This window comes from Pseudochaenichthys georgianus, chromosome 23, assembly GCF_902827115.2.
Source record: "Pseudochaenichthys georgianus chromosome 23, fPseGeo1.2, whole genome shotgun sequence".
Lineage (NCBI taxonomy): Eukaryota > Metazoa > Chordata > Actinopteri > Perciformes > Channichthyidae > Pseudochaenichthys > Pseudochaenichthys georgianus.
The window spans coordinates 4,636,380-4,708,468 of record NC_047525.1 but is presented as its reverse complement, the minus strand read 5'-3'; the positions used below and the strand labels follow the sequence as shown (position 1 = coordinate 4,708,468).

The 72,089-nt window shown below is 41.5% G+C and overlaps 3 protein-coding genes and 1 pseudogene across 3 annotated transcripts; 2 read left to right on the top strand and 2 right to left on the bottom strand.

The window, feature by feature from the left end:
- Window positions 1-12,244: 12,244 nt before the first annotated feature.
- Window positions 12,245-31,367, bottom strand: LOC117439025 (crossover junction endonuclease EME1-like). Its single transcript, XM_034074713.2, is given in 10 exon segments — window positions 12,245-12,573; window positions 12,975-13,164; window positions 13,250-13,365; window positions 15,703-15,820; window positions 16,062-16,180; window positions 16,752-16,841; window positions 17,394-17,521; window positions 24,037-24,225; window positions 24,228-24,706; window positions 31,167-31,367. Coding segments are annotated over 9 exon segments (1,590 nt in total). The 5' UTR covers window positions 24,691-24,706; window positions 31,167-31,367; the 3' UTR covers window positions 12,245-12,396.
- Window positions 28,161-39,737, top strand: LOC117439371 (large ribosomal subunit protein bL27m-like; annotated as a pseudogene).
- Window positions 39,738-42,498: 2,761 nt separating this feature from the next.
- LOC117439026 (crossover junction endonuclease EME1-like) lies at window positions 42,499-50,419 on the bottom strand. Its single transcript, XM_034074714.2, has 2 exons — window positions 50,230-50,419; window positions 42,499-43,771 (listed from the first exon to the last, which is right to left on the bottom strand). Exon 2 carries the CDS (start codon window positions 43,753-43,755, stop codon window positions 42,973-42,975), a length of 783 nt encoding a protein of 260 aa, XP_033930605.1. The 5' UTR covers window positions 43,756-43,771; window positions 50,230-50,419; the 3' UTR covers window positions 42,499-42,972.
- A 366-nt stretch (window positions 50,420-50,785) lies between these two features.
- Window positions 50,786-58,806, top strand: LOC117439313 (large ribosomal subunit protein bL27m-like). The gene is made up of 4 exons (XM_034075201.2): window positions 50,786-50,878; window positions 51,791-51,919; window positions 56,751-56,818; window positions 56,916-58,806. Exons 1-4 carry the CDS (start codon window positions 50,839-50,841, stop codon window positions 57,120-57,122), a joined length of 444 nt encoding a protein of 147 aa, XP_033931092.1. The 5' UTR covers window positions 50,786-50,838; the 3' UTR covers window positions 57,123-58,806.
- Window positions 58,807-72,089: the final 13,283 nt, after the last annotated feature.

The window sequence follows — 72,089 nt, the reverse complement described above, 5'->3', positions numbered from 1 at the left end:
GGTGACGCAGTATCAGGTAAATGCTATCTTTTGTTTCACATGCTTGCTCTTCAAACAGCCGGGGACAGATACGATCTGTTCAGAAACTAGACAAAAGTTAAACAAGTACAAACCAGAGACTGTCTGTGTCATGGAGAATACAGTCGCTGGTTTATTTATGTCTGTAGGCCGTTGTTGTGAGTGTGGACGGTCGGAGCATATATAGCGTTAGCTTAGCCAAGCTCCATTCAGGGAACAAGCATTCTAAAAGGTTTTTCGCCTGCCGTCTGTCTGCAGACTTGTCAAAGCATTAATTCATGGTTTTTACTAACCGGTATCAGTATGTTGTTACGTCGGCATCATTTAGAAACGTGTATTACAATTTAATCACGGTAAAATATGTTCATGTTGTTGTAGCTGTAGCTCCCGAGCCAACGCGTCTTGCAGGGCTCTCGACTAATTTTTTTCCCCATCCTCCCGGAACCGTCCCGAAATACAATCCAAGCCGTCCCGAAATTAATGTGGACCGTCCCGATTTTTTTTTCCTACATTATCATTAGTTACAATCATTCAAAGTGACCTTTAACATAAATAAAACATCATACAAATCATTAGATGATAATTCATCAACCTTTTTATTTTAGTAAATCATTTAATCACATAAACAAAGGCCAACTATATTTAAACAAACACACAAACGAGAAAATTACTCTAATATTGAATCCAATCAAGTCCCATCCAATTATCAAAAAAAATCTAACACTGTGTCCTGAAGACAGAACCCAGAGTAACCACTAACCAGGATGACAGTCTGTAACACAGTCAGGAGACCTTTACAAACGGCCCCGCCCCCTCGCACATAGACGGGACAGAGAGATCTCATCTGGATTGGAAAACTCGAAAATACATCATAGACGCATGTTTTAGTCTTATTGCATATTAGAAACGGAGTTGGTGAAACTAAAACTGCGATATAATGTGTATGTAGCAATAATACATATGACATATATTTTTTAAATGTCTCCTGTACTGATAAAAAGTCTGATAACGTCGGAGTTTAACGTTACCACTGTCTTTATTAATTCCGGCCCGGGGCCCGTTTAATACCGGGGCTCGGTACCCATCCCTACATGGGGAGAGGCGCAGCATATTGCTAAGGACTAAATACGATGGAGGGTTCTCTTCTCAGCCTTATTACTCATAGGGGATGAAGAGGAGTAAGTAAATAAAGAGGCCGGCGCTCCAGGGTCTGGTTCTGCTGTGCGTTTTTGTGATATAACGGTAAAACATTTCAGAATTCCTCCACGGGATGCCATTGTCATTGTACAACACTCAACCCGCGAAATACACACACTCAGTACATAGCTAGACCCAGAGCCATATTATATTAATCTGGCTAGACCATAGAGAGCGCGAATTTGCGGACCAGGAATTTGCGGGCACAGCCAGCTGGGCGGCTGGCTGACAGCCAGCGGCACAGCAGTGGCTACATGTGTGTGTATTTCGCGGGTTGCTAAATGTTTTGTGCGTGTGTGTTTATGTTGACAAGGAGGTTTAATAACTGTGTGCTACACAAAACGTGCAGTCGGTTTCATTTTCATCGCCGTTTGTAGTAGAGTTAGCAGGATATTTTTATTTTAACTCTCGTCCCAAATTCGTCCCAAAATTATTTTTTATCCTCCCCGACACTATTTTTTTCGGCCCCGGGACGACGGGACGCCCTTAAGCTCGAGCCCTGGCATCTTGTTTGAATGATGCGAGTAAACACAGCTGACAGCTGCGGTGAAACTCGAGCGACTAGAGCATGCGATAGGAGCGTTTAGAGCGAAGCGAATATTCGCATCGCGTCCGGTCTGAACGCAGCATTAAAGCGAGCTCCGCGCTGCACTGAAGTCCTAATTTAAGGGGTCATTTCTCTCAAAAAAATTTTTTTACTCACTCTATCAATAGCCCCACCAAAAATATGTTCCACCAGCCGCCACTGGTCATGTTCACGACGGGCTGGGTGGAGGTGATGTTCAAATCTTCTTTCTGGAATGAGAGGTTCATGCGGTTCACCACGGACAAGACGTCAGTCAGCAGGTGAGTCACGGCAGGGAACATGTACGTTTGGAGGCACTTTCTAATACCCTTAGCTACCGGACCAACACACTCTCACTCCCTAAGCGTCCAGGAGTGACGTTTGGTCAGTGTCCGTGACGTCCAATTGTGACGCTCCTAGGCTCCTTCAGCGTCATAAAGGGACACAAATAGCTTTCAACTGATTGCAATGTATTCCCATCTGCGTCGGGATTTGACGCTCATGGAAGCACGGCATTCGTTTGAGTCGGCTGCCCTTAAAGGCAATGTGAGCGTCCATTCCCATTGGATAACGGGGAATTGTACACCCGGATGTAAGTATTCCTCTTACTGTCGATTGATTTTACAGTGATATCTGCACTACTCATCGACTAAAAAACACCAGATTATCCTTGTTAATTACACAACATTGATTGGTTTAAATTGTGTGCAATGCTTTTGTATTTTTCCCCTTCGATTCGGAGAAACAAATATTTTTTCTGAGTAAAGGATGGCAGAAGACACTACACTACCCAGAATCCCCAGCTATCGTTTGGACTACACCATGTGCTCTGTTTGACAAACCCAGTGATATTCCTCAAGCTCTGTGATTTGAGAGTGTGCTCCGAGGATTAAGCATATTCTCGAACAGCACTTGAAATGGAATGGAACCACGGCAGACTGTCCAAAACTGGATTTTAACGGGTCCACCGCGCCCCCCCCTCCCCCACCCCGTCTACACTACACATGCTGGCTATTGTGTTTCGCAACATGTTCTCTATGGCACGTCTCTACTGTGAGTTGTAGTTTTAAAAGACGTTTTCGTATTTCCCATAATAAGAAGTTGCCAGTATTAAACTGTGTACATCCCTGGAGGTTTATGGGATAGGAAACACTCACATTTAAAACATATAATTAATAAATGGGTGAAAATTGCTTGTGCCCATAATGGGCAGTATTAATATATATATACACACGTGCCAGCTAAGGTCAGAAGAGCTTTATTTAACAGCTGGTCTTATGTTTGTGACCCCTCCTGTTGTTCATTGATAACATTACATTAATTGATAAGCCTGAAACATGCACTTGTCAAGGTTCAGAGGCACATTTTGCAAATATGGCAGTAGCCATCGATCAGCTTAAGATAAGATATACTTTATTGATCCCAAGTTGGAACATTTGCGTTACATCAGCATGTTTAACAGTTAAATATGCAGTGGTGTTTATTTGAAAATAATTTAGTATAATCACACAAATTCTGTGTTTTATATTCAACAATTCTGTGTTCTTTATTTATTGATTGTTCAATACCTGACTAGGCCGGAGATGAAATATCTACATACATCTTATAAGAGTATAATACACTACGTATAATATCAGTTAAAATAAGTGCTTCAACATAGTTAACATTGCTGGAGGTATGCACACATATTGATAGATGTCTTGTAATGCACTATTGAGGAACCTGCGACCCAAGTTTTTCATTCAGTGCAGAACTACACCATAGTTGTGTAGGCCTATATGATATGTCAATAAACCTTAGCAAATCTTGAAATCTTGAAAGGGATGTGCAAAATAGTCATTATATACAGTCTTTAATGAACTATTAGTAGAGAATAACGAGTAATGAATATACTTTATAGGGATCGTATTAATATCTAATAATAAAAATAATTAAATTCAATAACATGCTTTAACCACCAGGTGTCCCTTTATATCAGCTGTGCCCCTTTATGGTGTAAATACAGCCTATCTACCAATCGGATCAAATATAAAAGTGAGCCGAATTAGTGTTGATACTGCAAGGAGACGCATTGTGTGAAAAGAAATGTAAGATGTTGTTTAATGGCTGATATATTTATGATCCACGTCACGTATTCAGTTCCTCATGTTTGTCCAGAAGTCTTCTCATCAGGGCTCTATAAATACAGAACTACGGCAGATATGTAATATTTAATGCAGCCGAACCGTGTATTACAATGCCGTTATGTGATGACTTTCAAAGAGAAAAGCAAGCACACTCGGAATAAAGTATTATTATTATTTTTTTAAATGTTTTCGGTCTGTTTCCGGTATTTGTTTATGACGATGTGCTGTGAGATGTGAGACTGGAATTGCACAGGGGGAAATAACGTAGGCTATCTTTAGATGCAGATTTTGTTAAACTAATATGTTTGCGCTGTGGACCAACACTATACATTGACGGGGAAGGGGGTAGCAATAGAGATAACACCATTAAACAGTTACACAACATAACAGAAATAATATCGATAGCAGCGTCCCTAGCAACCACCTTGGTAACAATGAAAACGTTGCGATTTCCTGAAGTAATCTTCATAATAACTAGCAAACTAAAGATCATGTACATCCACTGCACACATAATCTGAAATAACAACTAATATTTCTCGCATCAAATGACATCAAAACGCATTTTAATGGCCAAACTAACTTTAAAATAGACATTTTCCACCGAGAATAAAACTAAGTTCGGCCATGTTTTCTTTTTCTGCAGGGAGAAATTTGAAGATCACGTGACATAGACGCCAGCCATAGAGAGGCGAAGTCCCTCCCTTTCCGGGAGCCTCCATGGGACCCCGGAAGCGTAAAAGTATACATTGAAGTCAATGGAGAGAGAAAGGTTATATCTTGATCCCGTTTGAATTGTGCCACAAATGACACATATGATGTTTGTCAATTTTAAAGAATATTTTGCAAGTCAAAAAAATGTAAATGTGTCGTAAAACTGCGAAGTTACAATTTTTTTTGTGTGAAACCGCTCAGTGAACTACAGGTCTCTGGTCTCGCACAATACGCGTCACCATCACAAAGACGGCCGTCACGTTAGCAAATTTCACCTGTTTCTTTCAGAATGAGAATAAAAGTATAAAACGAGGTGAACATCACTACAAGTCTGGACACGTTGAGAGCTGTACATACACAAAAGGGGAGTTAGTCGGTTCTGTGAGAGCCAGCATGCGGGACCGGCTTTACATGGTTTCGGTGAGTAATATGAGTGCAATGTGTAACATTAGCTAACAAGGTACACTAACGTGTTTTGTTTTAGTAACTAGTTTTCTCCTTAAGAACTTCGTGGTCTCTGTGTATGCTGTGGATTACATTAGTGTTCACAAGAACAAGGTACACTCCCGTGTTTTGTTTTAGTTGCTCTTCAGATTGAAGCGGCCAGTTTTATATCGACTATACAGTATAGTCTATACTGTATGTGTGATCTCCTTTTACATCTCGTTGTGTCATTTGAGTTTATTTGCTGTGTGTAGATTCAAGGATTTTGGTGACATGAACATGACCATCGCGGAGGCAGTCCAGTTACCATCCTTCTGTCTCCGTGAGGAGGGTGGGTCATATATCACCCATACTGGCACCAGTCCAAGGGCAGCTGCACATCACAGACCGGAGTCTCTGCTACTTTGTTGTGTGGACCACGAAGGAGGTGATCATCATCCTCATCCCCAAAGACCCTGCATGGCATGGAAATCTCCTCCTCCTGGAAAAATTCTACACCCAGCATATGCTCCCTGTGTTGGCCAGTAGAGAGGAGGACATTTAAATAAACATACTCTTAACACCCTCAGACTCTGCGTTGTGTTTCGTATGTGTGATGGGGTGTTATGCAGATGGGAGGAAAACAGGACACAGCAGATTGGGATTGTGGTGGAGATGCTGAGCAGTTATTTAATTGTTGCACGTAATTATTATTATACTGCGTGCTTCTTAGTTATTCCATCTTTTGCTGTAACATGGATCTGTATGTAACTCTATATTTACATGTTATCTACCACACTCCCTTCTACATCATACACCATCATTATACATGATGGTGTATATAGGATATATATATATTTGTATACATATCTGTAAATTGTATAATTTTATTTAAACGTCTTTTTGATCTCTCTGTCTATAAACACAAACTGAGTAAGATTGACAATAAAGTTGACTTTGAAAAATATATATATTCTTTATGAAAATAGTTGTCTGTTGGCGAAATGAATCCAAATTAAACGTTGGACTGAGCTACAACTACGCCTTTAAATCTCTACGGACTGTTCTTCAGTGGGATGGCAAGTTCCTATCTTTAAACATTTATTAGTTTTTTCTCAACAGATTTTATTTTCTGAAGTTAATTTAACTTTTCCGACCATGTAAGGTCATTATTAAAAAGGTACAATCAATTTGTTTAGGGTTGAATAAAATAATGATAAACATTTAATTTGGATAATTTACTGACAGAATAAGAAACTCAATGATGCTCTACGCACCTGTTCCCTTTTTATAAAGTGAAACAGTTGAAACGATTTTAGTAAACTTAAAAACAACCTTCTCCAAAAGCTATCAAGGAATATACCGAATACTTGTTTTAGAACTTTATTACATATTTTTATATAAATAGTTTGAATGATCCATACTTGACAGAAGCTTGTGTTTACACTGACCTGTTACTCATATATTAATGTCTTTGTAACTTCAGTAAACCACTACCTCACTAATTTCTTTCATTCATCACAGTTCAGTAAACTAAGTGATACATGAACCATTTTAATAATTATAATAACGTAGGATTGCAACTCTTTGAAACTGTAGGTGGCTCTTAAAAGAGCCGTTGTGTTTGGGTGTGCTGGTCTCAGGTCAGTTTAAGCCCTCTCTCGCAGATGCAGCGGGCTAGCTGGATGTCCTTAGGCATGATGGTGACCCTCTTTGCTTGGTTCATCTTACTGGGGGGCAGCTACATGGATGTCGCTGCAGTCCACAGTCATTGTGCAGTTGAAGGCAGAATGGATGAAGGCAGAATGAATTTATTATTGACTCCGAATGAAACAGAACTTCATGTCATACAATACATTGACTTTATTTGTAATTGTGTAAAAAAATATGAGCATTGATTAGCAAGCAGGACCTGCAGGAACAGAGCATGGTGATGGATGGAGCTGGGAAGAGAGAAGAATAAAGAAAACAGATCAACTTTATTATCGGATATTAAAAATTCTATTTCAAAACAAGTTGCCGCTCCTACAGTTTTCTAGTATGTAAAGATGATTTCACATGACCTATGCAAAATATCACACTCAATACATGTGTGTCTCTGGGGGGTGCATTGTGCCTTTGATGTATATAAATAATATACCATAACCAAATACTATTACGTACAGTGGAAATCAGGTTGCCAGAGCAGGTCAGTCCAGTGTGCATGTTTCTCAGGGTCTCAGCAGTTACAGGTGAGGGAAAGGAAATAAAAGAGAAAAAGGTCAGTAACAACACTTGGTGGTGTTACTTTAGTAACACCACTTTGAATAATTATCTCTTTTAATAATGTTCTATCAGTAATCACTCAACTACTGTCTTTCTGTCACAGTCTTAAGGAGAACCCAAATGCAGCACTCGAGAAACCAAGGAGAATTGGTAATATCCTTTATTGGAGATTCCACTGGATCGGAGGAATACCAACCGGGCAGTATAATAATAATAATAATTCCTTACATTTATTATAGCGCATTATCAATGACTCAAAGCGCTTTACATATACACACATTGCACATCATACATGCAATGGTCAGAAACTGTGGACAATACCCACAGGAGCAAGTTCAGGTGAAGGGTCTTGCCCAAGGACCCACCGGCTTTACAGACGCAGCAGCGGCGGGTTTCACCCCTTGATCTGATGATCATTGCACAGCGCACTGCGCCACACCATCCATCTTCACGCCTCGAGGTCATCGAGGCGCTTTTACAAGTATACATTGGTATTATACATGTACTGTGGACAATACCCACAGGAGCAAATCCGGGTGAAGTGTCTTGCCCAAGGACACAACGGCCTGACGCAGTGGCGGCAGGAGCGGGTTTCGAACTGGAGTTCCCCAGCACTCCCCCTTGATCTGATGATCGGATGCACAGACCACTGCGCCACCCGTCCCTGCGCACCGGAGGACAGCGGGCAGAAGGTGAGTCAGGGACAGGCAGAGGGTCAGGGAGTAAGCGAGGCGGTCAGCGTAGATACAGGCAGGGTCGGATAACAGGCCAGGCAGGATAGTCGAGGGACAGGCAGGATCAGGAAACAGGCAGAGCAGGCAGGTCGGGGACAGGCAGGGTCGGAACCGGGTAGGCAATCTAGTGTTGAACGCGGGAGAGACAAGCATGAGGCAAAGTACAATCTGGCAAAGAGTGTGTGTCAGGTGCGAGTTTAAATACTGGCAGAAGCTAATGGGTGCAGAAGAGAAAGAGAGTGAGTTAACGAGTGGGTGTGGAAAACAGGTGAGACAGGTGAATGGAAAACTACTGGTGAATGATGGAGCAGACTATGACACTTTCCAACACACAGATTGACTCACTATCATCACAATGAAACACGTCCAGAAGAATGGACCACAGATGGAAATTAGCTATTAGCTATAATCTGGCATATTGCATCTCTTCTCTTTGCTGAGATTAATGTTTTTGTATGCATGGTCCTTCTATAAATAAATAAATAAATGTCATGCAAAGCTGCCTGCCTGCCTTCCTTCGACTCTCCCTGAACTGCCTGATCTTTTAATGTTCAATGTTAACCATTTGAGCATATAGCATTAAGTAGAAAAGATCGCAGATGCTAATGTGCCGTTAGCCTACCTCCCGCCCCCTTAGCACCTGGTGGAGGGGGCGATAGGCTCCTCTTCAAATGTTTCACAAAATACTTACCATCATGACTACTCTTACTGTTTAACATTTGGGTTTACTTCATGTTAAGGCTAATACAAATGACAAGGCTAAGTAATGTGATGCTAACTAACGTGCTCGCTACTAGCTATGTAGCTAACTTGACTATGTTCCATGCAAAACATGTGTATTACCTGATATGTCTGATCCAACGACTCCTGGTCCTTTCATCAGACGGGAAGCGATAGAACGAGCAAAGTGGTAGATCACTTATGTGATTACAACCTGGTACAAAGCACACAGGCATCTTGTAAAAGTGAATTTATTTTTAGCAATCTCTTATTTATTGGAGGGAATAAATCAGTTATGAGATCTTCTTCTTCTTCTTCGCTTTAATTACGAGTCGCAACCACTTGGAGCATTATCGCCTGTGACATCACTTACGCAAGCCAGAATGAGATTTGGGATTTGTAGTCTTTGTAGTCACGTATTTTTCATAGTCTTATATTTCAACAGTTTTACGACAAAATGTGACTTTTTTGACATGGAACTTATTGTTTAAGATTGACAAACATCATATGTGTAGTTCGTGGCACAATTCAAACGGGATCAAAAGACAAGTTTTCTCTCTCCATTGAATTCAATGTAAATGTTTCGCTTCCGGGGTCCCATGGGCCGGAAGTAGATGGGCGTGACTTCGCCTCTCTATTGGAATAAATGGTGAAAAAAACGGGGTTTGTCAAACAGAGCACATGGTGTAGTCCAAACGATAGCTGGGGATTCTGGGTAGTGTAGTGTCTTCTGCCATCCTTTACTCCGAAAAAAAGATTTGTTTCTCCGAATCGAAGGGGAAAAATACAAAAGCATTGCACACAATTTAAGCCAATCAATGTTGTGTAATTAACAAGGATAATCTGGTGTTTTTTAGTCGATGAGTAGTGCAGATATCACTGTAAAATCAATCGACAGTAAGAGGAATACTTACATCCGGGTGTACCATTTTCCGTTATCCAATGGGAATGGACGCTCACATTACCTTTAAGGGCAGCCAACACAAACGAATGTCGTGCTTCCATGAGCGTCAAATCCCAACACAGATGGGAATACATTGCAATCAGTTGAAAGCTATTTGCGTCCCTTTATGAAGCTGAAGGAGCCTAGGAGCGTCACAATTGGACGCCACGGACACTGACCAAACGTCGCTATTGGACGCTTAGGGAGTGAGAGTGTGTTGGTTGACTGGACAGTCTCTGGCAGCTTCCTCCTCCTCCAACTCCAGAGCAACCCAGTCGGCACATATGCCCCTAACTGCCCTCTCCAGCGACAGCCAGTGTGTAGCCGATGGTTGTTTTAGGCTCAGCAGGTCGTGTTCCTCCATTTCGTTTTGGAGTTCATTTAGTCGGTGTGTTCGAATGGGGGAATTATTGTCGTGTGTAATGTGTATATGTTATTAATAGTCGTGACATATGCACTTATTTCACGCACAGCCTTGGAGGCATCACGCGCAGCCAGTGCCGTTCTGTGCGCACCACAGTGAATGTTTACGAGGTAGGGACAGTCATTCAGAAGCATATTTTGTGCAACTCCGGTCTTTCGACCCACCATCACATTCACTCCATCACTTCCCAGACCGACGACCCGAGCCATAGCTACACCACGGCCCGATAGCACATCTTTTATTTTTGTTGTGATGCATTCTGCAGTGCCAGAGGTTATTACATAATTGCCAATACACAAGGTTTCAGGCTCCCCTTTAAGCTGAAGTGTCAGGTATGTGATCAGCATTTTCTCAACCGTGATATTAGTCTTTTCATCTACTATTACCCCAACATATTTACTGTTGGTGATGCGGTCATCGATAGTGCTGGTTATGGTCATTGCTATCGCCTCCTCCATCTGACTGACTGTCTCATGGTGGGTGTACATGCACACTGTTTAGGTCTGGACACCCAGCAGATTGTAATAGGTTTATTAGGTTAGGATATTGGTGGCTCGGGTTGTTTGTATTTGCCATATGCAACACAACCTCTCTACCCACTCAAATCAAAGACATACATACACATACCACCTTCACAGCTCACTTAAAAACATGGTTCACTGAGAACTACACCTGCACACACTGTGTTAAGTATGGCGTGAGTCTTACATGTTGTGATCATGGATGTTGCCCCTCGTTTCTGTGATGTGCTATATGTGACATGTACTGTACATAGTAACGTGTGTTGTTTATTGTTCTCTTTTATCCTCTTTCCTCCTTTTTTATATATTTTCTTATAACTAATGCTGTTGATATATTGTAATTTTAAGGGTGTCTATTACCATCTGGCCAGGGACAACGGCTGGAAATTAGCCATGTCGGCTAAAGCTGCTCCATTTACTGTTTTTGTGACAGTTCATCGATGGGGACTGTCCACGACACTATAAATAAATAAACTAAACTAAACCTTAAGTTGTGTTTTTAATGCCTGCGATTGTGTTGTATTTAAGTTGTGTTTTTAATACCTGCGATTTCTCCACATGCTTTACCATTGACATGCTCTGGTTGACCACCCTTGAAGCTTCGATGTGGCTATGGCTATTTTTGTGATCATTCAACGCTGATTTCTGCATCGTCGTGCACCCTCGGACAGATGTCGCAGAACATTTTGCCATCTTCCCTCCTCAGCCACTTAAACTCTTGCTCCCACTGAACCCAGTACTCCCGCTTGTACTCCTTGCTGCCACTTGCTTGAGGTAATCAACAAGGCCAAATACAAGACTAGACCATATTTAATATGCACACTCGCCCCAACTGGACAGGGATGTGAATTACTAAATAATACAGTAGATCGCCCTCAGTCTACACCATAGACTGGTCTACACCAGTGTTTCTCAAAGTGTGGGGCGTTCCGCACTGGTGGGGCGCAGATATGTGATAGGTGGGTCGCGAATGGAGGCGAGAATATATATATATTTTTTAAAATACATTTTTTGGACCTCAGGCCGGAATCGAACCTCGGTCCTCGCGGGCGGTAGTGTACTGTTAAAGCCGGAGACCCGCAACGGCGGTGGACTTTCACAGCGCCGCTGCCTCGCAACAGCGGGTGTTTACGGCGGCGGATGCGGTACCGGAGCAGTGAAAGTCCACGGCCCACCTATGCCAGAGCCAGCTGCCTACCGAATGAGTGGATTAAAGAAAGCTCTAAAGAACATAGCCATGATAAGGATGCCTTTATCTGCAGATATGGAAGAAGATCCCTATGCCGTTTGCTACAGTAGCTTTTACAGGGAGCTACTGCTATCTATAATACCCACGTATTTTAAATATCTCCTAAGTAACAACGCAAACAAACCTGTCATTTGCTACTTCTCTTCCCCCAATATCAACAGCGTAGCACAGCCTCACATGTAAGCTAGCCGACTGAAGCTAGAGAATTATCCTTGGGACTCCTGTCTTTACTTTCTACTTCATCATCATTATTTATTAAACTGAAGGCTATGTATATTTATGTTTCCCACCATCTCTAGAGCGGGCATGGCGAGTGTACATTTGGCATGAACATGAGCGGAATCTGATAAGAGAAATTAGATTTTTTAATTAAAATAACTTTATGGAAAAATAAAACAGAAATGTAATTAAAACAGAATTCTAACTGCATAGTATGAAACTCCATCTTGTGAACTGAGAGGGCGATAAGTCCGATGTTGATACAAATGTAAGGCAAAGGTCAGACAGTGGAGTCCAGGGTGTTCTCGGGGTCACAGGAGGTCATAAGCAGGAAGAGGCGTCTGGACAGCTCAGGGCCGACGTGGCGGGTCGTGGAGGTAACGCCTTCTCCTCTGCGGATCAGCAGCTCAGACAGCAGAGAAACACTCTCACGCTCACTCTGACATTGACTGTAGGCCTGCAGGAGACAGATAATTATTTAATATATACGAAAAAGAAAATGTACAATATGTTCAGATGTGTTTCTTTAAATGTGACCTAGAAGTGTTCCCTTTTTTCATAAAATATACATTTGGAGTAAGATCAGAAGCTGCTTCATAAAAACTGTTAGGATCCTTGCAGGACAATCAGTAAATAAAAACATAACAAAGAAAAGAAAAGAAAAGAAAATGCAGGAAATGTAAAAAGTGCAGGAACAGAGAAAGAATGGACGAACGAAATCCCATAAGCTCTACAGTCTATGTAAGATTTCTTACTTCTTCTGTAAACTGATCCATTGATTGAGGACGGTTTTATGGTAGTTCTGTGATTTTACCAGATGGGCTGATATTAAGAGAAAAGCTATGTAGTCCTGTGTACCTTGTGGAGCAGCTGTGGGGAGGGATACGCTGCCAGGAGGGCGGAGGCCATGTCCGGACTAACTCTGTTTAGCTGCTGGATCTGTCTCCTCCACACCTGCAGCAGCCCCTTCCCAGCCTTATCCACTCGCTGCCCCCCCGCCCACTCACTCTCGAGATAGAAGGAGAAGCCTGTCTTCTCCCTCTCTTGCCTGGAAACACAGAGGAACAGAAAGAAATTAGTTTTGATCAAAAAATGTGTGTCAAACTAAAACAGGCGAAACTAAAAGCACTCACTTGAACGGGGCTTCTGCAACAGCTTTGGTTGTCATGGTGATGTGTTCTGAGAAGTCCTTCCAGGTTGACAGGAAGCAGACAGAGACACCATTGTGGAGCTGGAGATGCACCACTGCCTGAAAGGATGTAGGAGGACAGAACAGAGTGAATCCCTCCCTGCATGCCAAGTCGCTTAGCTTGCATCCCTGCGTCCCTCACTTATGCGGCTTTCACACCAGCGCTTTTCAGTTTCTAGCTCCGAGCGGGAGCTTTTCTGGTTCAGCTCCGGTTTCACTTTTCAGCTCCCGCTCTGTACACACCGCCCACTGGCGCCCCAGAGCTGCCCTTGCTGCGGCATGACGTCACCGTTTACATCGCTGATTTGCCCCCCAACGGCAGCCATTACGGCGCTCACAACAACAACTGCGTCGGGTCGATGATCGTGTTGCTTTTAATCACACGAAGCCAGAATAAATTGAATAACGACTTCTCCAACCTTATACTTTTCTCCAGAGTGCCGTGGTTCATTGTTTATTAATGTGTTTCTGCAGCATTTACCGACCGCTGCAGTGCTGGCTGCTCTTCCACGGGAGTTTATTCTCCCGTTAGCTCCCGGTTAGCTCACACTGCAGCGGCCGCTCTAAAGTATTCACTGTCCGACTCACACAAGCAGCTGATGCATATCCCCAGCTCCCCTTAGCCTAAGTGAATGTGTGTCAGTCTGAATTGACACTGTTTGGTATCACAACGCTGTTATGAAAGTTTCTCTGGTATAAAACGGGTGATGTTGGCATAGCAACCGAAGCTAAACTGACTACTTGCATCCGATAGCTGCAATAATACAAAACAACACGTCTGCCTCTCTCCACAATGATCGATAACAGTGAACGGATGGTCAAAGTAAGGCACAAATAAACAGAATCACACGAAGCCTGGTTAGTGTTGCCTGACTTTATAAAGTGTGTTTATAGGCACTACTGCTTGTAGGCAGGCGACAGTCGACAGTCGACCCATGTTCAGGGGAGGTGGGTTTAGTTTCCAGCACGCCTCGACGTAAGCGACGTCACCTCTTAGCTCCAAAGCTCTTGCCTCTGGACCGACAATTTTTTGGAGCTGGAAATGAAGCGGATTCCAGAGCTAAGAGCCGGCGCAGCTCCGGTGTGAACTGGAAAACCCGGCGCTTTTCAGGCTCTAGCTCCGAGCCGGAGCTGAAAAGGCACTGGTGTGAAAGGGGCATAATTCCCCTTTAGTCCCATTTTTGGCTAATTTAAATAATTGATTCTAGAGAACACTTATGGGTCGTTGTGTAGGAGACGCATTTAAGCTTATTTTGCTTTGATTTATTTGGAACCTTTATTAATAAATGTTTCTGTTTCAGTGAGAGGTGCGCTTTGCTCAGGTGAGGCTAAAACCTTAAGTTGGAAGTGCGGTGTGTGGCAGCAGGAAGCAGCAAAACCGTCATTGACACACAGACTTATTTTGAGTAAAACATATTATTAAGATATGCATTTTAAGTTTACGTTGCAAGGGGATATTGTTTTTGTATTTTCTGGAAATAAAACGTTCAAGGGCAACCAAAACGTCCAGTGGATTTTTTACTGCGAGTCTGATACTGCCTCCCAGCCCCAAGCTCTACATGTGGCCAAGAAAAATAACCTTTGAAATATGGAGTTATAAGACAAACTGTTGGATTTTGGCCACCACACCTATCATGCTATTTTTAGGCATAGGTCTCAGATATGTAAAAAACATGTCTATGAAGTGTTTTGCTCAAAATACCAAACAGATCAACCATTCTAGCCATGCCTCATCCCTATATTTCAACCCTGTCACTAAAGTGCTGGGGTGTAAAGCTTCTTTTTTTTGTAAACAATTGAAAAAAAAGAGAATAAAGAGGGGACGGACCGTATGCCTGCTTATGCAGGACCTGGCAGATACTGTCCAAATGCTGCGATGAAACGCCCATTCTTGTTCAAAACCACATCAAGGATTATTTCTGAAACAGTATGGAGCTCAAACGCTTTTTCTCTTGCCGGTTTACCACAAGGAGCCCTTTTTATATCCGGCTTCTTACACATGCTCTCTCCAGTACAGCGTTAGCTCTGAGTGTTAGCGATGCTTGCTAATGTAAACACAGACCATGTTACTTCATAACACGTCGTGCATTGTTTCTGATAGCAACGTTTCTGATAGGGCCGTGGGCGTAAAGCACACATTTAAGTAATGTTGTCATGACGCAGCAAATCTGGATCAGCTCCGTTGTACCTCTGTTTTTAGAGATGTGGGTAAGGAAGAAAAGAGAGAGGGTTTCCTTATACACCGGGGACACATATTTATGTATAAAAGAAGTGCATTTGCATAATAGGTGACCTTTAAGGGATACATGAATAATATATTTAAAACAATTATATAATTATTGATTAATTTCACAGAATATAAAAATGCATTTGTCCTTCCTTCACTGAACCACCCACCTCCTCCATGTCGACCCGGGACACCTCAGGGAGAATCTGGGCTCCTCCGTTTTTCCTCCTTTTCTTCACTCCCCCCTCCTCACCTCCATTCTGTTTCTTTGTTTGTGACTTCTGCGATCTGAGGATAAAAAGTTTCACATGTTGTCACTCGGGTAAATCATATTTGTATACTGTATTATGTCTGCCTCCTGGATCTCTACTTTGAGGATGTTCTGCTTTTGTCTGTGATACATGTGAAAATCTTTGAGTTTCATATTGTTGGAAAAAATGAACAGTGCAGTATCAAGATATCCCCTTAGGCTCTGGGAAATCATGTTGGGCAGTTTTTATTATTTTCTGCTGACACTGTGTGTAACTACCTGAAGTATTTCTCCAGGTCGAGGACCACCAGGCTGAGGGTCTTAGCAGGGTGACGTGTCTGATGCTGCTGCACCCAGGAGCTCAGCGTGGGACCGGAGCCTGCGCCATGCCTCTGCTCCTGACACACACACACACACACACACACACACACACACACACACACACACACACACACACACACACACACACACACACACACACACACCACACACACACACACACACACACACACACACACACACACACACACACACACACACACACACACACACACACACACACACACACACCACACACACACACACACACCACACACACACACACACACACACACACACACACACACACACACACACACACACACACACACACACACACAATTCTGACTTGATGATCCAGGCTTATTATTATTATTATAGCAGTACATAACATACAGACAACATACTTCTACTTATTATTCTATAACTAAATCTGATGTCATTTTCTATTGGGTTACACTTGAATTAATATAATAATTATACTTACACTAACCTCTATATATATTTATCATGGCTCCATCTTGTTGCTGCTTGTTATTAGAATGTTTGATATTTCCCCATAAGGTTTATTACAGTTGCATCTGGTTTCATTAAGCAAAGGGGTCTATCACTCTGTTAATGTAATTGTTCAAGTGTAAAATAGCAGCTGACCTGAATGTAGCTGTGGGTCAGAGTGATGAAGTCATCAACGGTCATCTGCATCACAACAAGTGCCTCTCGTACACACTCTGCATCCTCTGGCTGGACACATACAGGGTGTCACAAGACATTTTTCACCTTGCACGTTTTTTTTCCCTTTACTTTATTATGTAATTTACAAAGACATGCATAACAGGAAATACAATAATAAAATACAAGGACAATGCTTGCACACATAAAAAACCAAACGGAAGAATAACATAAGGGGTGGGGGGTTACAGTGTCAATTGTATTTTCTGCATGCAAAAGGTCTTGTATGAGTACATGATATACGCCATAACATAGATATACTTCGATTTTTTTTACAAAGGGGAGTGGCCCGGATCCAGGATTGACCTTATCGTGACCCATAGTCTATTATCTACCATATAAAAAATCTGATAAGGAGGCCGCTTCTTCCATACTTTACATGTTCCTTCAGCCATTTATTTAAGTCGAAGCATGGGCTTTCTGACTTTCCTTTTCATTAGAATGAGGCGTTTAGTTGAGAGGCATGCCTGTAATATTCACCCTTCAATAGAATGATTGAGAGTGTGTGTGTGTGTGTGTGTGTGTGTGTGTGTGTGTGTGTGTGTGTGTGTGTGTGTGTGTCACCTGTGCACAGGGGGCCCTCCTCATCCAGCTCACACTGCGTGGGATGCCTTGTTTCTCGATGGCGCAATTACAGCCCAGAGCCTGCAGCGCCGCCAGCAGAGTCCCGCCTCCTTCCAGCTGTAAGAGAGCTGCAAACAGAAACACTGAAGCATGTCCTCAGCAAACCCTCACATTGCTCAAATAATGGCTGCAATGCATACAAGTATATGAATGCTGAAAAGATGACACAAAACAGCAATCCTGGCTTAGTTGTGTCATAAAAAGGTGAAGATCTCTATGATAAAATGATAATGAATTATTGTTAAAATATTTGGAATTATGAAAGTTATGAATATTTTGACGTTCGAACAGAGTTTCACCGATGGAAAAAGAGGGAAATAAAAAAAACAGCAGCATTTTCACTGCTGAAGAACAAACATCAGAGTTCCCGTTAGAATATTTTTCGGCCGGTCAACATGTCCGTTAAAGTTTAAATCTTCCGGACAAAATGAGAAAAGTGCCGGTCAAAGATCTTCTTTGTTATTTATTGAGATTTAAAACAAATTGATATGATTCAATATTAAACTAATTATAGTAGATTAACTACATTATTCAAAAGTGAACAGTAATTTACAACAACACGGGAATAATACCCGTCAGACTGCCCGTCAGTATCATGCAGCTCGCGGATCAGTAATGAGTGACCCGACAGTAAAACTAAACTTATCTATAACTAGTTACGGTAGTTTGAGAGGTAATTAAAATAGCTACGTGTGATATTCTAACCCAACACACTCTCACTCCATAATCGTCCAGGAGCGACGTTTGGTCAGTGTCCGTGGCGTCCAGTTGTGACGCTCCTAGGCTCCTTCAGCGTCATAAAGGGACGCAAATAGCTTTCAACTGATTGCAATGTATTCCCATCTGCGTCGGGATTTGACGCTCATGGAAGCACGGCATTCGTTTGTGTCGGCTGCTCTTAAAGGCAATGTGAGCGTCCATTCCCATTTGATAACGGAGAATTGTACACCCGGAAGTAAGTATTCCCCTTACTGTCGATTGATATCTGCACTACTCATCGACTAAAAAACACCAGATTATCCTTGTTAATTACACAACATTGATTGGTTTAAATTGTGTGCAATGCTTTTGTATTTTTCCCCTTCGATTTAGAGAAACAAATGTTTTTTCGGAGTAAAGGACTACTAAAAAAAAGGACTACACTGCACTACCCAGAATCCCCAGCCATAATTTAGGACTACACCATGTGCTCTGTTTGACAAACTCCGTTTTTTTCACCATTCATTCCAATGGCTGGAGTCTATGTCATATGATCTTCAAATTTCTTCCTGCAGAAAAAAAAAAACATGGCCGAACTTCGTTTTATTCTCGGTGGAAAATGCCTATTTTAAAGTTAGTTTGGCCATTAAAATGCGTTTTGATGTCATTTGATGCGAGAAATATGAGTTGCTATTTCAGATTGTGTGTGCAGTGGATGTACATGATCTTTAGTTTGCTAGTTATTACGAAGATTACTTCAGGAAATTGCGTCCATAGAACGTTTTCATTGTTACCAAGGTGGTTGCTGGGACGCTGCTATCGATATTATTTCTGGTATGTTGTGTAACTGTTTAATGGTGTTATCTTTAGTGCTACCCCCTTCCCCGTCAATGTATAGTGTTGGTCCACAACGCAAACGTATTAGTTTAACAAAATCCGCATCTAAAATTGTGGCATAGATGGCCTATGTTATTTTCCTCTGTGCAATTCTCCATTTACTCAACAATAACACATTATTATCCTTGTGTTTATTTATTTGTTTGATTAATGAACACAAGTTGGAGTCCCTCAGGACCGAGGGTTGGAGCAGCTCATTTGCTTTACAGAATATTACACCGGGAAGTAAGTATTCTCTCCGCTTCGCTTGACAAACCCCGTGATAGTCCTCAAACTGGGATTGGAGAGTGTGCTCCGAGGGTTACGCCGAGCGTCGAACAGCACTTGAAATGGGATGGAACCACGGCAGACTGTCCAAAACTGGATTTGAACGGGTCCACCGCGTCCCCCCCCTCCCCCACGCCGTCCCCAGAACTACACATGCTGGCTATTGTGTTTCGCAACATGTTCTCTATCTATGGCACGTCTCTACTGGGAGTTGTAGTTTTAAAAGACGTTTTCGTATTTCCCATAATAAGAAGTTGCCAGTATTAAACTGTGTACATCCCTGGAGGTTTAGGGGATAGGAAACACTCAAATTTAAAACTAGTGCTGTCAAAATTATCGCGTTGACGGCGGCAATTAATTTTTTTAATTAATTGCGTTAAAATATTTAACGCTTAATGCTCTAGAATTAAAAATCAATGATGCCCTGCTGTATTGGCCAGCTCACTCAATGAGTATTTCATAAATAGTGCTCTGGACATTACAAAGCTCTTCTCGCCATCTGAGGTCTCACCTAGCCCGACTGTGGATACACCCCCCATTTTGACCTGGAGGAAATCACAGGTGTTGAGGTACAAAATATAATCTTAGGGTTAAGAGGTTCTAAGGCAGGGGTCTCAAACTCAAGGCCCGGGGGCCAAATCCGGCCCGCGACTTCATTTTATGTGGCCCCGCAAGAGCTTGCAAAGAATATAATATGTTTATTATACGGTTACATGCCACTTTATAGAAGCAGGTTGCCCATAAACTACATGTCCCACAATGCATCTCGTTTTGTGACTTGCGCACTGAAGAGACTTGCAATTATTTGCCCTAGACTTCTGCTTTCAGACGTAGTTATTTACTAAGTTATTATCCTATCCGATAATAATCCAATTCAGAGGCAATAATGTAATATAATACATTATTTTATATATATATTATATATTTATAACCGGCCCTTTGAGTGCAACCTTTTTGCAAATGTGAGTTTGACACCCCTGTCCTAAGGCTAGGGATGCATATGATTTCGACACCAATTTTATAAAGACACATATCGACAGTCTAATAAAACCAATTACTATGCTAGTAGTAAAGTGGTCCTGGAAAGTGGCCACGGTGACACCGATTTTTTTATCTGGGGATAAGGCAATGATGTCCAATTACAGACCTATCCGCATCCTCCCCTGTGTCTCTAAGATAGCTGAGAAATGGGTGTCAAAACTAATCACCAAACATTTAGATAAAGGTTTCGCTCGACTCCACCCAATGCAGTTTGGCTTTCATGCTCACCACTCCACTGAGACAGCTAACTGTGTCTTTGTGGAAAAGGTTAAATGTATGTTGGACACGAGCCCATATGTAGGTGCTGTCTTCCTTGATCTCAGGAAGGCTTTTGACACTGTTAAATGAGCTCCTTACAAAGCTCATTTCAATTTTTCGGCAGATTTAATACATTGGTTAAAGTCTTACTTATCGAACAGAAAACAGTGTGTATAGGTCAGCGGTGCCAAATTGCCCTACTTTGTTGGGGTTCCAAAAGGTTCCATTCTTGGACCATTACTGTTTTCACTGTACATTAATGACTTGCCTAATGTATGTTCTGAGTTGAATGTGAAAATGTATGCCGATGATGCGGTCATCTTTGTACACGGGAAAAAAGACTGAAATAATCTCATCCTGTCTCTCAAATGCTTTGGACAAGGTTCAACACTGGCTGAACAACATTTGCTTCCAGTTAAATGTAAAAAAAACAGTATGCATGATGTTCAGTAAACGACCAGTAAAAATCAAAGGATCTAATGTGTTTTTAAACGGAGCAAAAATATAACTAGTCTCCCAGTTCAAGTATCTTGGAGTCATAATGGACTCGAACTTGACTTTTAAAAAACATATTAAGAAAGCATCCAATACTATTAAATTCAACTTGCAAAATGTTAAACAAATTAGACCTTTCTTAACTGTCAATGCTGCAAAGTCATACCTGATTATATCCCACATTGAATAGTGTTTTACAAACTGGTCATTTGCTTGTGCCACAAACCTTAAACCGATAGAACAGCTGTACAAGAGAGCTATTAAGGTGTTTGACAGAAAGCCATTTTCATACCACCACTGTACCATCCTTGAGAAATATAATTTCTTGAGTTTTGACAATTTTAAGTATTTTTGCATTTTATTTATAAATGTTTACATGGACTGGCCCCCCTCCCTTAGGGGAATTCATCCACAAAAAATGCACTGGACGCTGCACTAGGTCAGAAACCAGAGGAGACTGTGAGGTCCACCGTAGACGAACCACTTTTGGACAAAATGTACTTTCAATTAAGGGCAGCTCATTGTGGAACAGCCTCCCAACTGAGATACGGGATTGTCCCACTCTCAATAGTTTCAAAGGTCAACTCAAAGAATGGTTGAGAAACAAACAGACGTGCAATCACTAATTAAATGCACTTTAATACAGGGGTATCTCCTCTTGCACTTTACATATCGTTGCTGCTATATTGTATTACCATGTCAAACATACTTGTGTATGCTGCTCTTGCTCTCTTGCACCTTTTTTATAACATGTATTTTCTTTGTAAAATGTACATTTCTTAAATGTTTTTTTGTGAGGGACTGTGGATGGAAATTAGGTGAAAGCTAAATCTGGCACTGTTACCACACATTTTAATGTTTTAAGTGTTTATTACAGTGCATTGTCCCTCCGAAATAAATGATTAAAATAACATTTGTATAAAATCAAGCACCTAGCCATGCAGTCTGCCTTTACAAACATTTATGAAATAATGGGTCGTTCTAAAGGGCGCACTAAATTTGAACGTGGTACTGTAATAGGATGCCACCGTTGCAACAAGTCAGTTCTTGAAATGTCTTCTCTCCTAAATATTCTACGATCAACTTTAAGTGGTATTATTGCAAAGTGGAAATGTTTAGGAACCACAGCAACTCAGCCACGAAATGTCAGACCATGTAAAAGTGGCCGCTGGCCACTGCTAGTGGCTTTGCTGACTCAATACATGCACAGTTCCAGGTCTGGCATTGATATAAACACCAAAACTGTGGGAGCTTCATGGTTTTCATGGCCGAGTAGCTGCATCGAGCCTTACATCACCAAGCACAATGCCAAGAGTCGGATGGAGGGGTGTAAAGCACGCCGCCACTGGACTCTGGAGCAGTGGAAACGTGTTCTGTGGAGTCTGATGGACGAGTCTGAGTTTGGCGAATGCCAGGAGAATGTTACCTGCCTGACTATTGTGCAACTGTAACGTTTGGTGGAGGAGAGATAATGCTATGTGTAGGTGGCCGAATACTTTTGTCTATATAGTGTAGGGCTGTGCAATTTAATCGATCCTGCGATATATATCGATATTTAGTTTTCCGAGAAAGTATCGATATTTCAGCCGCGGGTATCGATACATTAAGTCTGATAACTGTGTTCCTTATTCTCGCGTCCAGGAGAGAAGCTTTAAAAAGGAGACTAATTGAGTCTCTGAGAAGGTTCAAATGTATACTTTAATTAATAAAAAGCGCGGTAATGTTACAAGCAGAAGATGGTTCAGTCAGAAAAACAGCTGTGTTCTGGCTCTCGTGAGCGAAGGGAAGAGAGCGAGCTCCACCTTTCCAGCTGTTAAATATCCTCTGTGGGCCGGTTGGCGCTGCTGGGGGCTGGCCCTCCACGTCTCCAATGTTCGTTGTTGCGCATTACAGAGGATTCAGACATTGTACATTAAATATATAACTAAACACGCCTTTTCTCCTCCTTATCTCTTTCATGACTTTTCATTTAATACATTTTAAGCGCTGTAATCAATACTCCAAAAATACCTCACGGCTGGTATCATTTCCGGTAGTTCCGAATGTTGTCTCATGCTAACCACGTCTGTAAACAAACGTATTCAAATAAACTGTACCTTCATTTAATATTCAGCAATAATAATATCTCGACGTCTATAGTTGTAGTGTTGAAATCAGTAGGTTTCGGTGTGCAACACTCCGTGTCATATCGCTACTAAATTCACCTCTATAGTAAATGGTATATTAGCCACATGCTAAATGCTAACCGGAGATGAAGGATTTTCAGAATAAAAGCTTAAAAACTGGTTGTGCACAAGAACTTCTGGTTTTTCAGTATAAAACAGCATTTAAACTGACGGTATGTTTAAGGTACTTTATGCCATCAAAACATCGATTTTAATTTATTTTTAATTTAAGTCCCATTCAAATCCCCCGTGTTCCGCCACCTGCTGCACCTTTTAATTGTCCATTGTCCATTGTGACTTTATGTACTTACGTTTCAAAGGCTTGTAAGCTACAGTTTGCACTGTTTCAATAAATGAAACTAATTTTCTCACCACATCTTTTGATTCATTTTGTCCAGCATTTGCAAGCTGGAGACTCTCTGTCAGAGCCATATATTGTATAATTGATGCTTTCAGTTTTCAGTTGAATTAATTCAATCCAAGTCAATGGAACACTCACAAGATGTCACCAAAATCACACTGTCCCTTTAAAATCTTTCAGAAAATGATATAAGTGTATCGAATCGTATCGTTGGCTGAATATCGTGATATATATCGTATAGTTGGCTGAATATCGTGTATCGTATCGTGAGATTAGTGTATCGCTACAGCTCTAATATAGTGTATGTTGTGAATGCTTCTCAGCACAAAATGACCTTTAATAATTCTTAAGCACGAGCTGGTTGATCCACTTAGGCACTGTGCTGATTGTTTCTCTGTACCTGGGTCGACAGCCACCACCATGTGCTTGATGCACTCCTCCGGCCTCAGAGCCTTGGCAGCCTCAGCCAGAGCTTTCCTCTCGGCTCTCTGCCTCTCCTGTTCCTGCCGGTGCCCCTCCTTGGCACTCTGATGGCCCTCCCTGTTTTGCTTCTTCATCAGAACCTCTTTCCTGGAGCTCTGGATCTCCAACGTGTGCTTGGCAGCATTCTTCTTGGTGTCGGCGGGTGGCAGCCCTGCTGAGGGAAAACTGCAGCCTCATCTGGGCTCACTGTTCTCACCTGATGGAAGCTGAGCGGCTGCTCTGACTCTGACAAGCCATTCTGCCGAGAGAGCTGTAGATCACCCAGTTTGGATGGCGAATAGTGTTGAGCATCTTTCCCATTAGTGACAGACGAGGAGGCACTAATCACAGTTTCCTGTCTTTGTTTGAGTCTCTGTGCCAAAGGGACATAAGGTGCATCGTCATCAGAATCGCTGCTGATCATCATTACATCAGCCGCTCCTGAATATGTGCCCACATTGCCTGAGTATGTGTTATCTGTGCTGCTCTGGGAAGCTGGGTGGGGGTGTCGACCCGACTGCAGGAAGTCAAACACCGGAAACTCCTCATCCAGGTCGCTGCTGGAGTCACTGCAGCCACCATGTTCCCTCATGCCCGAGCGACAGTAACTGGATATAATGAGACACATGTATTACAGGACCATCAATGAGCAGGCTATTCCAAGCTCCAGGAGTGCTTTTAATTCTGTTATAGACATCCCACCAAGTTTAATTAAACAAATCTACATTTTAGTCTCGTTGAAAGCTAACTCGAAATGTTGTACCCCAAAGTGTTATGTTCGAAATGTCTAGTGCGGGTCCCCAGCACATAGAAACTGCCGGATGCTAATTTGCATATGTTGGGCAATTTTCACAATTAGCACAAGTTGTGTTAATTTAAATGAATGGCATTATGGCCTATGTAAACAATAATGAAAAAATGACTTGGCCGATTTGGAAAATGTTACAGTGATTGTGGAGGTAATTGAGGATGCCGAGTCCATTTCTGACATTTTCAGGATATACAATTTGACTAGAAAGTGGTCATATTTGTAGTCCCAATCAACTCGGCAAACTCAGAAACCCCAAAACTAATCCAAAATTGTCAAAATCAGAAAAGCAATTGTTGAACTATTGTCTCCTATTGGTAATTCTTGCTAATTAACTAAACTTGTGCTAATTAACGAATTTTACGATAATTGTGCAAATTGCCCAACATATGCAAGTTAGCATCCCGCAGTTTTTATGTGCTGGGGATCCGCACTATACATTTCTAACATAAAACTTAGAAACGGGTTCACTATAGGGACTATAGCTGCGTCGCACTTCCCAAAACTTGCGTCTTTTCCCTGCGTCTTATGCGGCTTTCACACCAGCGCTTTTCAGTTTCTAGCTCCGAGCGGGAGCTTTTCTGGTTCAGCTCCGGTTTCCCTTTTCAGCTCCCGCTCTGTGCACACCGCCCACTGGCGCCCCAGAGCTGCCCTTGCTGCGTCATGACGTCACCGTTTACATCGCTGATTTGCCCCCCAAGGGCAGCCATTACGGCAGCTCACAACAACAACAACAACTGCGTCGGGTCGATGATCGTGTTGCTTTTAATCACACGAAGCCAGAATAAATTGAATAACGACTTCTCCAACCTTATACTTTTCTCCAGAGTGCCGTGGTTCATTGTTTATTAATGTGTTTCTGCAGCATTTACCGACCGCTGCAGTGCTGGCTGCTCTTCCACAGGAGTTTATTCTCCCGTTAGCTCCCGGTTAGCTCACACTGCAGCGGCCGCTCTAAAGTAGTCACTGTCCGACTCACACAAGCAGCTGATGCATATCCCCAGTTCCCCTTAGCCTAAGTGAATGTGTGTCAGTCTGAATTGACACCGTTTGGTATCACAACGCTGTTATGAAAGTTTCTCTGGTATAAAACGGGTGATGTTAGCATAGCAACCGAAGCTAAACTGACTACTTGCATCCGATAGCTGCAATAATACAAAACAACCGTCTGCCTCTCTCCACAATGATGGATAACAGCGAACGGATGGTCAAAGTAAGGTACAAATAAACAGAATCACACGAAGCCTGGTTAGTGTTGCCTGACTTATAAGTGTGTTTATAGGCACTACTGCTTGTAGGCAGGCATAACAGTCGACCCATGGGAGGTGGGTTTAGTTTCCTGCACGCCTCGACGTAAGAGAGACGTAAGCGACGTCACCTCTTAGCTCCAAAGCTCTTGCCTCTGGACCGACAATTTTTTGGAGCTGGAAATGAAGCGGATTCCGGAGCTAAGAGCCGGCGCAGCTCCGGTGTGAACTGGAAAACCCGGCGCTTTTCAGGCTCTAGCTCCGAGCCGGAGCTGAAAAGGCGCTGGTGTGAAAGGGGCATTAGTCCCTCCCACCAGGGATGCATGGAGAGATGCAAAGAAACTACGAGAAGAGAGAGGACTAGAGGCAAGGAAATTAGTTTTAAGAGCTATAGAGAACCACAGTCCTAAAACCCGGAAGTAAGTTAGCATTTTTACCACTTCCGGTTCCTTCAACAAAAAGCAATGCAATTTCTCCATAGGATTTTGGAAAATAGCTCGAAATAAGGTCTGTGTTTGACACAAATTGAAGAGACAGATCACGTTTTGTTCTACGACATTACATACATCAGCAGTGACCCCACTGGTGATTTGTGAAGAATTTACGTGTCTGAAAAACGATGAGTGTTAACATGTGGCTGAATAGGACTACAGAAGTTGTCGAGGCCGTTGTACATCCTTACACCGAACACGTAAACACTCCTGCTAAGTTGTTTGCCCTGTTCTGCTTGAAAGCAAGTACCTGCGCTCTTGCATATGGATCTTAAGTTGCGTGACGTTGAAGCAGCGACCCTGCTGTAGTTCGTTCATAGCATAACGTTAGCATTTTGCTTCTGGCGACTAGATTTATGACTAGAAAATTATAAAAGTAGGGTAGGCATGTGGATATTATCCAGCTGAACAAAATGTGATCCGTCTCTTAAATGTGTGTCAATCACAGACCTTATTTAGAGCTATTTTAAAAAATCCAATGGAGAAATTGCATTGGTTTTTGACAAAGGAACCGGAAGGAGTTTACTTCCGGGTTTTAGGACGCGTCACTGCGGTTCTCTAGGGGACGTCCTTTCCTCTGAGCGTCACGTTTAGCAAAATCATGTAATTCATGTCTTAGCTGTGACTGAATGGAGATGACAATAAATACAAATGTAAAACAAAAAAAAGCTGTTCTTGCTCACAGACATTAAATCTGTCTCTTTTAATTGTATTGTGTGCATAATAAAAATGAATTGGAGATCATGAAATGTTTCCAATATACGAATACAAATATTGTTGTCCACTTTGAATTCATGTATCATATTAAAAATATGTGATATATCTGACAAACAAAACGCTGTATAAAACTGAGGAGTGATTTCTTTTAATGTGTTATCTGTGTCCACTGTTTAACTGCTCTGATGTTAAGAAGCATCAGATCAGTGATGCGCTGCAGCGTCCAATCAGTGAGCGATACACAATAAGAGGGCGGGGCTAGTGGCTGAAGATTTCACTGAAGTGAACTGCTGGTGCAGAGACGTATAAAGAGAGAGTTGCGTGAACTCCGTTCACTCCAATGGACCATTTTTTTTCCAGCAATGGCTAGGGATGGGTATCGAGAACCGGTACTAAGTCAATACCGGTACCTGATTGGACGGTATCAGTATACCGTTAAGCCGCTGGACAAACGGTGCTGTTATCGGTATATCTGTTACGTCTACTTCCTTAGTTTAACTTTAAACCATTCTGGTTGGTTGGGAACCCTCATCCCGTGCGATGTATCCGGTTTGAGACCCCTCTGATTGGCCACTGTAAATGCAACTTGTCATCTCTCTCAACAGCACTCTTATTCTTTCACACACAGTGACGTCACGAGCTACCCACAATGCAACACGCGCCATATATATATATATAAATATGCCATTTTCCTGGAGGTGCAAATATCCTGGAGGTGCAAATATAAACAGCTAGCTAACGTAGCCAGGCAGAGCGCACTAGGTTTTTTTTCTGAATTAACGACCGAAGAAATCGCTGCATGTCTTCGGATTACATCTCTGGACTGGAGGCATGTGCTTTAGGTCGTTACCAGCGTAAACTAGACCTGTGTGGGTTGTCGGATTGCCCTTACAGACTGCCTGTAGATGTATGGAAAAAACGACCCTCGAAAGTGGCCTTCGTCGATTTTGGCTGCATCTACGTCTAATTTCTGGAAACACCAGGCGAATACCCCACTTGTCATAATAATATTATCATGCCATTGCATATATGTGGTATTTTAGAGTTGACTAGATATTGATTAAGGCAATAGACTATGATATTCAGTACAGGAAGCTTAGCAACACCGAGACGTTGTACGGCTAAACCATCGGCCTGCTTGCACCTCGCGTAAAACAGCGGATACCGGAAGTACGGTGTCGCCCTCGGCCCAATACCCGTATGTGTGTGTGAAAGAATTATTGTTGTGAGACTCCCGCAGGCATGGCGGACAGAGCGAAGCGATTCGAAGGTCTGGGTGGCAATAGTGCAAGGTGCAATCTATGTACTCATTTAGTTACTTGTAAAGGGGGTAGGTAACACAAGCAACTTAATGATCACAATTTGCAAACTAAACACTCTTTGTATCTAAAACGGTGCAGCGTATTTGACAGCCTAAACAATGTGGCTGCTAGCGATACTGCTAGCGCTAATAGTGCTAGCGGGATTCAGCCGCGCCGTGTGTAAATGTGACCTGAGCGAAGGCTCGCAGGCAGGTTAGCTGCTGAGCACGGGTAATATGTTTTGTTTACCTGAGTGTAGTCTTGCAGGCACATCGCCTTGTCTTTTTTTAGTTTGTTTATTAACACTGACAGTGTATTCATGTGAGCTCTTACACCTATAATAATGTGGCCTTTCATTGAATGCTTTATAAACCAGTTAAAGGTGGGGTAGGTAATTTTGGAGAAACCAGCTCGAGTGCGCTAGAATTTGAAAATACACAGCCGGAAAAAATCTGCCACTTCCTTACAGAGCCCCTCCCCCAACACACACGAACGCGCACATGACCAATGAGGGCACGAGATAAGTTTGCGCACCGATGGAAGGCTGACAGGCAGGTAGGCCATCCAGTTATTTTAGCCGGGCCGGCTAAAATGATTGGTCGTGCTTTTTACAGCACTACGGCTTCCACAGATGACATTTTCTCATGGATTTTTTGTCAAAGCACTTCAAATATTCATTGCTATCGGGATGTTAAGAGCATTCCATGGAATATAACAAAAAGTGTATCTCGAGCCGGTTTCTCTTACCTACCCCACCTTTAAACTTACAGATGTCATTGTGAATTGGAAATCTGCATTTAAATGTTGTTAAAGGTCAACGTTTCAATGTATGGTTCAGCAATTGTTGGTCGTTTTCTAGAAATTGACATATTTTAAGCTCAAATACTTTGTTCTATGTTTAAACCTTCAGACACATGTTGACATGTTTCAGTTCAGCACATCATAAACTTACGTTTTTGAGTGTACAGTCCCACTCTGTTATATTCCTCCTTCCTACAGAACAGACAATGACAGGATAATATGTCATTTGTCAGTATAGTCCTATTTCTTAAAACCTTCTCTGTTGTTTAAGTGTCTGATAACCACGAATAGTAAGCAATTATATGACAGTAATGATCACATATTTTAAATTGTATTTTAAATTGACATTGAATGCTTTGAAAGGTGCCCTAAAATAAAGTGTATTATTGATCTTATATCTGTGCCTCTATTACATTACATTTCATTTTCTATCACACTATTAATGTTCCTTATTTTAGACTAGGTTAATCCTGGTGTCAATAGGGAAGATCTGCACTGTTCTCTACATAACATGTTCAGAGCAGGTATTTCTCCTGCCGGATTTGGAACCCCCCCTATATCTTTCTCCAGGATAGTCACAACGTCACCAACATCACACTGGTGCTTGCTGTTCCCCTCTAGTTTGTGCTCACCAAAGCATTTCACTCTGGGCCTAGCAGGTACAAAACTAAAGAGGGGCTTCCAAATCCGGCAGCACCAACACCTGATCTGCTGGATTTTGAAGCCCCTCTTTAGTAAAATGCTTTGGTGAGGATAAACTAGAGGGGAACAGGAAACACCAGTGTGATTGTGGTGAAGTTGTGACTGTCCTGGACAAAGTTGTAGGGGGGGGGTGCTATATTTGGCAGGAGAAATACCTGCTCTGCTGAACATGTTATAGAGAACAGTACAGAACTAAAATAAGGAACATTAATAGTGTGATATAGGCACAGATATAAGATCAATAATACACTTTATTTTAGGGCACCTTTCAAAGCATTCAATGTCACCTTAAAATACAATAAAAATCAAATATGAGTGGCATTACAATACAAACATGTGTTGAGTAGGAAACCACAGAGGAAAATTACATCCAAAGGAGCAATTAAAGCGAGTGAAGCCAGTTTGAACACATTATCTTTTAGGCTTGATTGAAAATAACACAGTGTCTGACATGATCATATATGTGATCATTACTGTCATATAATTGCTTACTATTCGTGGTTATCAGACACTTAAACAACAGAGAAGGTTTTAAGAAATAGGACTATACTGACAAATGACATATTATCCTGTCATTGTCTGTTCTGTAGGAAGGAGGAACATAGCAGAGTGGGACTGCACTCAAAAACGGAAGTTTGTTCCAATACGAAGATTGTGACAATCTGAAAAGTGTCCTTAAAACGAGCCTCCTCGCAATTGTATGCACATGATTTATTCAGCCGTTTTCTGTTTAATCTGATGGGAAATATATCATTCAAAAGAGAGAAAAGCTTATTAAACTAGACGAACGCTCAATACAGGCGATGACGTCACGTTTGCGCGTTCCCGCGAACAGGGCTTCAATCTACCGCAAGGCTTCAATCTACGGCACAACAGGGGCAGTCAAATATCCAATATCCAACTTAAAACTATACTTCACCGCGGTGTCTAAAGTTAACTGCCAAGATTTAAACAGAGAGCATATATTTGGGTAACCGGATGTATGTGCTTTGTATACTCACTTGAAACGATATCTTGTTGCAGGCGTGTGTTTACTAATGAGGTAAAGTACTAATGACTAGACTTGCTACTAGCAGAAATGATTCATTAAATTCAACACACGGAACGTTAAATTGTGTCTGCAGAGCCTTTAGACTTCCCGGGTTGCAGATTGCACGGTAATGTTGCATTCGCGTTTATGGAACGTTTCGAAACTTCCGGTCCCCCCAGCCTGTCTGTTAGAGAACTAATAGTGTATGGATTTACACATTAAATACAAGCGCATTGCTTGAGTAATATATTTGTGTTTGTTTTATAAAAAGGAAAGTTGTTCATTAACCTCAATTAAATATATATTGTTACTGAAACATGGCATTTTGTAAATCCTATATATAATAATAATAATAATAATAATATTTTTAATGATATAATAATATAATGCAACATAAATCCAGGCATTTTAAATATATGTTTTAGTATTTGCAAGCTCACGTTACTTCGTTCGCTTTTAGCTTCAGCTTCAACTAAACAGTATTTCAGAAGGCTGTGCGATCTACTGCATCTTTCTTGGGGATCTTAAATGCAGCACCCTTTCCGGATGTGACGGTATGACGTAAGTGACGTCAGATTCAAGATGGCAGCGCTTGCGTCCTTGATGCTCAAGTCCAGAACCGGTTGGTATCAAACATCTAAATTAGTTATTTCTACATTCCCGCATATTTACAAATTGCTTGAGAAAAATATTCATTTATTCTCAGCCGCTCCGTCACTCTGTTAACATTTGTACACGTTTTAAATGTGCTACATGCTATCTAAGCTGAGCGAGCTGTTCAGCCTGTACATTAGCACTGCATGTCATTTAACGCATACTTGATACCAGCGTAAACATCGATATATATTTTTGAACAAGAATATTACTTTAAACGTTCGTAGAGATGTACTGACGTAATGAGAAATATATTGGTAGTCAGATTCTTTACTTGAGTAAAAGTACTAATAGCACACATGTACACACACTACATTTCAAGTAAAACTACTGCATCAAGAATGATACTTAAGTCAAAATACGATTAAGAAAATGTGCTCAAAAGTACGAGTAGTAAAATAACTCATCGCAGAAAAAGCAACATTTAAAAAAAAATTATATTTTAGAAATATATTAAAGCTTTGCTTTAATATATTTCTAAAATATAATTTTTTTTAAATGTTGCATGGAAATCTTCACATTTATCTTTGAAATATTTTTGATCAAAAAAACGTCTTTGCAGAATTGATGCCAATTCATTTTCAGATAACCCACTCAAGGTTTATTGTATATTTAGTTACCTAAATATAACGTTGGATAGCTATATCAAATAATAATAATTGTTGTGTGTCAAAATCAAAATGTATAAAGAAAGTAGTAAATCAATCTCTAAATAAATGTAGTGGATTAAAAAGTACAACATTGTCTTCCAAAAGGTAGAAGGGTTGAAGTATAAAGTAGTATAAAATGAAATGATGGGGTAAAGTTACAAGCTTATGATTTGTCTTCATGAGATATGGAAGCTGACCCCACATGAATGCCTGTGTGCTCCTGGGCAGGAGTTCTGGTTTCCGGCTCAGACCGCTCTCCTGGACCTGCTGAGGTTTTGCCTCTAAGAAGGCTGGTGGGCAGCAGTAAGAACGTCGGTGGAAAAAGCCCTGGGCAGAGATATGGATTCAAGAAACAAGATGGTAATATACATATATGTAAAATACAAATTCTCTGTTACCTATTCTTCACTAGCCTCAAGTTACTTCGAAGTGTTTATACACCTGGTAAATGCAATCTCTTCTGTTTCAAATTACAATAGCTATTGTTGTAGGGATTGAGAATGTAAAAACACAGTGAAGAGAAGAGCGGATGTTGATGTTTATTTAAAGAGATGTGACACGGTTTTCCCCCATCATCCAAACCCATCAATTTGAGTACATATTGTCCCCTTGAAAACCGTTACTGAACTGATTTTGGATATTTGTACTTTGATAACCATTAATCTGCCTTCAATGTTGACAATTTTCTGGATCTTCTCGCGGATTCTTCAAGTCCCGCCAAATGATGGGTGACGTCATTGCGGGCACAGCGCTCCAGCTGCACCGTCCAGGATCCCAGCATCTGCATGTAAACCTTTATATATATATATACAGTCAGATGTAAACGCACTGATGGTGCACACAGCAAGCAAGCTCAGACAGCGATGACAGGTTAATGTTGAACGTGTCTGAGAGCTCATATGAGGCTGAAGGATCGGTTTATGTTGTATCTGTTAGAAGTTTAGGAATGAGGTGCGTCCAATATGGGCGATCATATGGTCATGTAGCCAGTGGTGGAATGGGACTAAAAATCATCCGGGACTCTCGACCGGCCACTTCGGTACCGCTAGTAAAATTGTCAACGGGGGGAGTGGGGGATGTAAATACAAATATAATGTATAATGTCTGTGTCTTTGACCTTAGCGCTGCTAGCCACCTGTGCCCTGTACTACGAAGCCAGTTCAACAGACCCTGGATATGAGTAACAAACAAACTAACAACAAACTAACAAAACGAGATCTCGCTAAGCGGTCCTACGATGCTGGTTATCAACTCGGGTAAATCAAGCCAGGGTTTCTCTCTCCAGCTGAGAGCGCGTTTCACATCTAAGACACGAGTGGATCTGACTTTAATTACATTGTCTCGAGTGTTTCGTCAAACATACTGTGTTAATAATACTTCTGCATCCAGTTCCTGTGACACTGTGAGTGTTGCACGGCCAGATGAGGCTGGAGAAGCTGACTCAGATAGGAAATATATGATATATTATGATATTATATGCTCGATGATCTGATTGATGATGTTAATATGAATGATAAGTGCGACACGTCGGCGTCTTCTCTGCATACGGCAGTTTTTAAACTGTATTTTCTTTATCCTGTAATATGAATTGAGAGATTTAAACTCCGCACACTGAGTGGGATCTTTTTTATATAGACGCCGGAGGCGGGCAGCGTCAGGTAAAAGAAGTTATTTAGCCTTCTCAAACCTGAGCCTCACGCGCCGCCTATGGGGGATGTGCTGGTGACTTATCCGACCGGCCCACTTCGGTACCGGCCCATTCGGGATTCGTCACGATGGCCAGTCGCCACTGCACCCAGCCCACGTAAACTGTCAACGGGGGGAGCCTCGCTGCGGGGAAACGGTGGACCTAGTGTCCCCGATCGGAGTGGGAATAATAATAATAATCCCGTGCATTTTATCCATTAATTTCCCCAACATTGTGGTAAAAAACCACACGTTTAATCCACGTTGGTGTACTACTACAACTACAAAAAGCAATCGGTTTGTTTTCTCATCAGTAAATGCAGACCGGCTCAAACAAACGATTTTTAATCATCATCCTCACTCATCATTTAATGTATCATATGTTCGCCGAATTGACATGAAAGCACTAATAAATGTAGTTTCATCCACTTGAGTTTATAACCACAAAAATAATCAATTTGTTTTTATATCACATCCGACGGGAGGAAATTCAGCAGCTCTCACTCCCGATTTTTAATCCTAATGTAATCATCATCTTCACCACGATCATTTATGTTTATGTCGCCGAATTGACATGAAGCACTATATGAATATACTGTAGTCAACTTCATTAAAACGTTATTAACGTGCCTAAACTCAGTAATTCACCATTTCTACGCATGACACAACACACTTTGTCCGTGTTTGGCTCTCGAAGCGTTCCCGCATTGACGTCACTTCCGGCTTCCCCCAAAACTTCAAAATGAGTGAAGGAATTTCCCCCGATGTTCGAAATTATTGATATTTAACGAAACGGTATCGCTTTTTCTTTTTTAAACTGACGGTTCGAGATTACTAGTAGCCCAATATTTCATTGCACAACAGTTGTTGGGATGGTGTCACAGGCTCTTTAAATGCCTAATGTTTGAGAGGCCTGGCAAAGTAATCAATATTTCTTTGTGAACAACACAAACTAAAAAGAAATAAAAGAAATGTACATTCTAGGGATCCACCGATATGTCTTTTCAAGGCCGATACCGATTATTAGTAATCAAGGAGACCGATAACCGATATTTGGAACCGATATACATTTGCAGTAAAATCAGAAAATCTTGGTGTCAACATGTAGAAGAACACAAACTCAACACAACTCCTTTGAAATGCATTTAAGCATATATTATGATTAATGAACTTTTAAACATCTTACAACTGGTTTCCTCTCTGTGCCCTTTTCTTTAGTGCAGCCATCTGCAATGAGTTAGAGAGAGACAAGAAGTGCGGCTGACATGCTTAACTAACAATAATGCTTAATTTATTATATCAAAACAATGCCTGTCTATCTAGCATACAATCCCAATAAGCTGCTAGCAACACTAGTGCTAGCTAATGTTTTGCAAACTATTAAAAGTGAGGCTATTACAGTAGACCTAACGTTAGTCTAGTAGCCTCACTTCTAATATTTTGCTAAACATTTGCTAAATACATTAGCTAATGAGCTTCACATATCAACCTGAAAAACTGCGAGGCTCCACTCGCAGCCCCCCCTCCGCACCACAGTTACTCTGCTGCGAGACGCTGCACGCACCCCCAACTCTGACTGACTTCCCGCGTCCCTGTGTAACTGGGAAGCTGATAGAATTGGATCAATAGATCGTGCTGTTTTTGCAACTTCAGCATAGGGGATTGGGATGTTTATTGAACTTTGGCTTTCAACTGATTTACCTTCGAAACACATGTATGGCTCTGCCACTCAGCGCTGCTGCTTGCCTCTGTCTGTGTCTGCGTTCTTCGCACCTGCCTGTAATCTGAGAAGGTCCCGCCTCTATGGAAAATCTTCAGTGTTGATTGACACTTCAGTAATAGCCTATCAGATAGCGCTGTGGGTGGGACATTGCTCGTGTACAGAGAGTGGTGACTGCAGACAGAGAAACGGCCGCATCAGAGCCAAAGTGTTATCGGCAATTTTATAAAAAAAAGGCCGATACCGATAATCGGTCAAATGATGAATATCGGCCCCGATAATCGGTCGACCCCTACTATCAATCAATCAATCAATGTTTATTTATATAGCCCAATATCACAAATGTTACATTTGTCTCAGTGGTCTTCACAGTGTGTACAGAATATCAGTATGACAATACGACACCCTCTGTCCTTAGACCCTCACATCGTACAAGGAAAAACTTCCAGAGAAACCCCACAGTTTAAAGGGAACATGGGAAACCTCAGGGAGAGCAGCAGAGGAGGGATCCCTCTCCCAGGACGGACAGACGTGCAATAGATGCCGTGTGTAAATTGAAAAGATAATACATTTGCAACATAGGTAGTCCAGATGTTTGGAAATGCATGCGTGTATAATAGGAAGATGAATCCACAAGGATATCCATCCAGGACCTATGATCCAGGACCACAGCCACGACTCAAGATCCAGCGCTCGCGATCCAGGACACAGGACCGCAGGATCATCCATGACTCCGGATCCCGGCGTATATAGACACCAAAAAGAAAGAGATGTGGGGAAGCTGGGTTAATCGGAACATGAGAGTACACGGGTACAGACAGAGAGAAGTAAGATGTCCCCAGACAAACTAAGCCTATATCAGCAAAACTAGGGGCTGAATCTAATCAGCCCTAACTATAAGCTTTATCAAAAAGGAAGGTCTTAAGCGCACTCTTAAAAACGGATAGGGTGTCTGCCGCCCGAACACAAACTGGAAGCTGATTCCACAAATGTGGAGCTTGATAAGAAAAGGCTCTGGCTCCCATTGTACTTTTAGAGACTCTAGGAACAACCAACAACCCTGCATTCTTGGAACGCAATGCCCATTATACCCTACTGGACAGTAGGGTATAATGAGTTCTTTAAGGTAAGATGGCGCCTGCCCATTATGGGCTTTGTAGGCGAGAAGAAGAGTTTTAAATTCTATCCTGTGTTCTATAGGGAGCCAGTGTAAGGCAGCCAGAACAGGAGTAATGTGGTCCCTTTTCCTAACTCTGGTTAGTACACGAGCCGCAGCATTTTGAATCAGCTGAAGCGACTTGACTGACTTCTTGGTACTCCCTGATAATAAAGAGTTACAATAATCCAGCCTAGAAGTAACAAATGCATGGACTAGTTTCTCTGCATCGTTTTGAGGCAAGATATGCCTGATTTTTGCAATGTTACGTAGATGGAAGTAGGCGGTCCTTGATTTTATGTGGGCGTTAAAGGATAAATCCTGATCAAATATAACACCAAGATTCCTTGGTCTGATTCTACATTCCCATGAGAGTTTTTCAGGTTAAGGTTTCATCTACACAAACATTTCCTCCTTGTTCAAGGTTGTGGTGTTCAGTTTAAAAAGGCCTTGATTGAACTGTCATTGTGGAGGCTGCTGTTTAACAGTATTGTTTGATACATAGGGTTGTGTTTGTTACTTTCCTTTCCTATTCTGCAAAATAATGCAGACATAAATACATATTTATAATAATACCAGAAATAAGTTGATCTATCATCTCTTTTTAATTTGCTCACAAGGTAATTTTGTCCATGCGGGTAACATCCTTGCGACACAGAGGCTGTTGAGGTATCACCCAGGAGCACATGTGAGTTACACTTTCTATATCAAACAATGTTGTGATGTAGTAGAAATGTACACATCTCATTGAGCCTCTCCACCTGTCCTCCTTCTTTACATCGCAGGTGGGGATGGGAACCAACAACACGCTGTTTGCTCTGGAGAATGGCTACATCAAGTTCACTAAGGAGGTGTTTGTCCCTCCCCCACGCAGCGCAGAGGCCACCCAGGTCATCACCAAGCTGCCCAAAGGAGCCGTGCTCTACAAGACCTTCATCAGCGTCCTGCCGGTCCCACAGGAGGGCAAGTTTAGACTGGTGGACATGGTCTGAGGGGACTGGACTGGGACGCCATTGGTGCCCAGCTGTTCTTGAAGTTGTTAGGATGAAGAAGGATTTGTTTGAGTGACACTTTGACTGATTTATCGAGAGCAAAGTGACTATTGGCCTCTCCTTAGCTTCCTCAATCCAGTCCCATCATTCGGTGGCGCTTCAACAGAAGTTTAACTCGGTCGCACATGGATGTTTATTTTATTTACACAACTCAGAAGTGAAGATAATGTATTCCAATTATTGTGATGCCAGCAGGGACATATCAGCAGTAAATATTAAAATCATTCCAATATAGTCCAGGACATTTGTGTATAACCATAAGTTGGTGATGACCATAATCATCATATTGTTAACTGGGATTCTGCATAGTCACCCAGTACTCACCACTTTAAGGAACTATGGTTCTGTTACCATGATAATGAATATGTGTTGTATTCAAGTTTTATGTGTGAAAATCTCTAAGTGAAATTACTTCAACAGTTACATTAGTAATCTCTATGAAGGCCAACTGTAAGCACTGCAGTCCTACGTTATAACTATACTATTTCACATGAGGTTTACCTGCTGAGCTCTAATGTAGAGCAGAAATTATGAGTGCTTATCTGAAAGAGCTTTAAAATCTACTCACAATATTTACACAGAGGAGGAAAAAATCCCAAAAGTAAGCTGAATGAAACAGACATCATGTTACTCACATTATGACAAAATGAAGTGAAACACCCTGAGCACGGCAGTGTGTGGAATTTAAAATGACTGATTACATTAGATATGCATTTATTGTATGTGTTTCTTGTCAAATTCATCCGGTAATAGTAAAAATCAACTTAATGTGATACAACGCACATTTACATTTTTGAGTTTCCAAATATTGATTTATCACCAAAGTTGTTTTACTTCAACTTAGATTTTGTACTTGTTGATTCAGTTAGTTAGCATTAGTTATTATAGAAATAATTAAGATTTGAAACAGTTTATAAATCCTTAAATGGAAAGGCAATACCAAAACTGGCCACCAGATGTCAATCCCTCCTACGTGACTTATTGTGCTCCTCAATTTGATTTCACTGTATTTGTGTTCACTTTGTACATTTACACTGCAGGTCTATCTCTTCATATATTGAAGTAACAGACGTATCTTCAAATTGATACCTCCTTGGGTTTAGGATTACTCAGGCCCAATCCCAAATCACCCCCTCGACCCTACCCCTCCGTAACGGAGTGAACTCCGTCTGTAGCCACACTCGCAGTCAGATGGAGGGAGTAAATACAGCAGCAAGCTTTGGGACGGCCTCCCCTCTCTCCGGCAGAAAGAGGAAATGCCGTAACTGTATGTAACAACGGTTTCAAATCAGCATTTCTTAGACAAAAAGTTTAAATGAATAACTCAAATAAAACTCCAAACATCTTTCATTGTGTTTCAAAGCTCTTTTAGTTTTAAACCTGATGTTTATAAGCTTTTTAGTTTTTGCAACGGTCTGTAAATATACACAACTTTATAATAAAATGCTGCGGTGACACGTTATTGGACATAATTCACCTCTCTTATTGTGTTGCCACACGGACCCTTTAGTGGGAACACCTGTAGCGTTAGCACCCATTCCTGCTAGCTCGTCAAGCAGAGCAGTCGATGTGTTAACCTCTCTATAATTAATGGATAATAAAGATTGGAACTCTTTTCTGAATACACCGCCTCCGACTCCCTTTTCCTGGCACTACACTGGTGACCCCGACGTTTCCGAGAAAGTTTCCGGAAAATTAACGAGCATGGCTGAACGCGATGTGTTCGTAAAGCTGCTAGTGTAGGCATAGATATATATATAAACACTAGATGGCTCACACGCGCTGCTGGCCAATGGAGACCGACGTTGCCACTTGGCCGCCATCTAGCTACAGGCAGTGCTCTCATTCATAACATTATGGTTTACTATTTAAATAACCATAGCTTGCTCAATTTTCAACCGATTTTCAAACGGTTTGGTTTTTTATAAACATCAAAGATGTAGTTATGATACTGCATACTTATAATCATGGACTTTCATATGAAAATAACATCAGATAAAGCAATAGCTATACACACACACAAGGTATTTATATTAAATATTTGCCGGTGTATATATTTCCATTTATTTTATTATATTGTCAATTTTAAAATTGGAGTCATAATGGACTCGAACTTGACTTTTAAAAACATATTAAGAAAGCATCCAATACTATTAAATCAACTTGCAAATGTTAAACAAATTAGACCTTTCTTAACTGTCAATGCTGCAAAGTCATACCTGATTATATCCCACATTGAATAGTTTTACAACTGGTCATTTGCTTGTGCCACAAACCTTAAACCGATAGAACAGCTGTACAAGAGAGCTATTAAGGTGTTGACAGAAAGCCATTTTCATACCACCACTGTACCATCCTTGAGAAATATAATTTCTTGAGTTTTGACAATTTTAAGTATTTTTGCATTTTTTATAAATGTTTACATGGACTGGCCCCCCTCCCTTAGGGGAATTCATCCACAAAAAATGCACTGGACGCTGCACTAGGTCAGAAACCAGAGGAGACTGTGAGGTCCACCGTAGACGAACCACTTTTGGACAAAATGTACTTTCAATTAAGGGCAGCTCATTGTGGAACAGCCTCCCAACTGAGATACGGGATTGTCCCACTCTCAATAGTTTCAAAGGTCAACTCAAAGAATGGTTGAGAAACAAACAGACGTGCAATCACTAATTAAATGCACTTTAATACAGGGGTATCTCCTCTTGCACTTTACATATCGTTGCTGCTATATTGTATTACCATGTCAAACATACTTGTGTATGCTGCTCTTGCTCTCTTGCACCTTTTTTATAACATGTATTTTCTTTGTAAAATGTAACATTTCTTAAATGTTTTTTTGTGAGGGACTGTGGATGGAAATTAGGTGAAAGCTAAATCTGGCCACTGTTACCACACATTTTAATGTTTTAAGTGTTTATTACAGTGCATTGTCCCTCCGAAATAAATGATTAAAATAACATTTTGTATAAAATCAAGGCACCTAGCCATGCAGTCTGCCTTTACAAACATTTATGAAATAATGGGTCGTTCTAAAGGGCGCACTAAATTTGAACGTGTACTGTAATAGGATGCCACCGTTGCAACAAGTCAGTTCTTGAAATGTCTTCTCTCCTCAAATATTCTATTCTACGATCAACTTTAAGTGGTATTATTGCAAAGTGGAAATGTTTAGGAACCACAGCAACTCAGCCACGAAATGTCAGGACATGTAAAAGTGGCCGCTGGCCACTGCTAGTGGCTTTGCTGACTCAATACATGCACCAGTTCCAGGTCTGGCATTGATATAACACCAAAACTGTGGGGAGCTTCATGGTTTTCATGGCCGAGTAGCTGCATCGAGCCTTACATCACCAAGCACAATGCCAAGAGTCGGATGGAGGGGTGTAAAGCACGCCGCCACTGGACTCTGGAGCAGTGGAAAACGTGTTCTGTGGAGTCCTGATGGACGCGTCTGAGTTTGGCGAATGCCAGGAGAATGTTACCTGCCTGACTATTGTGCAACTGTAACGTTTGGTGGAGGAGAGATAATGCTATGGTGTAGGTGGCCGAATACTTTTGTCTATATCGTGTAGGGCTGTGCAATTTAATCGATCCTGCGATATATATCGATATTTAGTTTTCCGAGAAAGTATCGATATTTTCAGCCGCGGGTATCGATACATTAAGTCTGATAACTGTGTTCCTTATTCTCGCGTCCAGGAGAGAAGCTTTAAAAAGGAGACTAATTGAGTCTCTGAGAAGGTTCAAATGTATACTTTAATTAATAAAAAGCGCGGTAATGTTACAAGCAGAAGATGGTTCAGTCAGAAAAACAGCTGTGTTCTGGCTCTCGTGAGCGAAGAGAAGAGAGCGAGCTCCACCTTTCCAGCTGTTAAATATCCTCTGTGGGCCGGTTGGCGCTGCTGGGGGCTGGCCCTCCACGTCTCCAATGTTCGTTGTTGCGCATTACAGAGGATTCAGACATTGTACATTAAATATATAACTAAACACGCCTTTTCTCCTCCTTATCTCTTTCATGACTTTTCATTTAATACATTTTAAGCGCTGTAATCAATACTCCAAAAAATACCTCACGGCTGGTATCATTTCCGGTAGTTCCGAATGTTGTCTCATGCTAACCACGTCTGTAAACAAACGTATTCAAATAAACTGTACCTTCATTTAATATTCAGCAATAATAATATCTCGACGTCTATAGTTGTAGTGTTGAAATCAGTAGGTTTCGGTGTGCAACACTCCGTGTCATATCGCTACTAAATTCACCTCTATAGTAAATGGTATATTAGCCACATGCTAAATGCTAACCGGAGATGAAGGATTTTCAGAATAAAAGCTTAAAAACTGGTTGTGCACAGAACTTCTGGTTTTTCAGTATAAAACAGCATTTAAACTGACGGTATGTTTAAGGTACTTTATGCCATCAAAACATCGATTTTAATTTATTTTTAATTTAAGTCCCATTCAAATCCCCCGTGTTCCGCCACCTGCTGCACCTTTTAATTGTCCATTGTCCATTGTGACTTTATGTACTTACGTTTCAAAGGCTTGTAAGCTACAGTTTGCACTGTTTCAATAAATGAAACTAATTTTCTCACCACATCTTTTGATTCATTTTGTCCAGCATTTGCAAGCTGGAGACTCTCTGTCAGAGCCATATATTGTATAATTGATGCTTTCAGTTTTCAGTTGAATTAATTCAATCCAAGTCAATGGAACACTCACAAGATGTCACCAAAATCACACTGTCCCTTTAAAATCTTTCAGAAAATGATATAAGTGTATCGAATCGTATCGTTGGCTGAATATCGTGATATATATCGTATAGTTGGCTGAATATCGTGTATCGTATCGTGAGATTAGTGTATCGCTACAGCTCTAATATAGTGTATGTTGTGAATGCTTCTCAGCACAAAATGACCTTTAATAATTCTTAAGCACGAGCTGGTTGATCCACTTAGGCACTGTGCTGATTGTTTCTCTGTACCTGGGTCGACAGCCACCACCATGTGCTTGATGCACTCCTCCGGCCTCAGAGCCTTGGCAGCCTCAGCCAGAGCTTTCCTCTCGGCTCTCTGCCTCTCCTGTTCCTGCCGGTGCCCCTCCTTGGCACTCTGATGGCCCTCCCTGTTTTGCTTCTTCATCAGAACCTCTTTCCTGGAGCTCTGGATCTCCAACGTGTGCTTGGCAGCATTCTTCTTGGTGTCGGCGGGTGGCAGCCCTTGCTGAGGGAAAACTGCAGCCTCATCTGGGCTCACTGTTCTCACCTGATGGAAGCTGAGCGGCTGCTCTGACTCTGACAAGCCATTCTGCCGAGAGAGCTGTAGATCACCCAGTTTGGATGGCGAATAGTGTTGAGCATCTTTCCCATTAGTGACAGACGAGGAGGCACTAATCACAGTTTCCTGTCTTTGTTTGAGTCTCTGTGCCAAAGGGACATAAGGTGCATCGTCATCAGAATCGCTGCTGATCATCATTACATCAGCCGCTCCTGAATATGTGCCCACATTGCCTGAGTATGTGTTATCTGTGCTGCTCTGGGAAGCTGGGTGGGGGTGTCGACCCGACTGCAGGAAGTCAAACACCGGAAACTCCTCATCCAGGTCGCTGCTGGAGTCACTGCAGCCACCATGTTCCCTCATGCCCGAGCGACAGTAACTGGATATAATGAGACACATGTATTACAGGACCATCAATGAGCAGGCTATTCCAAGCTCCAGGAGTGCTTTTAATTCTGTTATAGACATCCCACCAAGTTTAATTAAACAAATCTACATTTTAGTCTCGTTGAAAGCTAACTCGAAATGTTGTACCCCAAAGTGTTATGTTCGAAATGTCTAGTGCGGGTCCCCAGCACATAGAAACTGCCGGATGCTAATTTGCATATGTTGGGCAATTTTCACAATTAGCACAAGTTGTGTTAATTTAAATGAATGGCATTATGGCCTATGTAAACAATAATGAAAAAATGACTTGGCCGATTTGGAAAATGTTACAGTGATTGTGGAGGTAATTGAGGATGCCGAGTCCATTTCTGACATTTTCAGGATATACAATTTGACTAGAAAGTGGTCATATTTGTAGTCCCAATCAACTCGGCAAACTCAGAAACCCCAAAACTAATCCAAAATTGTCAAAATCAGAAAAGCAATTGTTGAACTATTGTCTCCTATTGGTAATTCTTGCTAATTAACTAAACTTGTGCTAATTAACGAATTTACGATAATTGTGCAAATTGCCCAACATATGCAAGTTAGCATCCCGCAGTTTTTATGTGCTGGGGATCCGCACTATACATTTCTAACATAAAACTTAGAAACGGGTTCACTATAGGGACTATAGCTGCGTCGCACTTCCCAAAACTTGCGTCTTTTCCCTGCGTCTTATGCGGCTTTCACACCAGCGCTTTTCAGTTTCTAGCTCCGAGCGGGAGCTTTTCTGGTTCAGCTCCGGTTTCCCTTTTCAGCTCCCGCTCTGTGCACACCGCCCACTGGCGCCCCAGAGCTGCCCTTGCTGCGTCATGACGTCACCGTTTACATCGCTGATTTGCCCCCCAAGGGCAGCCATTACGGCAGCTCACAACAACAACAACAACTGCGTCGGGTCGATGATCGTGTTGCTTTTAATCACACGAAGCCAGAATAAATTGAATAACGACTTCTCCAACCTTATACTTTTCTCCAGAGTGCCGTGGTTCATTGTTTATTAATGTGTTTCTGCAGCATTTACCGACCGCTGCAGTGCTGGCTGCTCTTCCACAGGAGTTTATTCTCCCGTTAGCTCCCGGTTAGCTCACACTGCAGCGGCCGCTCTAAAGTAGTCACTGTCCGACTCACACAAGCAGCTGATGCATATCCCCAGTTCCCCTTAGCCTAAGTGAATGTGTGTCAGTCTGAATTGACACCGTTTGGTATCACAACGCTGTTATGAAAGTTTCTCTGGTATAAAACGGGTGATGTTAGCATAGCAACCGAAGCTAAACTGACTACTTGCATCCGATAGCTGCAATAATACAAAACAACACGTCTGCCTCTCTCCACAATGATGGATAACAGCGAACGGATGGTCAAAGTAAGGTACAAATAAACAGAATCACACGAAGCCTGGTTAGTGTTGCCTGACTTTATAAAGTGTGTTTATAGGCACTACTGCTTGTAGGCAGGCATAACAGTCGACCCATGGGAGGTGGGTTTAGTTTCCTGCACGCCTCGACGTAAGAGAGACGTAAGCGACGTCACCTCTTAGCTCCAAAGCTCTTGCCTCTGGACCGACAATTTTTTGGAGCTGGAAATGAAGCGGATTCCGGAGCTAAGAGCCGGCGCAGCTCCGGTGTGAACTGGAAAACCCGGCGCTTTTCAGGCTCTAGCTCCGAGCCGGAGCTGAAAAGGCGCTGGTGTGAAAGGGGCATTAGTCCCTCCCACCAGGGATGCATGGAGAGATGCAAAGAAACTACGAGAAGAGAGAGGACTAGAGGCAAGGAAATTAGTTTTAAGAGCTATAGAGAACCACAGTCCTAAAACCCGGAAGTAAGTTAGCATTTTTACCACTTCCGGTTCCTTCAACAAAAAGCAATGCAATTTCTCCATAGGATTTTGGAAAATAGCTCGAAATAAGGTCTGTGTTTGACACAAATTGAAGAGACAGATCACGTTTTGTTCTACGACATTACATACATCAGCAGTGACCCCACTGGTGATTTGTGAAGAATTTACGTGTCTGAAAAACGATGAGTGTTAACATGTGGCTGAATAGGACTACAGAAGTTGTCGAGGCCGTTGTACATCCTTACACCGAACACGTAAACACTCCTGCTAAGTTTGTTTGCCCTGTTCTGCTTGAAAGCAAGTACCTGCGCTCTTGCATATGGATCTTAAGTTGCGTGACGTTGAAGCAGCGACCCTGCTGTAGTTCGTTCATAGCATAACGTTAGCATTTTGCTTCTGGCGACTAGATTTATGATTAGAAAATTATAAAAGTAGGGTAGGCATGTGGATATTATCCAGCTGAACAAAATGTTGATCCGTCTCTTAAATGTGTGTCAATCACAGACCTTATTTAGAGCTATTTTTAAAAAAATCCAATGGAGAAATTGCATTGGTTTTTGACAAAGGAACCGGAAGGAGTTTACTTCCGGGTTTTAGACGCGTCACTGCGGTTCTCTAGGGGACGTCCTTTCCTCTGAGCGTCACGTTTAGCAAAATCATGTAATTCATGTCTTAGCTGTGACTGAATGGAGATGACAATAAATACAAATGTAAAACAAAAAAAAGCTGTTCTTGCTCACAGACATTAAATCTGTCTCTTTTAATTGTATTGTGTGCATAATAAAAATGAATTGGAGATTCATGAAATGTTTCCAATATACGAATACAAATATTGTTGTCCACTTTGAATTCATGTATCATATTAAAAATATGTGATATATCTGACAAACAAAACGCTGTATAAAACTGAGGAGTGATTTCTTTTAATGTGTTATCTGTGTCTACTGTTTAACTGCTCTGATGTTAAGAAGCATCAGATCAGTGATGCGCTGCAGCGTCCAATCAGTGAGCGATACACAATAAGAGGGCGGGCTAGTGGCTGAAGATTTCACTGAAGTGAACTGCTGGTGCAGAGACGTTAAAGAGAGAGTTGCGTGAACTCCGTTCACGTCCAATGGACCATTTTTTTTTCCAGCAATGGCTAGGGATGGGTATCGAGAACCGGTACTAAGTCAATACCGGTACCTGATTGGACGGTATCAGTTATACCGTTAAGCCGCTGGACAAACGGTGCTGTTATCGGTATATCTGTTACGTCTACTTCCTTAGTTTAACTTTAAACCATTCTGGTTGGTTGGGAACCCTCATCCCGTGCGATGTATCCGGTTTGAGACCCCTCTGATTGGCCACTGTAAATGCAACTTGTCATCTCTCTCAACAGCACTCTTATTCTTTCACACACAGTGACGTCACGAGCTACCCACAATGCAACACGCGCCATATATATATATAAATATGCCATTTTCCTGGAGGTGCAAATATCCTGGAGGTGCAAATATAAACAGGCTAGCTAAACGTAGCCAGGCAGAGCGCACTAGGTTTTTTTTCTGAATTAACGACCGAGAAATCGCTGCATGTCTTCGGATTACATCTCTGGACTGGAGGCATGTGCTTTAGGTCGTTACCAGCGGTAAACTAGACCTGTGTGGGTTGTCGGATTGCCCTTACAGACTGCCTGTAGATGTATGGAAAAACGACCCTCGAAAGTGGCCTTCGTCGATTTTGGCTGCATCTACGTCTAATTTCTGGAAACACCAGGCGAATACCCCACTTGTCATAATAATATTATCATGCCATTGCATATATGTGGTATTTTAGAGTTGACTAGATATTGATTAAGGCAATAGACTATGATATTCAGTACAGGAAGCTTAGCAACACCGAGACGTTGTACGGCTAAACCATCGGCCTGCTTGCACCTCGCGTAAAACAGCGGATACCGGAAGTACGGTGTCGCCCTCGGCCCAATACCCGTATGTGTGTGTGAAAGAATTATTGTTGTGAGACTCCCGCAGGCATGGCGGACAGAGCGAAGCGATCGAAGGTCTGGGTGGCAATAGTGCAAGGTGCAATCTATGTACTCATTTAGTTACTTGTAAAGGGGGTAACACAAGCAACTTAATGATCACAATTTGCAAACTAAACACTCTTTGTATCTAAAACGGTGCAGCGTATTTGACAGCCTAAACAATGTGGCTGCTAGCGATACTGCTAGCGCTAATAGTGCTAGCGGGATTCAGCCGCGCCGTGTGTAAATGTGACCTGAGCGAAGGCTCGCAGGCAGGTTAGCTGCTGAGCACGGGTAATATGTTTTGTTTACCTGAGTGTAGTCTTGCAGGCACATCGCCTTGTCTTTTTTTAGTTTGTTTATTAACACTGACAGTGTATTCATGTGAGCTCTTACACCTATAATAATGTGGCCTTTCATTGAATGCTTTATAAACCAGTTAAAGGTGGGGTAGGTAATTTTGGAGAAACCAGCTCGAGTGCGCTAGAATTTGAAAATACACAGCCGGAAAAAATCTGCCACTTCCTTACAGAGCCCCTCCCCCAACACACACGAACGCGCACATGACCAATGAGGGCACGAGATAAGTTTGCGCACCGATGGAAGGCTGACAGGCAGGTAGGCCATCCAGTTATTTTAGCCGGCCGGCTAAAATGATTGGTCGTGCTTTTTACAGCACTACGGCTTCCACAGATGACATTTTCTCATGGATTTTTTGTCAAAGCACTTCAAATATTCATTGCTATCGGGATGTTAAGAGCATTCCATGGAATATAACAAAAAGTGTATCTCGAGCCGGTTTCTCTTACCTACCCCACCTTTAAACTTACAGATGTCATTGTGAATTGGAAATCTGCATTAAATGTTGTTAAGGTCAACGTTTCAATGTATGGTTCAGCAATTGTTGGTCCGTTTTCTAGAAATTGGACATATTTTAAGCTCAAATACTTTGTCTACTATGTTTAAACCTTCAGACACATGTTGACATGTTTCAGTTCCAGCACATCATAAACTTACGTTTTGAGTGTACAGTCCCACTCTGTTATATTCCTCCTTCCTACAGAACAGACAATGACAGGATAAGATGTCATTTGTCAGTATAGTCCTATTTCTTAAAACCTTCTCTGTTGTTTAAGTGTCTGATAACCACGAATAGTAAGCATTATATGACAGTAATGATCACATATTTTAAATTGTATTTTAATTGACATTGAATGCTTTGAAAGGTGCCCTAAAATAAAGTGTATTATTGATCTTATATCTGTGCCTCTATTACATTACATTTCATTTTCTATCACACTATTAATGTTCCTTATTTTAGACTAGGTTAATCCTGGTGTCAATAGGGAAGATCTGCACTGTTCTCTACATAACATGTTCAGAGCAGGTATTTCTCCTGCCGGATTTGGAACCCCCCCCTATATCTTTCTCCAGGATAGTCACAACGTCACCAACATCACACTGGTGCTTGCTGTTCCCCTCTAGTTTGTGCTCACCAAAGCATTTCACTCTGGGCCTAGCAGGTACAAAACTAAAGAGGGGCTTCCAAATCCGGCAGCACCAACACCTGATCTGCTGGATTTTGAAGCCCCTCTTTAGTAAAATGCTTTGGTGAGGATAAACTAGAGGGGAACAGGAAACACCAGTGTGATTGTGGTGAAGTTGTGACTGTCCTGGACAAAGTTGTAGGGGGGGGGTGCTATATTTGGCAGGAGAAATACCTGCTCTGCTGAACATGTTATAGAGAACAGTACAGAACTAAAATAAGGAACATTAATAGTGTGATATAGGCACAGATATAAGATCAATAATACACTTTATTTTAGGGCACCTTTCAAAGCATTCAATGTCACCTTAAAATACAATAAAAAATCAAATATGAGTGGCATTACAATACAAACATGTGTTGAGTAGGAAACCACAGAGGAAAATTACATCCAAAGGAGCAATTAAAGCGAGTGAAGCCAGTTTGAACACATTATCTTTTAGGCTTGATTGAAAATAACACAGTGTCTGACATGATCATATATGTGATCATTACTGTCATATAATTGCTTACTATTCGTGGTTATCAGACACTTAAACAACAGAGAAGGTTTTAAGAAATAGGACTATACTGACAAATGACATATTATCCTGTCATTGTCTGTTCTGTAGGAAGGAGGAACATAGCAGAGTGGGACTGCACTCAAAAACGGAAGTTTGTTCCAATACGAAGATTGTGACAATCTGAAAAGTGTCCTTAAAACGAGCCTCCTCGTGTATGCACATGATTTATTCAGCCGTTTTCTGTTTAATCTGATGGGAAATATATCATTCAAAAGAGAGAAAAGCTTATTAAACTAGACGAACGCTCAATACAGGCGATGACGTCACGTTTGCGCGTTCCCGCGAACAGGGCTTCAATCTACCGCAAGGCTTCAATCTACGGCACAACAGGGGCAGTCAAATATCCAATATCCAACTTAAAACTATACTTCACCGCGGTGTCTAAAGTTAACTGCCAAGATTTAAACAGAGAGCATATATTTGGGTAACCGGATGTATGTGCTTTGTATACTCACTTGAAACGATATCTTGTTGCAGGCGTGTGTTTACTAATGAGGTAAAGTACTAATGACTAGACTTGCTACTAGCAGAAATGATTCATTAAATTCAACACACGGAACGTTAAATTGTGTCTGCAGAGCCTTTAGACTTCCCGGGTTGCAGATTGCACGGTAATGTTGCATTCGCGTTTATGGAACGTTTCGAAACTTCCGGTCCCCCCAGCCTGTCTGTTAGAGAACTAATAGTGTATGGATTTACACATTAAATACAAGCGCATTGCTTGAGTAATATATTTGTGTTTGTTTTATAAAAGGAAAGTTGTTCATTAACCTCAATTAAATATATATTGTTACTGAAACATGGCATTTTGTAAATCCTATATATAATAATAATAATAATAATAATATTTTTAATGATATAATAATATAATGCAACATAAATCCAGGCATTTTAAATATATGTTTTAGTATTTGCAAGCTCACGTTACTTCGTTCGCTTTAGCTTCAGCTTCAACTAAACAGTATTTCAGAAGGCTGTGCGATCTACTGCATCTTTCTTGGGGATCTTAAATGCAGCACCCTTTCCGGATGTGACGGTATGACGTAAGTGACGTCAGATTCAAGATGGCAGCGCTTGCGTCCTTGATGCTCAAGTCCAGAACCGGTTGGTATCAAACATCTAAATTAGTTATTTCTACATTCCCGCATATTTACAAATTGCTTGAGAAAAATATTCATTTATTCTCAGCCGCTCCGTCACTCTGTTAACATTTGTACACGTTTTAAATGTGCTACATGCTATCTAAGCTGAGCGAGCTGTTCAGCCTGTACATTAGCACTGCATGTCATTTAACGCATACTTGATACCAGCGTAAACATCGATATATATTTTTGAACAAGAATATTACTTTAAACGTTCGTAGAGATGTACTGACGTAATGAGAAATATATTGGTAGTCAGATTCTTTACTTGAGTAAAAGTACTAATAGCACACACTGTACACACACTACATTTCAAGTAAAACTACTGCATCAAGAATGATACTTAAGTCAAAATACGATTAAGAAAATGTGCTCAAAAGTACGAGTAGTAAAATAACTCATCGCAGAAAAAGCAACATTTAAAAAAAAAATTATATTTTAGAAATATATTAAAGCTTTGCTTTAATATATTTCTAAAATATAATTTTTTTTAAATGTTGCATGGAAATCTTCACATTTATCTTTGAAATATTTTTGATCAAAAAACGTCTTTGCAGAATTGATGCCAATTCATTTTCAGATAACCCACTCAAGGTTTATTGTATATTTAGTTACCTAAATATAACGTTGGATAGCTATATCAAATAATAATAATTGTTGTGTGTCAAAATCAAAATGTATAAAGAAAGTAGTAAATCAATCTCTAAAATAAATGTAGTGGATTAAAAAGTACAACATTGTCTTCCAAAAGGTAGAAGGGTTGAAGTATAAAGTAGTATAAAATGAAAATGATGGGGTAAAGTACAAGCTTATGATTTGTCTTCATGAGATATGGAAGCTGACCCCACATGAATGCCTGTGTGCTCCTGGGCAGGAGTTCTGGTTCCGGCTCAGACCGCTCTCCTGGACCTGCTGAGGTTTGCCTCTAAGAAGGCTGGTGGCAGCAGTAAGAACGTCGGTGGAAAAAGCCCTGGGCAGAGATATGGATTCAAGAAACAAGATGGTAATATACATATATGTAAAATACAAATTCTCTGTTACCTATTCTTCACTAGCCTCAAGTTACTTCGAAGTGTTTATACACCTGGTAAATGCAATCTCTTCTGTTTCAAATTACAATAGCTATTGTTGTAGGGATTGAGAATGTAAAAACACAGTGAAGAGAAGAGCGGATGTTGATGTTTATTTAAAGAGCCTGTGACACGGTTTTCCCCCATCATCCAAACCCATCAATTTGAGTACATATTGTCCCCTTGAAAACCGTTACTGAACTGATTTTGGATATTTGTACTTTGATAACCATTAATCTGCCTTCAATGTTGACAATTTTCTGGATCTTCTCGCGGATTCTTCAAGTCCCGCCAAATGATGGGTGACGTCATTGCGGGCACAGCGCTCCAGCTGCACCGTCCAGGATCCCAGCATCTGCATGTAAACCTTTATATATATATATACAGTCAGATGTAAACGCACGATGGTGCACACAGCAGCAAGCTCAGACAGCGATGACAGGTTAATGTTGAACGTGTCTGAGAGCTCATATGAGGCTGAAGGATCGGTTTATGTTGTATCTGTTAGAAGTTTAGGAATGAGGTGCGTCAATATGGGCGATCATATGGTCATGTAGCCAGTGGTGGAATGGGACTAAAAATCATCCCGGGACTCTCGACCGGCCCACTTCGGTACCGCTAGTAAATTGTCAACGGGGGGAGTGGGGGATGTAAAATACAAATATAATGTATAATGTCTGTGTCTTTGACCTTAGCGCTGCTAGCCACCTGTGCCCTGTACTACGAAGCCAGTTCAACAGACCCTGGATATGAGTAACAAACAAACTAACAACAAACTAACAAACGAGATCTCGCTAAGCGGTCCTACGATGCTGGTTATCAACTCGGTAAATCAAGCCAGGGTTTCTCTCTCCAGCTGAGAGCGCGTTCACATCTAAGACACGAGTGGATCTGACTTTAATTACATTTGTCTCGAGTGTTTCGTCAACATACTGTGTTAAATAATACTTCTGCATCCAGTCTGTGACACTGTGAGTGTTGCACGGCCAGATGAGGCTGGAGAAGCTGACTCAGATAAGGAAATATATGATATATTATGATATTATATGATCGATGATCTGATTGATGATGTAATATGAATGATAAGTGCGACACGTCGGCGTCTTCTCTGCATACGGCAGTTTAAACTGTATTTTCTTTATCCTGTAATATGACTTGAGAGATTTAAACTCCGCACACTGAGTGGATCTCTTTTCTATAGACGCCGGAGGCGGGCAGCGTCAGGTAAAAGAAGTTATTTAGCCTTCTCAAACCTGAGCCTCACGCGCCGCCTATGGGGGATGTGCTGGTGACTTATCCGACCGGCCCACTTCGGTACCGGCCCATCGGGATTCGTCCCGATGGCCAGTCCGCCACTGCACCCAGCCCACGTAAACTGTCAACGGGGGGAGCCTCGCTGCGGGGAAACGGTGGACCTAGTGTCCCGATCGGAGTGGGAATAATAATAATAATCCGTGCATTTTATCCATTAATTTCCCCAACATTGTGGTAAAAAACCACACGTTTAATCCACGTTGGTGTACTACTACAACTACAAAAAGCATCGGTTTGTTTTCTCATCAGTAAATGCAGACCGGCTCAAACAAACGATTTTTAATCATCATCCTCACTCATCATTTAATGTATCATATGTTCGCCGAATTGACATGAAAGCACTAATAAATGTAGTTTCATCCACTTGAGTTTATAACCACAAAAATAATCAATTTGTTTTTATATCACATCCGACGGGAGGAAATTCAGCAGCTCTCACTCCCGATTTTTAATCCTAATGTAATCATCATCTTCACCACGATCATTTATGTTTATGTCGCCGAATTGACATGAAAGCACTGACACATATGAATATACTGTAGTCAACTTCATTAAAACGTTATTAACGTGCCTAAACTCAGTAATTCACCATTTCTACGCATGACACAACACACTTTGTCCGTGTTTGGCTCTCGAAGCGTTCCCGCATTGACGTCACTTCCGGCTTCCCCCAAAACTTCAAAATGAGTGAAGGAATTTCCCCGCGATGTTCGAAATTATTGATATTTAACGAAACGGTATCGCTTTTTCTTTTTTAAACTGACGGTTCGAGATTACTAGTAGCCCAATATTTCATTGCACAACAGTTGTTGGGATGGTGTCACAGGCTCTTTAAATGCCTAATGTTTGAGAGGCCTGGCAAAGTAATCAATATTTCTTTGTGAACAACACAAACTAAAAAGAAATAAAAGAAATGTACATTCTAGGGATCGACCGATATGGCTTTTTCAAGGCCGATACCGATTATTAGTAATCAAGGAGACCGATAACCGATATTTGGAACCGATATACATTTGCAGTAAAATCAGAAAATCTTGGTGTCAAAATGTAGAATAACACAAACTCCAACACAACTTCTTTGAAATGCATTTAAGCATATATTATGTTTAATGAACTTTTAAACATCTTACAACTGGTTTCCTCTCTGTGCCCTTTTCTTTAGTGCAGCCATCTGCAATGAGTTAGAGAGAGACAAGAAGTGCGGCTGACATGCTTAACTAACAATAATGCTTAATTTATTATATCAAACCAATGCCTGTCTGTCTAGCATACAATCCCAATAAGCTGCTAGCAACTGCAAAACACTAGTGCTAGCTAATGTTTTGCAAACTATTAAAAGTGAGGCTATTACAGTAGACCTAACGTTAGTCTAGTAGCCTCACTTCTAATATTTTGCTAAACATTTGCTAAATACATTAGCTAATGAGCTTCACATATCAACCTGAAAAACTGCGAGGCTCCACTCGCAGCCCCCCCTCCGCACCACAGTTACTCTGCTGCGAGACGCTGCACGCACCCCCAACTCTGACTGACTTCCCGCGTCCCTGTGTAACTGGGAAGCTGATAGAATTGGATCAATAGATCGTGCTGTTTTTGCAACTTCAGCATAGGGGATTGGGATGTTTATTGAACTTTGGCTTTCAACTGATTTACCTTCGAAACACATGTATGGCTCTGCCACTCAGCGCTGCTGCTTGCCTCTGTCTGTGTCTGCGTTCTTCGCACCTGCCTGTAATCTGAGAAGGTCCCGCCTCTATGGAAAATCTTCAGTGTTGATTGACACTTCAGTAATAGCCTATCAGATAGCGCTGTGGGTGGGACATTGCTCGTGTACAGAGAGTGGTGACTGCAGACAGAGAAACGGCCGCATCAGAGCCAAAGTGTTATCGGCAATTTTATAAAAAAAAGGCCGATACCGATAATCGGTCAAATGATGAATATCGGCCCCGATAATCGGTCGACCCCTACTATCAATCAATCAATCAATGTTTATTTATATAGCCCAATATCACAAATGTTACATTTGTCTCAGTGGTCTTCACAGTGTGTACAGAATATCAGTATGACAATACGACACCCTCTGTCCTTAGACCCTCACATCGTACAAGGAAAAACTTCCAGAGAAACCCCACAGTTTAAAGGGAACATGGGAGAAACCTCAGGGAGAGCAGCAGAGGAGGGATCCCTCTCCCAGGACGGACAGACGTGCAATAGATGCCGTGTGTAAATTGAAAAGATAATACATTTGCAACATAGGTAGTCCAGATGTTTGGAAATGCATGCGTGTATAATAGGAAGATGAATCCACAAGGATATCCATCCAGGACCTATGATCCAGGACCACAGCCACGACTCAAGATCCAGCGCTCGCGATCCAGGACACAGGACCGCAGGATCATCCATGACTCCGGATCCCGGCGTATATAGACACCAAAAAGAAAGAGATGTGGGGAAGCTGGGTTAATCGGAACATGAGAGTACACGGGTACAGACAGAGAGAAGTAAGATGTCCCCAGACAAACTAAGCCTATATCAGCAAAACTAGGGGCTGAATCTAATCAGCCCTAACTATAAGCTTTATCAAAAAGGAAGGTCTTAAGCGCACTCTTAAAAACGGATAGGGTGTCTGCCGCCCGAACACAAACTGGAAGCTGATTCCACAAATGTGGAGCTTGATAAGAAAAGGCTCTGGCTCCCATTGTACTTTTAGAGACTCTAGGAACAACCAACAACCCTGCATTCTTGGAACGCAATGCCCATTATACCCTACTGGACAGTAGGGTATAATGAGTTCTTTAAGGTAAGATGGCGCCTGCCCATTATGGGCTTTGTAGGCGAGAAGAAGAGTTTTAAATTCTATCCTGTGTTCTATAGGGAGCCAGTGTAAGGCAGCCAGAACAGGAGTAATGTGGTCCCTTTTCCTAACTCTGGTTAGTACACGAGCCGCAGCATTTTGAATCAGCTGAAGCGACTTGACTGACTTCTTGGTACTCCCTGATAATAAAGAGTTACAATAATCCAGCCTAGAAGTAACAAATGCATGGACTAGTTTCTCTGCATCGTTTTGAGGCAAGATATGCCTGATTTTTGCAATGTTACGTAGATGGAAGTAGGCGGTCCTTGATTTTATGTGGGCGTTAAAGGATAAATCCTGATCAAATATAACACCAAGATTCCTTGGTCTGATTCTACATTCCCATGAGAGTTTTTCAGGTTAAGGTTTCATCTACACAAACATTTCCTCCTTGTTCAAGGTTGTGGTGTTCAGTTTAAAAAGGCCTTGATTGAACTGTCATTGTGGAGGCTGCTGTTTAACAGTATTGTTTGATACATAGGGTTGTGTTTGTTACTTTCCTTTCCTATTCTGCAAAATAATGCAGACATAAATACATATTTATAATAATACCAGAAATAAGTTGATCTATCATCTCTTTTTAATTTGCTCACAAGGTAATTTTGTCCATGCGGGTAACATCCTTGCGACACAGAGGCTGTTGAGGTATCACCCAGGAGCACATGTGAGTTACACTTTCTATATCAAACAATGTTGTGATGTAGTAGAAATGTACACATCTCATTGAGCCTCTCCACCTGTCCTCCTTCTTTACATCGCAGGTGGGGATGGGAACCAACAACACGCTGTTTGCTCTGGAGAATGGCTACATCAAGTTCACTAAGGAGGTGTTTGTCCCTCCCCCACGCAGCGCAGAGGCCACCCAGGTCATCACCAAGCTGCCCAAAGGAGCCGTGCTCTACAAGACCTTCATCAGCGTCCTGCCGGTCCCACAGGAGGGCAAGTTTAGACTGGTGGACATGGTCTGAGGGGACTGGACTGGGACGCCATTGGTGCCCAGCTGTTCTTGAAGTTGTTAGGATGAAGAAGGATTTGTTTGAGTGACACTTTGACTGATTTATCGAGAGCAAAGTGACTATTGGCCTCTCCTTAGCTTCCTCAATCCAGTCCCATCATTCGGTGGCGCTTCAACAGAAGTTTAACTCGGTCGCACATGGATGTTTATTTTATTTACACAACTCAGAAGTGAAGATAATGTATTCCAATTATTGTGATGCCAGCAGGGACATATCAGCAGTAAATATTAAAATCATTCCAATATAGTCCAGGACATTTGTGTATAACCATAAGTTGGTGATGACCATAATCATCATATTGTTAACTGGGATTCTGCATAGTCACCCAGTACTCACCACTTTAAGGAACTATGGTTCTGTTACCATGATAATGAATATGTGTTGTATTCAAGTTTTATGTGTGAAAATCTCTAAGTGAAATTACTTCAACAGTTACATTAGTAATCTCTATGAAGGCCAACTGTAAGCACTGCAGTCCTACGTTATAACTATACTATTTCACATGAGGTTTACCTGCTGAGCTCTAATGTAGAGCAGAAATTATGAGTGCTTATCTGAAAGAGCTTTAAAATCTACTCACAATATTTACACAGAGGAGGAAAAAATCCCAAAAGTAAGCTGAATGAAACAGACATCATGTTACTCACATTATGACAAAATGAAGTGAAACACCCTGAGCACGGCAGTGTGTGGAATTTAAAATGACTGATTACATTAGATATGCATTTATTGTATGTGTTTCTTGTCAAATTCATCCGGTAATAGTAAAAATCAACTTAATGTGATACAACGCACATTTACATTTTTGAGTTTCCAAATATTGATTTATCACCAAAGTTGTTTTACTTCAACTTAGATTTTGTACTTGTTGATTCAGTTAGTTAGCATTAGTTATTATAGAAATAATTAAGATTTGAAACAGTTTATAAATCCTTAAATGGAAAGGCAATACCAAAACTGGCCACCAGATGTCAATCCCTCCTACGTGACTTATTGTGCTCCTCAATTTGATTTCACTGTATTTGTGTTCACTTTGTACATTTACACTGCAGGTCTATCTCTTCATATATTGAAGTAACAGACGTATCTTCAAATTGATACCTCCTTGGGTTTAGGATTACTCAGGCCCAATCCCAAATCACCCCCTCGACCCTACCCCTCCGTAACGGAGTGAACTCCGTCTGTAGCCACACTCGCAGTCAGATGGAGGGAGTAAATACAGCAGCAAGCTTTGGGACGGCCTCCCCTCTCTCCGGCAGAAAGAGGAAATGCCGTAACTGTATGTAACAACGGTTTCAAATCAGCATTTCTTAGACAAAAAGTTTAAATGAATAACTCAAATAAAACTCCAAACATCTTTCATTGTGTTTCAAAGCTCTTTTAGTTTTAAACCTGATGTTTATAAGCTTTTTAGTTTTTGCAACGGTCTGTAAATATACACAACTTTATAATAAAATGCTGCGGTGACACGTTATTGGACATAATTCACCTCTCTTATTGTGTTGCCACACGGACCCTTTAGTGGGAACACCTGTAGCGTTAGCACCCATTCCTGCTAGCTCGTCAAGCAGAGCAGTCGATGTGTTAACCTCTCTATAATTAATGGATAATAAAGATTGGAACTCTTTTCTGAATACACCGCCTCCGACTCCCTTTTCCTGGCACTACACTGGTGACCCCGACGTTTCCGAGAAAGTTTCCGGAAAATTAACGAGCATGGCTGAACGCGATGTGTTCGTAAAGCTGCTAGTGTAGGCATAGATATATATATAAACACTAGATGGCTCACACGCGCTGCTGGCCAATGGAGACCGACGTTGCCACTTGGCCGCCATCTAGCTACAGGCAGTGCTCTCATTCATAACATTATGGTTTACTATTTAAATAACCATAGCTTGCTCAATTTTCAACCGATTTTCAAACGGTTTGGTTTTTTATAAACATCAAAGATGTAGTTATGATACTGCATACTTATAATCATGGACTTTCATATGAAAATAACATCAGATAAAGCAATAGCTATACACACACACAAGGTATTTATATTAAATATTTGCCGGTGTATATATTTCCATTTATTTTATTATATTGTCAATATTTAAAATAAATTATAAAATTAAAATACATTTATATTTTATATATAAAAATCGGTCTCATGTTACCACTCTGTAAACCAAGAGTTGTTAATTGAGCAATGCCTTAGCTTGAAGAACAGGGACACAACTAATGACAATAGCATATGTTGGTATATTATTTAGATATTCACACCTTTATCAGAAGAACCAAACCAACATAAAATGTGCTCACAGACAGGCCAGTTCTGTCTAATTTATCACAATTATTTTTGACATGAGATCTTCATATCATCCTAGTTTTGTATTTAGTTTGTAGATTTGTAAACAAATCCAGAACCTTTGAAATATGTTATTGAAAAAAGACCAAGAATAATATAAACTGTACCATATGTCCTTCTGTAGTCCATTTGTGGTTTGTCTTGACTCACCCCGGCTGATATATCACAAAATCCACTGTTTAAATTGTTCCCTATATTGCCCCTATGCCCCTGTAAGGTGTCCTTGGGTGTTATGAAAGGCGGCCCCCCAACATAAATGTATTATTATTATTAAGAAGAACAACTTGGTGTGGTGTGGAGGGGATGTAGGAAGCAGGAGCAGGTGGGGAGAGATGGGGCTTCAAGGTTCAAGGTTATTTGTTTTAAATGTGTCTTGCACACAATAAAATAAAATACAGTATACCACAAAACCAATAAGACACACAGTGACACATGGCACACTAACAATCAATCATCGTCCAGCCTCAGCTTTGGTATTCTTTCACAACCATGTTATGGGTTTATTAGGCTGCGGCCCCACGAGGACGAAAACGGCTAAACGCATAGGATTAACGCAAACGCAATCGCAAACGGCTTCCGTCCACATGCAATAATTATCCTGATAGTGTCTGCCCACACGAGACCGCTCCGTTTAGCTCCAACCGCTGGAGAAGCTGCAGTACACATGCAGGAGCCTGTAGGTGGCGCTGTAACTTCCTCCACAAAAGCAGCGAAGAAGAAGATTGTCATGGTTGCCCTTCTGTTTATTCTCCGCGGTGGGGGCCGAGGGAACCGGGCAGAGTTTTTCGCCAGTCAGCGTGTATTAAAGTTGAAATCTTCCGGACAAAATTATAAAAGTGCCGGTCAAAGGTCTTCTTTGTTATTTATTGAGCTTTAAAACAAATGAATAACGACTCTATATAATATAATGATAAAATACACGGAGCCTCTCTTTTTCCTCCCTCTCTTCGGACAGCGCCAGTGTCTGTCTCATGCAGCAGCTCATCCAGTAATCAGTGACCCGGCCGACTGTAAAAATAAACATATTTATAACTAGTTTAGGGAGTTTGAGAGGTAATTAAAATAGCTAAGGGTGATGATCTGACTTGAAGTGTGTGTTTTGCTGCAGAGGGAGGAGCTGCAGGTGAGCAGAGCTGCGTGTCTCCGTCCTGTCAGATTAGACTTCACTCGCGAGAGAAAAATAAATAATCTGAATTCAGGGTGCAGTTTACTTTGACGTGGGGGTGAGCAGCAGAGGTGGGGAGAGGCGGGGCTATTGCCTCATCATTATTGCTGTAGATGTTGCACAAACAACTGTAGCATGGTCAATAGCGTCCGGAGCACGATAGCAACTCTGCGATCCGCCATTGTTGTTGTTGTTGGTGGCGAAACACTTCAGCACTGGCGCGGGGTAAGCGGAGGTGAGCAGAAGAGGTGGGGAGAGGCAGGGCTATTGCGCAATCACTATCAGTGATCTGAAAATGTCCGTATAGGGCGCACACACGGAGCTGTTTGACCCCCCAGAGAGTGGCGTATGCATTTCTATCCACCTTGGGACCCGTTGTCGTTTCCTAAGTCGTTTAGTGCCATATTCGGTCGTCCTCGTGTGGCCGAACGGTCTATATGGACACTAACAGTAACACAAACGACCGAATTCGTCCTCGTGGGGCCGCAGCCTTAGACTGAGCAAACATAAACATATGTGGTGATCCCACGGGTTTCTTGTTTGCAGACAGCGGCGATTGGAGCATCCGTAGGCTGCACAAAAGTCCGGCATAGTCAGGTACTTCTGTAAACACAAAGCCAGCAAATTCCTGTATCATAATGCAAGATGTTTTTAACAAGCCAAACCACTTGGAAGAAATCATGTGTAACTTAAGTTATGTTGAAAAGAAAGAGCAGTTCTGCCTCTCCCACTGGTGTAAAGTTGCTTGGTGAACTTTGTAATACTAGGTCTCACTGACAGCCTCTTGTTATTAGCCAGCTAATAAATACAACCACATACACAAAGAAAAGCTGCAATTTCAACATGTCCAAGCATCCTGTATCATAGCCATGCTAATAATGTTTATAATAAACCAAACCGTTTGTAAATCAGTCAAGATTTCAGCGAGTTAAGAGTATTTTTGTGCAGATCACTCACCTTACAAACAGCTACCATAACGCGAATCAGAGTAACTGTTGACTGTAGCAAGATGGCGGCCAGTCAGCTACGCTGGAAAATCTCCCATGAGCCATCTAGTGTTTATATATATATCTATGGGTGTCACTACCCGATCCGTCACCCTGCCCGATCGGTTCTGCGCATGTGCGAGAGGGTCCGCCATATTGGACAACTCCGGACGGCAACACCAGATGGACACTTGACACAGTGGCTTTTAGCAAAGCTCAAAAAGAAAACTCGAGAGAGATGAGTTATTGTTATTACAACGTGACTTCACTATTATTTAACACTCTTTTTATTGGGTTCTTTTATTTGGGGTTAAGTACATTGTCAGAATAAGTGAGGAATGAATTTAACTTCTGTTAGACAGCCATATGCCATACATTTTTGCATACATTCACAGTAAATATTTATTCAGTATGATAGCTAACAGAAGTTAAATCCATTTCTCACTTATTCTGACAATGTGCTTAACCCCCAAATAAAAGAACCCAATAAAAAGAGTTGTTAAATAATAGTGAAGTCACGTTGTAATAACAATAACTCATCTCTCTCGGTTTTCTTTTTGAGCTTTGCTAAAAGCCACTGTGTCAAGTGTCCATCTTGGGTTGCCGTCCGGACTTCCGGACCATCTCGCACATGCGCAGAACCGATCGGGCAGGGTGACGGATCGGGTAGTGACAGACCTGAGAGGCTTCTCAATACTCAAATTTCCCCTCCTCGACTCCCCTCCTCGACTCCCCTCCTCGAGACTTAGACCCGCCCACAGGAGATGCGAGCGGAGGACCGAGGAGGGGAACCGAGGAGAGAGGAGGGGAAGCAGCAGACGTTTAAAGAAATGAGAACTCCTCTCCTCTGAGCGGTCATATTAAAGCGACGTCCGTTCATTATGACGTGGCAACAGCTGCATCAGCTGTCGAGTGTTTTGTCATATTTTATAATCTCTGTTAGATCAGCTGAACATTGTTCCCCCACATATTTTATTTGAATTCATTGAGAGTGCGGTATAATGAGACAATAACAGGCTACAGATGCGGACACACACACACAAATATATTTATATAAATATATACAATTTAAAGTATGAGAGCACTCTCATAATAACGTAACACAGTCAGAGACTGGACCCTCTCTCTCTGGTCGCTGAAATGGGGAATTGAAATTACGAGGGCCAAAAGTTGTATTTGCAAGTATTAAAGTAAGGACATCAAACCAACTGAGACCCGTCTGTCCGCGGCATCTGCGCACTGTACAACACACACCTACACACTGTACAACACACACCTACACACTGTACAACACACGCACCTACACACTGTACAACACACGCCCCTACACACTGTACAACACACGCACCTACACACTGTACAACACACGCACCTACACACTGTACAACACACACCTACACACTGTACAACACACACCTACACACTGTACAACACACACCTACATACTGTACCAACACACCTAAGCTGCTAAAGCATAATCAGGCTACAGCCGTTGTGTATTTTATTATGTGAAGCACTAAATGGTTTTTAGAAAAAATATGGACTCTTTGTAGATATCTACTAAACTAAAGCAAATAAAGAGAGTAGGCCTGTTATAACTGAGTGATATATATTTTACACACTGCTCTGCTTTCTGCAGGACCTCACAGCTGTTCTCACTGTAAACATCGCGTTGCGATGAGAGCAGGTTCTCAAATAATATCCAGGGGATGCATGCAGAGCTGTCATTGGCTGAGATAAGTCCGGCCGTGCGTCACGCCTCCACCGTTCCCGGAAATGCATCCGCGGAGGAGCCGTGGAGGAACCATCAGTGTATCCTCGGTTATAGCTCCTCCAGAGAGCCTCCTCGATGCTCGATCCTCGGTCCTCGGTGTGCATTTAGAGAAATTGAGACGTCCTTCAAAATGGCGCGCTGAAATTCATTTCCGGGTCACTACCGGAGGACCGAGGAGTCGAGGAGTCGAGGAGGGGAAATTTGAGTATTGAGAAGCCTCTAGACGCGTTCGGGGTACCAGATATGTTCGGGTGTATTTCAGTCGCACCGTCATCCGTCATATCCGTCTACTCACCTCCTCTGCCTCCCAGCGCTCTGCTGCCACACACCGGCCGTCTGCGGAACTGCAGCCGGAGGAACTCGGCGGTGACCGCTTGTTAGTGTGTGTACGTGTGCACATAAATAATGTTTCTAATTATTTACAATTAAAAAATATATTATTCTGCGTTACTTCAGCCAACACTTTTATAAGGCACTAGATTAGATAATTACGAAATGTGTAGATAGAATACATATCTTTCAGGTTGTTATTTTGTAATTTTAATGTTTTATTTACCTTTTATATAGTACTTTTATATGTATCTGAACTTTGGAGAGGAGTTGGGAGACACACGACACATCAAATCAAATCTACAGATCAAGACGAAGCGACTGGAAGTACTCCTAGCGTGAACATGTTTTGTGAAACGTGTGCAAAGTCTCAGAAAATCCTAAAATAAGCTCATATTTGAATTCCCCATAAAAAAACACATCATTCAGTAAAAAACAGGCCCCACTGATCATCTGCTTCCCTGATCTCTCTGCGAATTGAAAGTACTTATTGCCGGAGATCGCATGCTGTGGTTTTATTAAATGTGCCAAGTGCTAGGACTGTCTTATGGAAGAAAGCTTTTAGATGTGCAGCTCCACTAACTGGAACAGTCTGCAAAAAGAATGGAAATGACCAAGCTAGTACCACAACATGTTTTTAAAGTTTGGTTGGATGCTACACAATCAGATGCAGTTGGTACCTGTACATGTGGATAGATATGTTGTTTTGTTGTTTATGTTTGTATGTCTTCATGTGGAACCTACTGCTGCAGGTCTCCCTTCAAAAAGATATCATTGATATCAATGGGATTTTACCTGGATAAATAAAGGTATTGAATTGAATGTCCAATGAAAACATATCCAAGTGTAACAAACATCCAGTATTAACCTTACTGTTTTTTACTAACAGTAACCAACTAATAATTTTCATAAAGTGCATATTTATTCCAAACTCACAATATATATGTAATAAAACAATGCACAATGGTACACAGTATCCAAACTCTTTAGGCACTGGTCAGAGACATTCATGTAAAGCAGATACTGAATCCAATACTGGTAAAAACGTTGCAGAGATCAAATGTTTCCTTGTCTGAACGGAGAAACCTAATTTTTAAAACAACATTTTCAGTGTGTGATTTGAAAGATAAGTTCTGATCAATAATAAAACCTAGATATGTGTATGTAGTGACCCTTTCAATGTAAATATCAGTCCCTTGAACAGTACAAATGTTGGGGAGAAAAGAAGTTAACTTTTTGCCATTTGAGAATATCATGAGTTTGGAGTTGTCTGCATTTAATACTAACTTGAGTTGAGATAAATGGGATGGAATAACATCAAAGGCAAAACATAAACAACAGAACAACATATCTATCCACATGTACAGGTGCCAACAGCATCTGATTGTGTAGCATCCAACCAAGCTTTAAAAACATGTAGTGGTACTAGCTTGGTAATTTTCCATTCTTTTTGCAGACTGTTCCATGTTAGTGGAGCTGCACATCTAAAAGCTTTCTTCCCTGAGACAGTCCTAGCACTTGGCACATTTAATAAAACCACAGCATGCGATCTCCGGCAATAAGTACTTTCAATTCGCAGAGAGATCAGGGAGCAGATGATCAGTGGGGCCTTGTTTTTACTGAATGATGTGTTTTTTTGGGGAATTCAAATATGAGCTTATTATTAGGATTTTCGGAGACTTTGCACACGTTTTCACAAACATGTTCACGCTAGGAGTACTTCCATTCGCTTCGTCTTGATCTGTAGATGTGATTTGATGTGTCGTGTGTCTCCCAACTCCTCTCCAAAGTTCAGATACTATATAAAAATACTAAAAGATAAATAAAACATTAAACAATGACAAAATAACAACCTGAAAGATATGTATTCTATCTACACATTTCGTAATTATCTAATCTCGTGGCCTTATAAAAGTGTTGGCTAAAGTAACGCAGAATATATATATTTTTTAATTGTAAATAATTAGAAACATTATTTATGTGCACAAGTACACACACATAACAAGCTGTACCGAGTTCCTCCGGCTGCAGTTCCGCAGACGGCCGGTGTGTGGCAGCAGAGCGCTGGGAGCAGAGGGAGGTGAGTAGACGGATATGACGGATGACGGGAGCGACGGAAATACACCCGAACACATCTGGTACCCCGAACACATCTGGTACTGACACCGGAATTCTGGGAGCACGCCGCGGAGGCATGGTTCGCACATGTGGAGGCGCACTTCGCCTGCCGACAGGTCCGTGGCGGGGACCTGAAATACTACCATGTGGTAGCAGCGCTGGGCAGCTCTACGTCGTCCAGGTTGGTGGGATTCATCGCAGCCCCCCCACATCATGGCAAATTGAGGCGATTAAGGCCCTTCTCCTTAAGACATTTAGCTTATCTGCTAAGGAGAGGGCCCCGCCGTTACTTGACATGTGCAAGGCCTGGAGACAGCAAGCCATCTCAGCTAATGGAGAAAAATGCTAAATCTGCTAGGGGGGGAAGATCCCCGGGATTTTATTCACGGAGATTTTCCTGCGTCACTTGCCTCCCCGGGTCCAGACGAGCGCTGGCCAACACGCCTGTCACGGAGCCGCGTGCCTTTGCTGAGGAAGCGGATAGTTTTTTCCTGGCTACACAACAGCCCGGTGCAGAGACGTTAGCCGCGACGCGCAGCGGCCCATCTGCAGTCAAGACAGCATGGCGGGGGCCGGGCACGGCTGTGGCGAGCGCGTGAGACACCGGAGAGTGCTTTACCACGCACGTTTCGGGGACATGGCGAAGAAGTGCATTGTTCCGTGCAGCTACAAACCCCCGGGAAACGGAGGGGCCGGCGCTCGGTAGTGGCCCTGAGCGTCGGCGGCACGTGCAGGCTCCTCTTCGTCAGCGACAGCGTTTCGGGGGAGCCTGTTTCTGTGTGACACGGGCGCTCAACGGAGCGTAGTTCCCGCGTCGAGTGAAGACGTCACCCGGGGAGGGCACGGACCGCGATTGACGACGGCTAACGGCGGTCCCATTCGCACGTATGGCGTGAGGCCTATGTGTTTGTGCATCGGAGGACAGCGTTTCAGCTGGGATTTTGTGACAGCGGACATTTCTTTTCCCCTCCTCGGAGCGGATTTTTGTGTGCTCATGGACTGTTAGTAGACGTTAAGAATAGGCGTTTGATTGATGCCTTGACGTTTTCTTCCTCGTGTGCACACTTGGCAGCGCAGCGTACGACGGGCTGTCGGGCTCGCTGTCAGGGGCAGACACGTTTTCTCAGACTGTTGGCCGAGTTTCCAGACCTGTCGCTGCCCATCTTGAGTAGCGTCCCAAAGCCTTATTTTTTGCCGGAGGAACGAGGAGCGCGAATGGAGGAGCTATAATCGAGGAACCACCAGACCATCCTTCGATGATATCCTCAGACACTCGCCCCGCCCCCTAACTGTGTATCGCTCACTGATTGGACGATGCAGTGCATGCTTCTTAACATGAGAGCAGTTTCCCAGCGGAGTGAAGAAAATACATGAACCTCACGAGAGTCACTCCTCAGTTATAACCGTGTTTTCCTTTCAATTAATGTATCATTTAGTTACAAATATGTGATATATCTGAACAACAAAGTGGTCAAAAATCATTTTGTTCATTTATTGGAAACATTTTCATGATCGCTTTTTTCAATACATTTTAAGAATGGCGTTTATCTTTTTTGAGAATGAGTTCTTATTTTATTTAATGTATTTGGGTCTACAACAGATGATACACATGTTTGTGTCAGTAAATGTGTACTAACAGAGGCGGGGGTGTGTGGAAATAAAGGGGACAGAGCAGGGTTGCGTTCCGATAATCCAAAAATCACTCCTAAATTCGAACCCTATCTCCTATTCCTTGACCTCTGATGAAACGTCACGGGGTTAAGGGATGAGTGGATAGGAGATTCAAAGGACTTAGGAGAAGAGACTGCGGTACTTTAGAGAATCCGAATGCACTTTCACTATCCGACGTGTTTTTATGATGCGCCAGAATCAATGAATGTCATGAATATGCGTCTGCTGCTGTGTGGGAGACTATGGAAACTACAGTTTTTCTATATAGCGGACTACACATGGATGTTCAATAAGAACGAGGGCTACTGTAAACTCATCTAGAGACTCTGCACCGTGCTCTGATTGCTGTTGCTTTATGCTTTATGAACGTGGACAACGAGAAACATATTCTTCATGACCAAAGCTGGAATTGAAATAAAAAAGGAAAGTGAAACTTATACTCGTCCCCCTCTCCCTCCGGTCCACATTAATACAATGATCCCAATACGTATGATTGTATGAAAAGATCTTACAATAAATACAGATGTATTTATTATAAACGTTAGTCCTTAACATCTATCACCTGTGTACATCACCATTCAAACATCTGTTTTTAAAGGTTGAACAAACTCCACATAGCTCAGTAACAGACTGTGAAATGTTGACTTTATTTGATCATTTCAGTAAAACTAACGTTCATATTTCTCTTTTTGATTATAATACTGATGAACGTTCAGGAACAAAGCACTTTGGCAACTTACCACATACGTGTTTAAAATGCTTAATAAGCACCGTAACGTTCATGATATAATTTCGCGTCATAATCGGTTGTTTCCGTGAACGAGCTGACTGTTGAGTGACGGCAAATGCTGCGGCTGCAATGCATTGTGGGGCAGCATTTTAATCCTCTCCTTTCGTCAAGGAGATACCGTGGTTCCTAAGCTAAAGGAAGTTTGAAACCTCCTTTCCTTTCATTTAGAGAATTGGAACGGCACTTAACATGGCTGCCACTGAGGGACTTCCGGGTCATTTCACTTGGTTAGGAAGGTTCCTAAGCTAAATGGACTATTGGAACGCCAACCCTGGGCTGCAGGGTCCATGTTCTTACTCAATATCAAGCCACAATTATTGCTTTTATTTTAAATCGTATAATTTCGGGACTTTGTTGCCGTCTGTGAGGAAAATAAATGGGGCTCAGAGCCTCAGGAATACTGAAATCTGTATTTTTGAAATCTTTTTTTTCCTTCTAATTGTGTTATTCTTTGTCAAAATAACACACTGCTATTTACTTCACCAATAACACACAATTATCCTTGCTTTTATTTTATTGGTTTAATTCCATAATCTCTGGCTTTTGCTTTTGGGCGTCCAGCCAGGAACTGAATTTTCAAAATAAAATAACCGGAAACAGAAATAGGCTATAAGGACATTTCGAGCATCATTGCGATGTCAACATTTCTGAGTTTAGGATGCCGAAGACACTACACTACACATAATCCCCAGCTATCGTTAGGACTACAGTCCCAGTGATTAATCTTCAAACTCTGGGATTGGATGTTGGAGTGGCAGTGCGCCAAGGTTACGCCGAGTGTCCAAACAGCTGTTTGAAATGGAACGAAACCACGCATACTATCCAAAACTGGAATCGAACACCCCCCAGAACTACACACGCTCGCAAATGTTCTATGGGACATCTCTACTGAACGTTTTCGTTTTTCCCACAATTAGAAGTTGCCAGTATTAACACATTGGTGTTATCAAATGTAAACATATAATTAATAAATGGGTGAAAATCGCTTGTGTCCATAATGTGCAGCATTAATATATACCCACATGACAGCTCCATTGTTACTTTGTAATTCTACTCCACTACATTCAGAGGTTAACCTGGTATTTTACTCCACTACACTTATTTGAGTTACTTTGCAGATTCTGATTAATGATGTGAATATAAACAACCCTTAAATCAGACTTTAGTTACGGTAGAAATTCAGGTAAGGTGATTGTCAAGTGCCAACATCAGGGAGATATTTGGATAGTTGGTGCTTGAGAAGACTAAACATTTATCTTTAATTGACCATGAATGGAAACGAGTAATAAAGTATATTCATTACTCGTTATTCTCTACTATAGTTAATTAAAAATGACTGCATATTATGGCTATTTTGCACATCCCTTTCAGATGTTCAAAAGGTTTATTGACATAATCATATACACAACTACAGTGTATGCAATGAATGAAAATCTTAGGTCACAGGTTCCTCAACAGTGCATTACAAGACATCTATCAATATGTGTGTATACCTCCACCATTAAACTGTCTTATTCTGCACATTTCTTATACTATCTACATACATAAGAGTATAATTCATATGTATAATATCAGTTCAAATAAGTGCTTCAACATAGAAGGTAAAGGTAAAGGTGGGGTAGGTAAGTTTGAGAAACCGGCTCGAGATCGCTAGAATTTGAAAATACACAACCGGAGAAAATCTGCCACTTCCTTATAGAGCCCCTCCCCCAACACACAGGAACGCGCACATGACCAATGAGGGCACGAGAGAAGTTTGTGCCCCGATGGAAGGCTGACAGGCAGGTAGGCCAACCAATCCGTTTAGCCGGGCCGGCTTCTACAGATGAATTTTGTTTATGGATTTTTTTGTCAAAGCACTTAAGATATTCATTGCTATCGGGATGTTTAGAGCATTCCATGGAATATAACAAAAAGTGTATCTCGAGCCGGTTTCTGAAACTTACCTACCCCACCTTAACATTGCAGGAAAGCATTATGTAAGTACTTTGTCAGGCTTAATATTTATCTGTAGATAGATACCCCCAAAGTTGTTTTCTTATTAAAAGAAGACCTTAATCTAAAGTATTATTTAATGTTTAATAAAGGTTAATTCGTTTTTCTCTTTTGCACCTCCTCCTATTAATATCTTTATACATCCTGCACTAAACTGTTTTATTGTAGAGATCACTTATAGTATCTTCTTGATTTTTTATATTCTATATTTCTATCACATACCTTCTACTTTCCCCCTATGAAAGTATGTACTCTTAATATTTTTTTTATCAATATAACATAAAAACAATAATTCAATAATGTGCTTTAAACCACTAGCGGTGCACACAAGGTACACACAGCCATAATAACTTTGTATTATTAGTGTACGACACTTATGTATGTACAACATCTGAAGATGTGTAGTTGTATTCATGCTTTCACATCATTTTACAGCATATCGCTATACTATATCAGACTCAGTATTTACATTCTTATATTCAAAGAAAATCAGTAATATCTTTACAAGTCCTTTTATATCAGCTGTGCACCGTTATGGTGTAAATATAACTAATACATCTATGAATTAGATCACATGTAAAAGTCAGCCGAATTAGTGTTGATACTGCAGGAGACGTATTGTGTGAAAGAGAAATTGAAGATGTTTGTTTAATTGTTGATATATTATGATCCACGTCAAGGTATTCAGTTTCAGCGGCATTTCTTCCAGTTTTTCCAAAAGTCTTCTCATCAGGGCTCTATAATAAAGAACTACGGCAGATCTGTAATATGTAATGCAGCCGAAACCGTGTATTACAATGCCGTTATGTGATGACTTTCAAAGAGAAAAGCAAGAACACTCGGAATTAAGTATTATTTTATTCTTTTAAAATGTTTTCCCGGATTTCATATCATATAAACACCAAATCCCAGCATGCATTGCGCTAAAACATCCAATAAGCGAGTTTAAACCATAGCTGAGGATCTTGGGTAATCGCTCGAAATGCCTACGTCTGTTTCCGGTTTATTTTATTTTGAAATTCAGTTCCTGACGGACGCCAAAAAAGCCAGAGATTATGGAATTAAACCAATTTACCAAGCCCAATTTATTTTACTCACAGACGGAACAAAAGTCCGAAATTATACGACTACAAAATAAAAGCAATAATTGTGGCTTGATATTGAGTAGAACATGTTTTTATGAACCACAACAGCTTCCGGTCTTCCACGACCCGACCGGAGAAAAAGACGTGCTGCAGGCACGAAAGACATTACCAGTAGAAATACATTGCTTTTAAAATCGTGCTGTGGCAACACGAAAAAAAGGGGGAAATCGTGTTGGTGAACACGAATCAATAGATTAAAAATCGTCTTGGTGAACACGAAATGCCGTGAGACTGGGTTGAAATACAGCGTGCAAGCTTTGGGACAAACTCCTCTTCTCTCCCGCAGAAACAGGAAATGCCATAACTGTATGTAACAACGGTTTCAAATCAGCATCTCTTTGACAACAAATTTTAAATTAATAACTAAAATAAAACTCCAAACATCTTTAATTGTGTTACTCGTTGGTTTGGAACAGCCCCTCAATATGGCGGACTCTCCGCGTGAACGCGCTAACAGAGGGGTTAGGGTGTAGGGGGCGGTTTGGGAATAGGCCTCAGTTTAAAGCAAGTCTTTGGTGATTGCCATTCTTTGCAGGCCATGTGGTCTACTCTAGATATGATCAATCCTTGTAGATAATATGCTGTGAAGGTA

Coding starts and splice junctions, on each gene's coding strand:
- LOC117439313 (XM_034075201.2), top strand. CDS start 50,839: ATGGCAGCGCTTGCGTCCTTGATGCTCAAGTCCAGAACCG. Junction 50,879..51,790: donor GATGCTCAAGTCCAGAACCG/GTTGGTATCAAA, acceptor GCTCCTGGGCAG/GAGTTCTGGTTCCGGCTCAG. Junction 51,920..56,750: donor TGGATTCAAGAAACAAGATG/GTAATATACATA, acceptor TTTGCTCACAAG/GTAATTTTGTCCATGCGGGT.
- LOC117439026 (XM_034074714.2), bottom strand. CDS start 43,755: ATGAGGGAACATGGTGGCTGCAGTGACTCCAGCAGCGACCTGGATGAG.